This window comes from Arvicola amphibius, chromosome 5, assembly GCF_903992535.2.
Source record: "Arvicola amphibius chromosome 5, mArvAmp1.2, whole genome shotgun sequence".
Lineage (NCBI taxonomy): Eukaryota > Metazoa > Chordata > Mammalia > Rodentia > Cricetidae > Arvicola > Arvicola amphibius.
In genome coordinates, this window is record NC_052051.1 from 70,115,348 (window position 1) to 70,176,295 (window position 60,948).

Genomic DNA, 60,948 nt, shown 5'->3' on the forward strand with positions numbered 1-60,948 from the left:
TTGTCCCCACCACTACGCTGCAGATAAGGGAGGTGGTACCATGCCCCTCTCATGCCTTCAGGGCTGGCTCATCAGCTCCCCAGTCTACAGGGTCAACTCTACTGTGCTGCCCAGGTGAGGCTTAGAGCCCATTCTCCCCAGTGCCGCATCTGGTAAGGGGTTGGGTCAGGTCCCCTGCCTGCTGCAGGTGTCCAGAGCCAAGGGAAGGCAGGTATCTTTCTCTCACCCATGCCACCACAAAGCCAATGAGAGAGGCATGACCTGCTCTCTCATCCTCATGCCCTCAGGGCCTGCTTGGCCATGCCCCTGAGAACAGGGTCAGCTCTATCGTGCTGCCCAGGTGAGGTGTAGGACCCTCTCTACTGAGTGCTTCAGCCTGCGACGGACAGCCCAGCTCTCCATAGTGTTGCAGCCAGCAAGTACCAAAAAGCTCTCTCTATAGTCATATCCTCTCAGCCTTCAGTGATATCAAGAGCCACAGACATTAACACAGACCATGACCACAATAGAGCCATGAACTCAGACGTGGGCCCCGGAAGCAGCCCAGACCCGTACACCACCAGGGCCCTGGCTGGCAATGACGCCACCCACCTCAGCAAGCTCCTCACCGCTTTCACCTCTTCAGATCTGCCCCTGTCCACAGGACACGAACCGTTCTGTCTTTCTCTCCTTTACTACCCCATGCATTTGTTCACCATAAGAGTGTCCATCTACTCGGCATCACAAGGCACCAGGCCAGCCATGTTTTCGCCTCAGAGCCTGAGGCAATCTGTGTATGGGTCTCCTTGTCCCTCCCAGTTCATCATGGTGCCGGGCAGGACCATGCTTCCTCCTTGGAGCCAGGAGCGGTCCACTCAACGCTTTCTTTCATAAGTTGCCTTGATCAAAATGTTTTATCACAGCAATAGAAAAGTGAGCAATACAGAGGTTGGTGCCAGGGAGCTGGCTATTGCTGTGACAGACCTGACATGTCAGTCTGGATGAATGTGGAAGGTGTTGGGACTGTCGACTAGATGAGATGGAGTGACTTGGTCTGAAAAGAAACCTCCTCGTGGAAGGTGCTTCCTGGGTTACCAGGCATAGTTCCTCGCCTTCTGACCCTCAGTCCCGTGGACTGCCAAAACAGAACTGTGGGCCACTACCGTGACCATTCTCAAGGGTTATTGTGGCTCAGTGCATCTTAGTGTTGCCAAGTGTAAGTCTCGCCAGTCAAGTTCAGGTCCCTTTCCATAAATGGTTCTTGAGCCTGCTTTATAGGTCCTTGTTACATGAGTGCTGTCCACAGCTCTCCGTGGTAGGGGCCATCTGGGATGTAGCCAGAATGCAGACACTCAGGCTGTCTTCTGGAGCTTCTACGACACAGCCTATACCTCAGCGAACTCATTAGGGGGTCTCTATGAATGTTAAAGTTGGAAGTCCATCCCACGAGTAACACAGGGAAGGGAAAAAAGCATCCATTTAGAAGTTCACATCCTAATTGGGAAGATACAGCCAATGACATGAAACATTGGGGGCAGAAGGCGAGATATCATCACCAACATGTTCTGGTGGGAAATGGATATTAACAGCCGAGACTAACTCATTCCTCAGCTATGTATGGTCACTGAGACTCAACGGCTTCATCTACAAAATGGGGACATGTTTCCTGTCTACCTTACTGGATCGCCCTACAGACCAAAACAGAATACGGAAAAGTATCACAATGCCACAAGGCGCTGGTTAATGATACATACTCTGAATGCTGAGGAATTCAGAGATGAGGGAGCTGGGGACACTTGAAATAGTGTTGGAGGATCCAGCCAAGAGGGCAGAGGGGGCTGGACGTGCGGAGCCAGGCACTAGAGGAAAACAAGATGGAAAAATGTGCACTTTGACCATCGTCCAGACCCGACCACAGAGAGCATCCACTGCCCAGCACCCGCCAGCTGCCTCCTGATAGCCTGCAGAATGTCAGCAGCGCGGGCCTCAGAAACACAGTGTCAGCGGCAGCTTTGCAAAGGGCACAAAACCAGCAGCTGTGGTCTTTGTGGAGCTGCTGGCGAGAAGCCCAGTTGTCGCAAATCATCGCTGTGGTTCAAGGTAAGGGGAAGGGACATTATGTCATCCTGCAGGGTTGACCTCTGAGCATGCCCAGACACTGCAAGCAAAGAACGGGAGACAGAGGAAACCAACAGGTGAGTTCACGGGCCAGAGTCCTGGGAAATTCTTGTAAGCCTTTTTATATGCTAGATTGTGTCTCCATTTGTCCCAGGCTCGTGTCAGGAAAGGGCTATTGCTTTCTCATAAATAAAAATACAAAACAAAACTTGCAGACATAGGAATTGAACCCAGATTGCTCTGTAGTCCTTGAATCTCTGGCCTGCCCTGAGCGGTAGGATCAATGGGGTTGAACCTTTACTGTGAAATGCACTCTCTGACTCACTGATGTCTGCCATGCTTGTCCTGAGCTTCTCCAGAGAGATGCTGTCTTCTGGCAGGAAAAGATAACAACGACTAATACATATGAATCACCACACTCGCTAAAGTTAACGATTATGCAAGAGCCAGATGCAGAAGAAGAGGGGCTCCAGACCCTGTTTTTAGGCTGTCCTGACTTGGAGCTGCAGAGAGTCTCTGCAGCTAAGCTCCTTTGTGCTCAAGATACTTCTAAAGGAAGAAGGGAAACCTGGAATGTATGCATGCTCTGAGATCATGGAGCTGAGAGAGGCTGAACAAATCCACATCCTAGAGATGGAAAACCATCCACCAGAACCAAAGAGGGTTTCCAGGTCACAGAGAATGTGGCTCTGCCTTCACACTCAGCTGTCCTGGGGAGTCTAAGCAGTTTCCCGCCTGCTGAGGTGAATCATGGCAGCTTCCATTGTCAATTCAGTTGTGTTAAGTGTTCTCTTCTTCCCTCCTGATCCTGGGAAGGTATCAGTGAGCTTTTCAGAAAGGCTAGATAGACATCAGTGGAGCCTCGATATTCTCGTCTGTTAGTCTGGATATGATGCAGTGAGGATTTGATAGAAATAAGCCTTGAAACACAATACCCACCAGAGCATGAGCAAGCCACCCAACCATCCCACAAGGGATATCTCTTCATGGTACAGGGTGAAGGTGACCCCTGCTACTCTGAAGATAGGTCATTCCCAAAGCCCAACAGAAAGAAGTTGGCTGTGGTCAGGGGTCTGGATGGACCACCCTATGCTGATGGCATGATTACCTATTTAAAAGATGTTCAACTGGCTTTGAGATTCAAACACAATACAACCACCAGGCTCCTGCATTTTCTTTTTGAATAGACTTTAATTGACAGCCAAGTGAAAAAAATGCAGGTTACATTTTTAGTATTATCATCAATACACTGTAAGATTGACATCCACACAATGATGAATCTAATATCCATACACCTCCTAATTTTAGTTGACAAAGAACACATCATATATACATATATATTTACACAGTATTTCAAGCAACAGTAAATAATAAACTCCCTCCCTTTAAAAAAACAACAACAACAACACACACACACCTTTAAACAATGGATTTCCTCACAATAATATATCTTTTTGTTTCCCCCACATACTTGCAGAGTCAAAGATACTTAAGTTACTTAAGAACAGTCTTACCAGTGAAGATCCTGGACCAGCCCCTAGTTTCTCTTAAAGTCATTTTAATTTTTACAACTCAAAGCCACATAGCCAGTGTGGTCTTTACATTCTAAAGAGACCCCAGATGATGAAAATGAACTCTTCCGTTTCCTTTGCATGAAGAGGAAAGTACATCTCTGAAGATGTACCTAATTACAGCTAAAAAATAAATCAAAAACAGTTTTAAAAATCTCTGCTCTTTAAACATCATTTCTTAAGAGCACGGTGCTAATGTTAGCAATGACTAGTTGAACAGGAAGGCTCCTTCAGATTTCTATACAGAGGTTCCGGTTAATTCTAATCCTACAACCTATGAACTTTAAAAGAATTCCTGCCTTCCAGGATTCCGGGTTTGTAGCCTGACCTCTGAAATTCTGGGCAGGACTTGCCCCTGGTGCTTTGCTCTCTGATTTATTTCTTTCTAGGGCTGTTAGTAAATGGGAACCATGACAAAGTTTACATTAGCAGACACACACACATGCCCTGGCCTATAAATATCCCACGATGGAAAATGGAACAATCGCTCCCATCCTGGTGAAAACCGCATGAGAGAGAAGAGGGAGGTGGGGGGCATTAGCAACAATGTATCTTCTAACAGTGGGAAGTTGGGCTGGAGTGGCCTTGCTCTTTCAACCAGCAAGACATCTCGGGCCACTTTTTCAGGCCAGTGAGTTAGCCAAAAGGAGGTGGAGCACAGACTCCTCCCAGCAGACCTGATAGGGTGTAGCCAAACACGGTGCTGTCTTGGAAGTTGGATGACGATCCACCATCAAGTCACTCTGTAGATGAGTGGGGAGAAATTTCGAAATCGGGTTTGGAAGCGGTTTGCACACTGTCTTGCCTGGGATGCTGAGCTGTCCCCCCGTCGGACCCCTCAAAGTGCCAGCTGCAGTTTGGTCATGTTTCTCTGGTGCATGTTGTGATGGCGGACTAATTCGTCTGACCGCGCGAACTTCTTCTGACAACTGTGCCACCGACAGCTGAAGGGCTTTTCACCTGTTGACACAATTACCAGTTAGAGAGGCTTGCAGCAGAGTGACTGGGCTCAGGTTCAACTCTCAAAGGCCGGAGCTAAGTCACCACCAGATACCCGCCCTGGACTCCCCGGGGTTACTCCCTAAGCTAACCAACTGGTTCCTCACTGGCAGCCTGGGGTTAGCAAAACCTTTTGAGCACTATAAACATAATAATACGGAAAACTTGGTAAATGAGAGAAAAGCAACTCATACATTAAGGAGGTTTAGGAAACCTCTGTCTCATCTCTTAGGATACTCTGTGACCTGTGCAAATGTTTCCCTTTCGTTGCCTAGGTGGGACCTAAGCTGCAAGGGTCTGAACCCTGGATACTGTTGCTTGATGGCTTCTCTGGACCACTACCTTCGATACTATTGACTGACAGCTGGTCAGCAATAGATCTGGGACTGAAGCTTTACTCTCTCTATGTAGGTGATTAAAAATAAATCATGGACACCATTTATGTCCTATTTGATTATGTTTAATAGAGAGGATGACTCAGAACCTAGCTGCATTAGAGGGGAGAGTCTAGCAGCAACACCGGTTCTGCCAAATGGTTAAGACTGCTCCATGTCAGGATCTCCCTTCCTCATGAGAGCTAATAGCTTCTATGCAATGCCTAACATGCAAGCATCACTTATAGATGTATGTTCATTGCCTTGTATGTTTCTCAAAACAGCCCCACAAAGAAATTTTATCTTCACTGTACCGATGAGGTTGTATGACTGTTATGGACACATCCAGGCAGGGTTCAAACCCAGGCATATCTAATCCTGAAGCCTACACTCATCCCTGTGCCTTCTCCCTGTCCGCCCCAGGGCTTGCTAAACCCTGTGCCACCTGGAGGATCTTCCTGGGGTGTTGAGAGTCCCGCTGAGAAATGTCTCAAGAGATGTGGTGTTTGGGGGCCTGACTGGGTGACTGATCAAATATGGCATCAAGTAGTTTGTCGGTGGCACAGGTTTGCAGGCAATGAGCTGTGCATGGGGCAAGCTCCAGACTATTACCACGAGACTAAAAGACAATTTGCCAAAAATACCCAAAGAAGGAGAACAAGACGGGGGCCCAGGTGCTCTGACTGTATCTTAAGGTACAAGCTGTCTGTGTTGGGGACCGGGAGCTCCCCCCGAATCTTACAATCCTACTCAGCAGCCATCTGCTTTTCTGCTCTGGTTCCTGCCTGCCACCCCCACCTCCTCATGGGCACTTTCTAACTCTTCCTCATACGGGTCCCCCCAGTGACACACAGCTTGGCTATTCTGGCTCTCTCTCTCCTGAGTTCCCTGGCTTCTCGGCATGACTATTTGAACACATGTTCTTTATCCAAGAGAAAGAACGATAGGGATGAGATGGGGCAGAACAGTCACTACTGATGTTGCTGTCCAGTCGCTAGCGGCTCTGGGCAAATCATTTCATCACCATCCATCATAGACTCGGCTGTTAAACGAGGGTTAGAAGCGCCTACCCTACTCTTCTTCCAAGGTGCTGTAAAGATGATGTGCTAACCTACAACATGGCTCTGCTTCCCAAGGAAGCACAGGAGTCACAAGGGTGGAGCTGTTGTCACTGGGAATCTCATCAGCTTGTGGCCAGGCTGTGTTTCAGCAGCCAGCGGGTATGTCAGTGGCCCGTTCTCCTTCCTGTGCTAGTATAAAGGAAATACATCCAAGAGTTTCTGTCGATCTAGCAAAAATCTAGACTCCTCGTGGAACTCTAAGTAAGCGAAGAGTGCAGGCTCTAATCAGGGCTGTGAAATGTGAGCCCTCAGGAGAACGGAGGATCTCAAATTTCTGATCATGCTGCAGGTTGACTGTTCTATCAGTGAGCAATACAGCAAACTGGGCATGATGGGGACCAGCGTATCTTCCTGCCTTTGCTCTGACTGGACTCTCTCCCCATCTCTTTCCTACTCAGTGCTCTCCCACCCTTTCCCTGGAAAAGGTCATCACTTATGTAAGGGTAGCTAGACACTGCCGTTCAACTCTAGGATCTTTACATGACTCTCATTACAGTTTCACTCAACAGTAGCTTTAAAAAAAAATAATGAAGAATAAATGTGAAGAAAAGTTTACGCACTTGTTTTACCTGTATGAGTCCTGGTGTGGGTCTTCAGGTGGTCGGACCGGGAAAACTTGCGCTGACAAGTTTTACACTGGAATGGTTTCACACCTAAACGGACAGAGAAGGTCTAGCCTCGGCCCTAACAATGCGAGGCACAGTGACACATATAAGGCCGGTTTTCTGGCAGCTGGAGAAGCCTGGCACATCCATCCCATCGGCCAGGTCTGTGTCTAACTGGACCTCACATTTCCCTGAGCCCCAGGTCCAGCAGAAGTCACCGGGTTCTGTACAGCAACCTCCTTACTTGGTGCTGCTCCTTACTTGGGAACCACAAACATCCGGCTCTCACAGGCAGGCAAGTGTTGTCAGAGTCTGAGGAAAGTGTATCACTGTACACTGGTTTCTCTCCATCGCCCTGGCTCCTAACTGAACCTCAGCGGGTCACCAGCCTGCTGTGGGATCTCCCTTGTGCTGTGTTCTCATGAGAAAAGTGAGTCATTTCCTTTCTTTTCTCTTTCTCCTTTGTAAAGAAAGACATTTTTTATTGTTCATGTGATGTGTGTGTCTGTGTGAGTGTACGTCATGTGTCTTAGTGCCCTTGGAGGCCAGAAGAGAGTATCAGATTCCCCGGAGCTGTGGTTACAGACACTGCCTGATATGGATGCTGGGGACTGAACCCAAGTCCTCTTGAATAAGTGTTCTTAACTGCCGAGCCACCATCTCCACAGCCCCTCTCTTTTCTAAAAGACAAATCTCCAGATGAGGGGAAGAAAGTTGGAAGAATTTAATGGATAGATAGATCACTCTCTCATCCGTGTTCAAGAGAAGACGGCCACAAAGTCAGTTCTAACCCAACGGCCTGTGGCTGCTGGCAATGAGAAGTTAACCCACAAACCTGTGTGTCTCCTTTGGTGTCTTTTGAGCTGGTCAGAGCGAGAAAACCTTCTCTCACAATCCTTGAAGTCACACTGGTATGGTTTCTCACCTTAGGGAAGACACATGTTTCTGAGTACAGTGCTGGAAATCCGGCCCCATCACTGGCAAACCCTCCTGAATGCAGATGAAGGGATCCCCAGATGCCCAAAGCACTTCCTGCAAGCTTGTTAGGGTAAGTGCTGTAGATTTCCAGGAAGGTAAAAACCCCACCTACACACACATGCCCATGGACCCCGGGAGGAGAGAATAAGGAAGCTCCAGGACTTAGGGTGTAGGGTGTGGCATAGTCCCCTCGCTGTGAAATGGAGCCAGTAATCTGACAACTGCAAAGGGTTCATGAACAGATTAGACCAGACCATGCAGAGGGAAGACTGGTGCCTAGCACGGAGGCAATGCTCAAAAAATACATATATTAGCAGCAACTATTTAAAGAAGAGAGAGAGAGAGAGAGAGAGAGAGAGAGAGAGAGAGAGGAGAGAGGAAGAAAGAAAGAGAGAAAGAAAGAAAGAAAGAAAGAAAGAAAGAAAGGAAGGAAGGAAGGAAGGAAGGAAGGAAGAAAAAAAGAAAGAAAGTTACGACTCCTTGGTTGAATCTGAGATAGAATTTTGGGTAGATGAGCCTTGAGGCTGGCCTCATGAATTAAGTGTTCCATGTTTTACAGCCTGAATATTTGATGTTCTCTGCTTCTGACTTCTTGTTCTTGGGTCCAACATAAATGACTCCATGGTAGTGAGACAATTCAATTAAGCCAGGAGCCGAAGCATTTAGCAAGATTGTTCTTTTATCTGAAAGGAGTCAGCAGTAGGATTGTGCAATCCTGGACTCAGAAAGAAGAGCCACACCCCTGTAGCCAAAGGAAAAATTCAGCCAAATGCTGAGAGAAGAGCCCCCCTGGAGTGCACTGAGTTTCTGCAAGGGTCCCCACCTCCTGGAATTCTGAGTCACTGAATTCTGGGATAGAGAGCAAGCTACTTGGAGGTCAGTAGAGTCTGTCCTTTGATGGACAGCTCCAAACTTCCTTTTCTGCTCAGGAACGCTGATGCTTCCCCTGGCCTGTCCTGTAACTGACCTCACCACTCCTGAGCCCTCCTAACTCAACACCCTTCACCTTAATATCTCCATCCCTACCCATCAAAGCATTAGCCCTCACAAACGCCACTTGCTCTGCAATGCTATCTTATGTTTTGAATATGAAATACCCCCACAGGCCCATGCATTTCGCCCCTTGGTCAGAAGCTCACAGTGCCATTTTGAGAGGTTGTGGGACATTTAGAGAGAGAAGCCTTACAGGAAATACTGGGTGTGGCCCTTGAGGCTTAGAACCAAGTACACTTCTGGCTCCTCTGTCCTGTCTCCCTCTGTTTCTTGGTCCAGAGATGTGAACAAGCTGCCTCATTCTATTGTCAAAGCCAAAGATATTCCCATGGCTGTACCGTTCCTGCTGTAATAAACTGTGCCCTCACACAGAGAGCCAAACGAATCTGCTTGTCAGGTGACAGTGACAGTAGGACAGCCTGCTTGGAGATTCAGTGGCCTTCTTCATATCACAGAATTAATTCTAGAACCTCTAAGTGTGTATTTGGACCTCCCGTTCAGAGTCTATAGTAACTTTGTCCATCAATCTCTGGGCCATCTGATTGTACTATCCCAGGCTTGTCTTCCCTGCTAAAGATGCCAATAGTCCCTCAGAAAGAAGACTACCTTTTTTTTAAATTTAGGCCTAGAAATATAGAGGCCTATGCTACAACTCCTGTAGTACAATTTGATCCCATTTCCTCTAGGCCTAAGAAGTAGTAGTAATTAGTGTAGGCATTACCAGCTTCATTGTCTGGACAAGGTACATGGAGTAAAGGGATTCTGAGCAATTGCTCAAGGTCTCACCAGTTGGTGGGTGAATGCAACGTTCAAACAGGGGCCACTTTTCTCCCATGACCGCTTCCCTGAAGATAGCTTACTTGCTATGATGGGAACCAGCATGCAAACAGTCCTACAGCCTTGGCCGGGTGCTGTGGCGTGAGCTACGACAGTGCCAGCCTTCCATCCCACAAGTCACCTGTGTCCTTAGCAGTGTGAGAGTCCAGGATGGGAGCTCGTGCGCCACCTCTGCTCGAGTCTGGGCAGTGGACACACTTACCAGTGTGCTTCCGGCTGTGCATCTGTAAGTGGGACAGCTTAAAATATCTCTTATTGCAGCCTGGGTAAGCACACATGAAAGGACGTTTCTCACTGGTCTCAGAGGCTGACCGGACGAGAGTCGGGGCCACTCCAGACACACGTCGCACATCCTGCAGGCAAAATATAAGAGATGTGGAGACCTTGTGCCACATGTGAGCATTCATGCCAGTGCTATAGGAAACTGAGCACTGCAATATACCAAAGGAAGAGAAGGTAGCTATTATATGAGACCAAAAACTGTTTGCCTCCGTCCCCTAGACACCTGTGGCAGACATCACTAGTGGATGATATAGATTAGGAAACTCTATGATACAGTGTTCTGATGTTATTACTGCTGAGCACCAGAACTTGGATTTGAAATGAAGTCTCTTTGGCGGTCCCTGATACAGACCTCTAGAGAAGAAACATTAGTATCTGGAAAAGCTCCCAATCCATCTCTCTCTTGGGACAGCGAGGTCTAGAATCCCAGACTCCCAGACTGCATGTATGCCCTCCCAGCTGTAGGCTCGGCCATGTGATTACGGACTCAGTAAGAAAATGGATGAGAAAGTTCTTAGTAGTGAAAGACATGAGACACTGAGTGAGGCCCAACCTGACTGGAGCTTTACAAGTAAATAGATGATACACCAGTCTCTGGAGCTGGGGTCCCTAAATCCACCAGAATGCTGTAGCATAATCAGCGTGTTCTTTAGCAGTGACACAGGCAAGCACCGGAAGCTCTCTGCCTTCTGTGCCCTTTGCGTGTCCTTCCCACAATACCGACTGGTCCCTGTCATCTAGCAGGGGAGGCAAATCTCCTTCCTTGCCCTCAATCTCAGCGATCCCTGGATAGCAGGAGTGATTCTTCCTTGTCCAATTACAGCTGTGCCATCAGGACCAAAGAAATGGATTGTTGGCACAGGAACACCCCCGTGATGGTATAACCAGTAAGCAGTATGACCTGCAACAACCAGTAAGCCAGGGGTTCTCAGCCTTCCTAATGCTACAACCCTTTAACACAGTTCCTCATGCTGCAGTTACCCCCAACTATAAAATTATTTCATTGCTACTTCATAACTATAATTTTGCTGCTGTTATGATTCATTTGTAAACACCTGATACGTTAACTCAAGGAATCTCACCCCACAGATTGAGAACCACTGCTCTGAGCTCAACAACTTCCTATCCCATGTGTTTTCCAATCTACACACGCTCACATTCTTGTCCCTAATTCACTTGCCTTGCTCTGAGAAAAAGTTCTGTAGCATCGTACTGTAAATATGGTATTGGAATGTCATAGTATATCAACCGTTTGCCTTTCTCCCGGGGTATGCAAGGAAATGATGGTATACAAGGAAATGGCAGGCAGTGGTTTGTTTGGCATAATCTAGAAGGGAAAAAAAGTAGGGAAATAGCATCTATAGGGAGTGGGGTCTACTAAAGGCCCTGACAGTGGCTCTGATAAGTGAATCTGGTGGGAAGGAAGGCACATTAAGACTCTTCCGCCTCTTCTCATCCTCGATGCAGACTATGTAGGACTTAGACTGAAAAGCAGCTGGTGCTGTCAAGCTGCGGTCTGGCAAAGGACGCCGATGATGTCTACTGCGAGACACTCAGATGAAACTCTGTGACATCCCCACCTTTCTGTGGCTTCTTTATTTCTCACCATGGAAAGGCTTGGGATGACAGAGCACACTGGTTTCGATGAAGTTGGGCTCCTTGACCATGTCACACAGGGCCTGGCCCTCATGCAGCTAATTTTCAAGGTTTGAACTTCCCTTGAAAGGATTCACGAGCTATTTCTCTTGTGGCAGTCCCTAGTCAGGTTTGTAGATCACAGATGTGAGTCCTTGATAATTGGGACTCTAAGTACCCCCAAAGAGGCTTGGGATGGGGGTGGGATCTCCCCCTGAATAACCTACATCCTCTGAGATTCTTCGCTCACCCCGAGTCCTTTCCCTCCTGTTTCTTCTAATAAACAATACCATTTAATTTCCACTAATAAATAATATTAATAAGCAAAATAAATATTGTGGAGTCCAATAAAATGTATATTACATATCTCAGCACCCACTTACTAGCTATGTGGTTTTAGACAAGCCGCTTGTCTTCCCTCTTCAGTTTCCCCAATTATAATGTGTCTACCTCTTAGGAGTGCAGCGGGGGCCACATCAGAGAACAAAGGCCTTGCAAGGGAATCTGAAACCACCTTGCTAAGTCAAAGAAGCTAGCCTGAAAATGCAACAGAGTATCCAACACTCTGAGAAAGGGGCAGTGATGGCTGGGGAGAGAGAGGGGCTGGAAAGGGTATGAGGCACACAGGTAGTGGAATTCGAGTATTTTTGAGACAGTAAACTGTTGCATATGATAATAATAACAATAATATAATAAGTGGCATTATGTGCATATCAAAACCCATAGGAGTATACAACAAAACAGTTCAGTTACCAATAATACACCTACATCCATTGTAACAAGTGTAGCCTACCAGGGTACCCTCTGTGAAGGTCATAGCAGGAGGATATTGGAGCACTATAATTTCTGTGCATATTTTGTACAAACCTAGAAGCTAGATAAAGTCAATGTTTTAAAGTCTGTGTCTAAATCTCACTTCATAGAACATGTCCAGCCATAAGCAGTACTGTTGTTAATGCTATTATCAACACTTGGAAGGTTGTCTACCTTGGAGCACCTTACAACACAGATCAAATCTTAGAAATCAAGGGTCCTGGTCACTAATTCAAATGCAAATAATCCACACACAAGAAATGGATAACCCACTGTGGAGAAACAGAACGAATAATAAAGGAGGAAAGGATGGAAGTCTGCAGGAAGTATCTTGGTTGCAGTTATGCAAGGCAACATCTCTGCAAGGGCAGAGGGAGGGAGTCCCTTGGTAGCCCAGTAAAAGAGGAGCATCTCTGATGGCAAACACTTGCCAGGGCCAGGTGGTCCATCAGCCGAGACTGCAGGGCAGGTGAGCAGAAGAAGAAGCAGGGAAGGTGGCCTTTGGTTGGGCATCCTACCTGAATACCTCGGAAGACTCCATGGGTGTGTATTCTATACTGGGCACCACAGAGGATGGGGGTTGTATGGTTCTCACTCTCATACCCTGTGCCGTGGCTGCAAACAAAAAGATTGAAGTTGGTTCAGGGCCACCTTTTGGAAATGCTGCGTCTTACCTTCTTCTATGAGGTCACTCTGGAACAGGGCTCTGTGAAAGCAGAGGCCATTCCCTTGAAGTGTCATCACCTTACAGCCACCGCCACCCCCAAATTCCCCCCCAGAGGCAAACTGTCTGGGTCTGTGCTTCATTCAGACAAGCCAAGGAAAGTCACAGTAGCAGCAGCTGATCCCCGGCAGGTTGTTTACCAGCAGGCCGCCAGTGCAGTATCTCAGGAATGAGCAGAATGCCTTGGAGCTTCATGTGAAGCACACTGGGGTTTTGTCAGCACCTCATGACTCAGTTCTTACCAGATAGCACCATGAAAAGTGATGGCATTTACAAGAAGAGATGTCACGTCCTCAGAAGGGGGTGGGGCTTGCATGTCTGTGGCTCCACTCAGTCCGCTGATCGGTTTTTCAGATCAAGTTAAGTGTGTGTGTGTGTGTGTGTGTGTGTGTGTGTGTGTGTGTGTGTGTTCCTGTGTGTAAACCTGCACGTGCATTATGTGTGAACGTGCATTTAAAGAACCTGAACAGACATCCTGTGTCTTCCTTGGTCTTTCTTTGCCTTATTTTTTGAGACAGGGTCTCTCACTGAACCAAGAGTCCCCCAGTTCAGCTAGGCTGACTGCACAGCGATCCCCAGGGATCCCCCTGTCTCCACTTCCCCAGTGCTGAGACTGCAAGCACACCTGGATTTTTTACATGGGTTCTGGGGGGTTGACCTGAGGTCCTCATGCTTGCATGACAAGTACTTCACCGACTGAGCCATCTTCCCACCCCCAACTTAACTCTTTGTGGCCATCGATGAGTGCTGGACAATTGTCCTTCATTCCAGGCTGACCCACCTCCTAGGAAAGGCATAACTCAGGACCACAAGTACGGCCTGGGGAATGTGGAGCCTCAAATGAAACAACCTGAAAAGCCAGAATGTTCTGCTCTGAAAAGACTCTCTCCTTCAGGTACAGTCCTGGAATCGTTTCTACAGGGATTTTATTTGCAATCCAGCCAGCACAGACATTCTCACCCACACTGACAATATATCAGAATTATATTGAGAGTCACTGTGGGCTTGGGGATGAATCAGGTTCTGTGCTTTCATCTCTGTGAAAGGAAGCAGCTACTTCAAAAATACCTAGAAGCCCTACAAAAACATTAGCTAAAAAGTGGTCATATTACTCAGAAACCCTAGGTGTATTCCTAAAACAAGTAAAAGCAGATATTTAAAACGAAACATTTGTGTATACTGTCCTCTAGAAACATTGTTTATTCTAAATAGTCAGTAATTAGAATCAACTTGCCAATCAACTTACAGAATAAATAAAGAAGTATATTCACCACACAGTGGTATGCTATTTGGCAAAATAGGCATGAAGTATTCATATGCTACTGTGAGTTTAAGAACAAAAGCACAAAAGATCATGTGCTGAAGAATTCTATTTACACAAAATGCTCAGAGTAAGTCAGTTGATAGAAAGTAATTTAGTGATTGGTTGCCTGGGACAAATTGAGTTGGGGAAAACATGGGAATGATTACTGAAAATGTCCTAACTAGCTAGGAATGGCCATACAAGTCTGTAACTTTATTAGAAACCATTGCACTATACGCTCTAAGTAGGGGAGCTATATGGCGTGCAAAACTCAACAAAACTCTTTTGAAATGTTTTATAGCAAGCTTAGCATAGCAGTGCACACCTATAATCCTAGCACTTGGGAGGTGGAGACAGAAGGATCAGCAGTTTGAGATTAGCTGAGACTACGTGAGACCTTTTCTCAAACAAACAAACAAACACACAAAGTAATAACCACAATAAACTTTGTAGTAACATCATTAAAGGCCTCCAAGTAAAATTCACTGTCAGACTAAAACCCTCTGCCTCTGCTTCTCTGGCATCATGGATACCAGGATGTAGACAGGTGATAACACCCTGCCCCTCTGCCTCTGCCACTCCAGCATCAGATACCAGGGTATAGACGGGTGACCACTCTGTCTGATGGACTTAGGGAAGGCCTGGCTGACTCATCCCTAACTCCCAGGGGGAAAGAATTCCTGGAAGAGAGAAGTGTTTGCCAGGAAGGCTGTATCGTCCACACAGTCCAGGTCCACGGCAGCTGTAGGGTTTCACATTAAGTTCTGGCTCACACATATTAGAAAGAAGGGTCTGTCTTCTTTGGACAGTTTGGGGAGGGAGGTGACTGTTCTGTTCCCCTAGCCTACTACACCATGTCTGTATATCTCATGATGACCGTTTCATTTGGTGTCAGTTGGCTGAAATTCCCCCTTACTGCTGCCTTCTGGTAAGCCATAGAGGGCGTGTTCTTACGTCACAGCCATTTCTGTGTATCTCCTCCGCTCAACACTAAACTAGACCCTTGAGTACAGAGTCTGCTCTCCTTTCCGCATGTTGTATCCTTAGTAATTAGAGTAAGCACGGAGCCCATAAACATCCCCAGAATGGCCTGAGTCTAAACCCTCTTCCACATGCTAATCTTTCAGTTTTTAAAAGGATAGTCTTCCCGGCTACAGGGCTGTGTCAGCCATAACAGGGTAAAACGGAGTTTAAAGAGTTTAGATTAGGACTATAACATGAATGCAAGAGGCTAGAGAAGCAGGCCTCATCTGAAGGGATTCCATCTAAATCACTCAGAATCAATACTTTAGTCAAGCATATATCACTGTGGCTGTGGGCCGCAGTCCAGCAGGGCTCATACCTTGGGCTTGGGTTGCTGGGTTTAGTGGGGACGTAACTGCTTCTAGCATGACTGAGAATGAATAGCTCCATTGCACTCCAGCACAGTGCTCTTTCCCAGTCTAATAAAATCTCCAACTCTCAAATTCCATCCCTAACTACCATGAACTGAGGAAGGGATCCATGGCCTGAGCTTAAAGATATCTTTGTTTTAGGTAGGAATCGTATTTTAAATTCTATCCGACTCATCCCAGAGAGTCATGCCCAGCTGCTGAAATCTTTCAGACTCCGGATTTGGCTTCCAAAACATTTGTTTCCCGTCCCCGATCTCATATCATCTCTACATCTGAAAAGCATCTCTCCAGGGCTGAGGTAAGAGCTCAGTCAGCAAAGCATATGCCATGCAAGCAGGAGAAACTGAGTTCAGTCCCAGGAAGCCATGTAAAAGTCTAGCATGGTGATAAGTGCTTGGAAGACCAGCCTGGGGAGGTAGAGACAGCTGGATCTCTGGAGCTCACTGACCAGCCAGTCTGAACTAATCATCAAACTACAAGCTGATGAAGAGACCCTGTCTCAAAAAAACAACATAGATGATTCTCCAGGAACCACTCTGATGCTCTCTGGTCTCCGTGAGCATACACATGCACCCCAAATGCATATTCATAGACACGTATGCACACAAGAGCTGCCCTCACTAGCTGCTGATGCATGGTATATGTTATATAATATATGTCAACTATTTCTCGGGGATATTGAGGTGATGGGATTCCAGAAGATCTCTCTGTGGTACAATTTGAAGGGATCTATTATAGAAAAATATCACACATGCGAATAGGGTACAGTCTGTCAGGGCAGAAGTTACCCTGCGACAGAAAGGCTCATGAAGACGATGGGGGTCAATGCAACCACAGAGTGTGAAACCCACCTGCTGGCTTAGATGAAGCCAAGTTTTATACCAGGATAACTCTCCTTACCTCAGCCCATGACTCTGCTGTGGGTAAAGCAAACCAAATCAGAGTAAGGGTAGACCTCACAAAGGCCCGGAGCTACAAAGCCTGCCAAGAATGGCAAGAAGGGTAAGAGTCACGGTGAAGATTTCCTAGAGGAAGAATGCACATTCCAGAAAGAAGAATCCCAAACAATCCGGAGACAGACGGTGTTATTACGAAGCTGAGACGACGGAGCAGGTTCTAGCACAGAGTATGGGCCCCAGCATGGCAATTAACCAAGGGGCTCCTTCTTCCCGGTGGAAAAGAGCACAAAGTTTCCCTACCACCCAACCCGGATAACGAGGGAAAGGAAAGAGAGATGTATGCCTGGCACAGTACATGAGCCAAGCATGAGCCAACCTGGCCTTCCTCAGGCTAAGAAATTGTTGCTTTATAAAACACTGTTCCTATTTTTTTGCCACCTCTTAATCTGCCTGTTAAAAATAGGATATTTGACTCAACTGAATGACAGGGGAAAAGAGTCCAGTGACTCACAGCTCATATCACCAGGGAGGCCACAGGGATTTGCAGTAAGGTGGGATAGGCATCTATGGGTCTGGTGGGAAGAAGCTGGAGGGTTTGGTAGAGACAGGTGAAGGTGGGAAAGAGGAAACTTGAGTAATGTTGTTACTTTTCCGAGCCTGAAAGAGTGCACTCTGCTCTAGAAGTCACTCACTAGGTTGGCAAAGACATTTTAGATCATCTTTGGCATTACTGTTCAACCAACGATAAACCATCTATAAGGCATTTACCCCCTCTCTATCATGCCCACAGAAGTTCTAAAAGAACTATCAAAATATCTCTTTGTAATACAGATTCACCTTATCAATTACCTTCAACTCTCAGAATGATAATTCTACCACAAAAAAAGGAGCAGACTTGGCTTTGGGTCTTGTATATGACTGAGTAACTTTGGTTCTTATTGGTCCATTTTTCTTCCTCGAATTCTCTGAAAGATCCAGCTTGGTAACTCTCCCTTATTGCTCCAGGTTTCCAGAACACAATGGTTTTTTTTCCCACTTGAAATTCAAGGCGCTCACCTGTCTCAGCTCTTCCACCGTCTCTTAGGCTCTGAGTTTGCAGACAGTATTGGACAAGAGGGCAATTGTTATGTGACAAAATGTGGGCTTGCTTCTATTTTGCTTAAAGCAAAGACACAAACTCAAATATTCATAAAGGGTCCAAGTAAATTGGTAGAAGTAAATTATGAAGACCCCGAGGAACCAATGGCATCCCAGCAGAGAGGGACTTCAGCCACATAGCCTGTGTCACATCTCTGCTGGCCTACCACTGGCCCCATGAACCCCATGCTGGCATCTCTCCCCATTCTTGAGACTTTTCCATGCTTTTATAAATTTTGCATTCTTACAAATAAATTCACTTTTAAAACCTATGTCTGACCTAAGAGCTACCAATCTGCATCCTCTATTTCCAAGGTTGAGTAGTGAAGCATAAAGTATCAACCAAAAATTAACCATCTTGATTCTACTGTTTTCTCCTGCACGTCAATTAAATGAAAGTGGAGATAGGCCTGATGCTTTGAAAACTAGGCACCAGGCTCTTTCAATCCCTGAAAACTTGAAAGAATGTGTGGGCTCCTTTATTTCAGTGACTCTGAGAGGGGAGTTTCCTCCCTTGCCTTTTTCTGTTTCTGGTACCTGCGCATGTGTCTTGGTCCCTTTTTTGCACACTGTGCCCTCTCTCTCCGCCTCCTACCGTTCTTCTGTAAGTTTCCCACTGCCCCGCTCTCATAGCGACATTGGTGCTTGCATGTAGACAACCGAACCCGCCCAGATAGTCCAGGACCAACCCACCATTGTCACCTCAATACCTTAGCAGAATCACTACACCTGTGGCCACATAAGGCAACATGCACAGCTTCAGATATTAGAATCTGGGTATCTCTAGGTATTTAGCCTATCACGAGGGAACTAGTGTGTTCCAGTTCTTACAGATACAGTTAAAAAGTTAAATTGATCTGGATTATATATCTCCAGATTCCTCTGAGAACACACTGTTCTTGAATCTGAAAGTCTAAGTCCCAAGCCCACTTATAACATTCCCCGCCCCCGTGGCTCGTGAGTCATCTCATTGTTTCTACATCCAAGATTCAGCATTTGCAGGATGAAGCTAATAACCTATTTCTCAGTTTCGTTTGAAGATTAAAGAGATGGACTATTCAGGAAGCAAAAGTTAAGTATCACTGAGTAACCATATCCCAGCAATATCCAGGAGTTCGGTGTTTGTCAACACTCAGTGACCCACAATCATAAAAAATATTACTCCATATGCTGGTTCATATGCGTCTGGTGATGGAGATTGATAAAATTTGTATTTTTGATCTTGAGTACAACCCTGGAAACCATTAAAGATGCCTTTAAGGGTTTTAAACACATCACCTTACTCCAACAACTGGCTACGCTGTAGAGTATCAACATCTCCCTGGCCCCTGTTACTTGTAAAGTGGAAATAACAACGCCAGCCCTATATGGCTGCTGGAAACCCAAACCAGATCAGAAAAGCATTGTGCAACACTTGGAACAGGACAAACATTAAATAAATGTTCACTGTTGCTTTCATAGCTGCTATTGTCATTCCATTACAAAATATTCTGAGGTTTAAGGAGAAGTTGAGTTATGTGTCCAAAGTCAGAGGAAGGGCAATGGCAGAGCTGAGGTCTGAGTCCAGCCCAGTGCATGTCTGCTCTCTTTACAACTAACAGAACAATTTTGTGGTACGAATCCATCTTGTATCATCATGACACTTGAATGACCTCCAGCTCTTTCCTCCATGGTCTGGATCAAATAGGGCATGTTGATACTCTACAGCGTAGCCAGGAAAAGGGGGAAGAAAAAGGGAGTGGGCGCAACAAGTTGAGCTGAGCATACTGCAGCTTCTACTGTGAGACCGTATTTAGCTGGGTTTTCTTTATACCCAATAGGGGTAGAGAGGTAGACCAGCCAGTAAAATGCTTGCTGCAGAAGCATGAAGATTTGACCTTAGATCTCCAGCACTGATGCACAAATAAATAAATAAATATGTAAAGCCAGTATGTCAATGTGTACCTGCAATCCCAGCCCTTAGGGAGGCAGAGGCAGGAGGGTTCCTGGGACTCGCTGACCAGCCAGCCTAGCTGAATCAGAGAGCTCCGGGTTCAGTAGAAAGCCTGTCTTAAAAGGTAAGTGGGTAGTGATTGAGGAAGATGCATGGTGTTGGATTCTGACCTATAAACACACACGTACACACGGGGGGGGGGGGGGGAGAAAGAATGTGCAATGCTAATTGCTGCAAGTGTCCTACTTACAGGGGATGAGCAGTCCAAACTGCACAAGTCTTACAATAACAATCTTTTTTCTTTCCTTCTACCCACACAGAAGCAGTTACAAGCAGAGCACGTGCCTGGTGCCTTCATCCCCGCAGCAGCTTTCACAGGCGTCGAGTGTGCACCGAGACAGTGTGCTCTCCTACACAGCCTTAGAGCGCATCAACTCATTTCCTCTGCAGAAAGAGGAAAGTGCCCTTCACAGAACACAAATTATAAACTCTCTTCTTTCTAAAACTGTCTGCACTGGGGTCTGGCTGAGGAGAGAGGCAGAACATTTGAAGAGAAGCCTCTTTAGAAATGATTAATTCTGATATTCTACAGGCACAGGAAGATTAATAAAAAAGGAATTGAGCTTTTACAGACGAAGAAAACCAGAGCTTCCCTGAAATCCCTTATCAACAGAAGAAGTTCTAAAAAAAAATTGACAAAGAAAAAAGAAAAAAAAGAAGAAGAAAGAGCTTTTTGAAGGCAATTAGCATTTAATATGAATATTCAACAAGAAAGCGTTTTGGCCTGTGGTTCTTCTCCCCCACCTCTTGTTATTGGCCAGGTGTGCAAGACCTACACTTACACGCCGCCGTCATCACCTTTGTCTTCTCACCTCTACAGAGCTCACGAGGGAAGCGCACAGACAACCTAGAGCTCTTGTGTATCAGAACACAGAATTTCCTCAGAAGGCTCTCTGCACCCTCCTTCCTCAGCACCTAGCACATGACTATGAGATGTACAAATAAGCGTTTATCTCCTTTTAGCATTGACAATAAGCCTGGCTACAAGCCTTGGGGCCTATCACCCCTGCATTTAGTGTGCAATTTCTCAGATAACAAAAAAGTAAAGGAGCCCCATTAAGAAGCTGGACTTCCTTGAAGGTTAAGCACAGAGCCAAGCTGCGTTCTGCATCACTTACCAAATTACCCTTGCCTGAAGATAAAGGGACCCACAACAGTCAAGCCTCTAGAGCTAGTTATCTGATTACAGAGATACAGGAGTTCAAGGTCTGAAGCTACAAGTCTGACGGAGAAGCCAGCAGAACCGCCACCAAGCACTTGGCTGGCTATCTCCCACAGCAGCGGGGGCAAAGGCTTCAAGAGAGGACAGTCAAAATAAACCAGCACAAGCTTCCCAAGGAATGCTCACCACAGAGCATGATGAACCACAGCCATCTCAAACTGATCAGTCCTAAGAACATGTTAGGACCTGGCCACCAACCCTGGGAAGTCCTGGCAGTCACCACTGAACACCAAGTGAAAAGCCAGCTTCCTTGTAGTCAGAAGAATCTCAAAAGCCACTTTCGTGAATGCAGACAAGATCTTAGTGGGGAAATGAGGAGATAACTGATTATCCACAATCAGAAGTAGTGACAACCTAGCATAGAAACTTCTAGATCACTGTGAGTACTACTTTATTCTGTCTGACTGTGGTCACTGAAAGCAAGGTAAGCAGACTCCACAGTTCTACATGGGTGTCAGGAGCAAAGGCATCTAATCACATTCTTCTCTTCATGAAACTCAATTCAGTTTTACTAGTGACTATAACACTTTGGTTAATATGCTGGACACACTGGTCAGAATGCAGAAAACCCAATGGTGGTATACTCCAAGCACAATTGATACATCTCTAACACAACCCTATGCCAAAAGCTCAAGGAACAGCTCAGAAGAAGAGCAGAAAGATTGTAAGAGCCAGAAGACCAAATATCTGCTGCGAAGCAGTGCCTTTTATTATGTTAGGGAAACTGCACACATAAACTCTCAGTGATACGATCTCATAGGCGAGAATTCTAACATGACACCAATTGACACTCCAATTTGGGTGGAGGGAAATCTCACAAGGCCTCACCATGAGATGCAAAGCTACAGGGTAATAATGACTGTTGAGAGAGGGAGAATCAGTCTTTTCCAGGAAGAAGCCCCTGACAGATGACTCAGTCCCAAACAACAGACATATGAACACATGAGCAGCATTAAGTGAACTCAGCAGTTTGCATGTATAGATGTGTGTATAAGAAAAAAGTAAAGAATAAGAGGGAATGAATTTGAGAAAGAGTGCATGGGAGGGCATGGGTGGATTTGGGTGGAGGAAAGGGAAGGGGAAGCATGTAAATACAGCACACATGTAGAAAATTCTTTTTAAAAAAGGGTTGTTCTGTGCTGTGCATATAAAGGGAAGGGTAGAGAGATGGGCCTTCTTTTACTAGACAGCACGGAACATAAGAACCTAAAGTAAAACAACCAAGCTAGTCCAACTGAATCTACACACACACACACACACACACACACACACAGAGAGAGAGAGAGAGAGAGGGGGGGGGGGGAGGGGAAGGAGGGAGAAAGGGAGGAAGAGAGGGAGTCAGAAAGAAAGAAAGAGGAAGAGGGAGGGAGGGAGAGAGAGAGCGAGAGAGCTATCATCTGATGACTCAAAACCACAGAATTTCCTAAAAAATAGCCATAGGAAAGAATCAGCTGTTGTTTTAACTTGCAATGTGTTGATTCATTTCAACTTAGAGATTAAGGAAAGATGATTTTTTTTTGCTTTTCAGGAAAGTAATATACTAATTAATTTGTTTATGTGTGTGCATGCACAGGACAGTGACAAGCCCAAGTATGGAGGTCAGAGAAAAACTGATGGAAGTTGGTTCTCTCCCTCTTTCCACCTGGGGATTGAACTTGGGTCCTTGGCAGCAAGCTTTGAGCCATTTGCCAGACCATTAATATTTTGTTGTTGTTGTTGCTGTTGTTTTGTGAGACAGAAATTCTCTGTAGCTCTCGAGTCTGCCCTGGAACTCGCTCTGTAGACCAGGTTGGCCTCAGATTTACAGAGATCTATCTGCCTCTGACTCCCAAATGCTGGAATTAAAGGCATGCACCATCACTACCCAGCTCCATCTAATACTTTTAAAAATATTTTTAAAAAGATTTCTTTGTGTATGTATTTTATGTATATGAGTGCTTTATTTGCATGCATGCCTGCACGACAGAAGAGGACATCAGACAATTTTAATACTTTTTACAGAGAAACCCTGTCTCAAAAAGCCAAAAAAAATTAGATTGGGGGCTGGAGAGATGGCTCAGAGGTTAAGAGCATTGCCTGCTCTTCCAAAGGTCCTGAGTTCAATTCCCAGCAACCACATGGTGGCTCACAACCATCTGTAATGGGGTCTGGTGCCCTCTTCTGGCCTGCAGGCATACACACAGACAGAATATTGTATACATAATAAATAAATAAATATTTTTTTAAAAAATGAGAATAATTTACTGAAATGTTTCACCTACATGTGTAAATACGTACCACATGTGTACCTGGTTCAGAAGAGGGCATTGGATGCCATGGAACCAGAAGTACAGATGGTTGTGATCCACCATATGGGTGCTGAAAACCAAACCCAAGTCCTCTACAAGAGCAACACACATTCTTAGTTGCTGAGCTACCTCTGGCCCCTCATTTAATATTTTCATTACTTCTTATTTTAAATTCTAATAAAATTACATCATTCTCTCCTTCCTTTTCCTTCCTCCAAACCCTGCCATAGACCCCTCCTTGCTCTCTTTCAAATTCATAACCTCTTTTTTCATTAATTTTTGTTACATACATATATAAGTACATACATATATATTTCTAAATCCATAAATACATTCTTTCAGTATGTATCATACTACTTATATGTATGTTTTCAGAGCTGACCATTTGATATTGGATGAACAATTGGTGTGCTCCTCTCTGGAGAAGACTTTTGCTCTCAGCACTCCTTGTTGCCTGTGCCTCTTTGTGTAGAGTTGGGCACTTTTTTTTGCTGTTGTTTCGTTTCAGACAGGACTTTTTTCTGTGTAACACTAGCTGTCCTGGAATATGCTCTGTGGACTAGGGTGACCTTGAACTCAGAGATCTGCCTGCCTCTGTCTCCATAGTGCTAAGATTAAAGACGTGTGCCACCATGCCCAGCCTTCGGTGTTTTTTATTGTGAGACTTAGAAAACCTACCCCGCACTATTCTACACTCCTACTCCACCCTGCTTACACATCCTGTGGCGTCCAGCTTGACTTCTGGAGAACAAGCACGCACGCACGCACGCAAGCGCGCGCACACACACAAACACACACACACACACACACACACACACTCTACCATTACCAGGCCTGCCTTTTAAAACTCCTTCATTGAATATCTCTTGTTTTGCTGCCCACAGACATCCTGGCACCCTTGGATAACAGAGTCTTCTGTGTCATTCCAGGATCCTCCTCTTCTAACCACATTCTCAGCCTCGGAGAGAGAGAGCACCTGGCCAAGAACTCACCAACCATACCACTGCATGCCCAGTCACGTGACCAATCCATTCCAAACCAAGATCCTTTTTTGCTAAAACACCAGTAGAAAGCCATTCTCCTTGAGAAGCGATGGGTGCCAGAATCCAAAGCTGTTGTTAGCACAGTGGAGAGAGCTTTCCTGAGAAGGAAACCGATACAGACTGGGGAGAGGCAGGTGACAACAGCACGCTGTTCCTATGGCTGCCCAAACCCCAAATCCAGACAAGGCTTTGAAAATACAATCAAACTGGGCCTGAGGAAATGGCTCAGTGGTTAAGAGAACCAGAGCTCAGCCCTGCACCCATGTAAGGCAGCGCATAACTGCCCTTAATTCCAGCTGTGGGAGATCCAGCACCCTCTTCTGGGCTCTGCAGGCGCCTGCACTCACATGCACATGTATACATGTTAAAAATAATAAAAAATTAACATTTAAAAATATAATAAAGTATCTTAATGAATTCCCCCTTTGACATATATAAGTCGCACCTAGGATTCTACCTGGGTAAAAGAGCATGACCTAATAGTCACCTAAAGGTAACTGGAATACAGATTAATTACATTTTTTACCACTTAGAAGATGCCTGTTTCTACCATCCGTGTTGTTAATGCTAAACCTTGACTAGATTCCCCTTTTAAAAGTTTCTGATGGATATGGTTCATTGGTCTCCATTTGCCATGCAGCCCAGTCCTCAGTCACTGTTTAATAAAGGACATGAACTCAGTAGTTAATACCCAGACTCTCACTATATAAATCAGTCCTTATGAACTATCGAAATCCTCAGCACACATAATGGTACTCAAACTTCTCCCAGATGATCTCATCATATTTCACACTCAGAACAAAGCTGAAAGATACACTACTATATCTAGCTTCCACTGGTCCTGGATGCCCAGGAGAACACTTTCAGATGGAACACTCCTTCCTACATAAACACACAAACACAGGAACTCATAGTCTCTCAGACCACATCATCAGACCACACAAGAAATATTTGGACTTCTTATACATCGCTGGCAGTGGGGGCTAATTTATTAGATTCCCTACTTCATCTATCTTGCTGGGTTATTCTGTATTCTCAGTGGATTGACTCTATGGCCAGATATTTTTAATGGCTCCACCTGGTTAGCAGTCCCCTAAAACTAAACAATAGGTGAACCCCTCATCTTGGGTGATAGGAAGGATGAAGCGGAATCTTTTTGTCTTGGTTCTCAGAGAAACACACCCAACTTGCTCATGCACTCTTACGTCTGAGAAAAGCTATTCCAACTATATGAAAACTTCCAGAAAAGAACCAATGGTCCTCAAAACTTGGGCTCTGAACCAGTACAGGGTTCTGGAAACTAAACTCTTCAATTTCCAGTTGCAATGGAGGTGTGGGGGGTGAAAATTAAAAAAAAAAAAAAAAAAAAAAAAAAAAAACCTCTCGTCTGACCTGCCCTTCAAAATGGCCTTGTGTAGCACAACAAATGGACCAGTAAGGGTGTCCCCAAAGTAGCATGCTCACCTGGCATGCAGGAAGCCCTGGGTTCCATCTCCAGGACAGAAAAACAAGCAAACAAAAACCCCAAGGCAAAGAAACAAAGGAAATCCTATCTAATAATTCAAGTGACTCATACTCTCAAAGGGATTAAGATTTGTACTATAACATGTATTAAGATCTTTAACAGGAGGAAAGTAGCCATTGACAAGAGTCAAAATAGAAGAGACAATATCTACAGTATATATGACAAGGAAAAGACTTTGCAAAAATGAAGTGCGCAGCCGGGCGGTGGTAGCGCACGCCTGTAGTCCCAGCACTCGGGAGGCAGAGGCAGGTGGATCTCTGCGAGTTCGAGGCCAGCCTGGTCTACAAGAGCTAGTTCCAGAACAGGCTCTAGAAACTACAGGGAAACCCTGTCTCGAAAAACCAAAAAAAAAAAAAAAAAAAAAAAAAAAAAAAAATGAAGTGCGCTTGGAAAGTAATTCTACAGCAAATGAACCATCCCAGCTTCTACCTACAGCCCCTCTGCAGAGCCTAGGGAGCCCAGTCTCCCCCCTCTTACCTACATTGCTCCATCATCCCCTTCCAGCACCCATTCGATCTTTTTTATTGATTTTATTGAGCTCTACATTTTTCTCTGCTCCCCTCCCTGCCTCTCCCTTCCCCTTCAACCCTCTCCCATGGTCTCCATGCTCACAATTTACTGAGGAGATCTTGTCTTTTTCTACTTCCCACGTAGATTAGATCCATGTATGTCTCTCTTAGGGTTCTCATTGTTGTCTAGGTTCTCTGGGATTGTGATTTGTGGGCTGGTTTTCTTTGCTTTATGTTTAAAAACCACTTATGAGTGAGTACATGTGATAGTTGTCTTTCTGGGTCAGGGTACCTCACTCAAAATGTTTTCTAGATCCATCCATCTGCCCACAAATCTCAAGATGTCGTTATTTTTTTTCTATTGTGTAGTACTCCATTGTGTAAATGTACCACAGTTTCTTTACCGATTCTTCAGTCGAGGGACATTTAGGTTGTTTCCAGGCTATGACAAACAACGCTCCTATGAACATAATTGAGCACATGTCCTTGTGGCATGATTGAGCATCCTTTGAATATATACCCCAAAGTGGCATTACTGGGTCTTGAGGAAGGCTGTTTCCTAACTTTCTGAGAAATCGCCATACTGACATCCAAAGGGGCTACTGTACCAGCTTGCACTCCCACCAGCAAAGCAGGAGTGTTCCCCTATACCCCACAACCTCTCCAGCATAAGTTGTCATCAGTGTTTTTGATCTTGGCTATTTCCTGAATATAACCCCCGTAGCACAGACACTGAGAGAAACAGTTAATAAATGGGACCTCCTGAAACTAAAAAGCTTCTGTAAAGCAAAGGACACAGTCAACAAGACAAAACGACAGCCTACAGAATGGGAAAAGATCTTCACCAACCCCACATCAGACAGAGGGCTGATCTCCAAAATATACAAAGAACTCAAGAAATTGGTCACCAAAAGAACACATAATTCAATAAAAAAAATAGAGTACAGACATAAATAGAGAACTCTCAACAGAGGAATCTAAAATGGCTGAAAGATACTTAAGGAAATGCTCAACATCCTTAGCCATCAGAGAAATGCAAATCAAAACAACTCTGAGATTCCATCTTACACCATTTGATCTTTTTGATCATTCCCATCAGCAAACAAATATGCTATGCTTGTTTTACCTATAAATTAAAACAAGTTTACTGCTGTTGTTGTTGTTTTTGTTTTGATTTGTTTGTCCAGACAGGATTTCTCTGTGTAAAAGCCCTAGATATCTTGTAACTAGCTCTTGTAGATCAGACTGGCCTCAAATCACAGAGATCCGCCTACCTCTGCCTCCCAAGCGCTGGCATTAAAGTTTGTTTGTTTGTTTGTTTGTTTGTTTGTTTGTTTGTTTTTAAGAAAGAAAACCACCCTCTCCTGACCTGCTTCCCTGATCAACAAGAACCCTTGTCTTTGGGTCTTTGCTCCCTTTGTGTAGACCTGCCTGAAGAAGTTGTCTTTATGGGCTGACTCCTGTGAGTGTATTATCTCCTCCCCTTAGCTCTTGGTCATGCTAGGCAAGCACACTACCCATGAACTACACCACTTTCCCCAGCTTGCTCAATCCATCCAGGGTAACTACTGTTAAAACAGAAATGATCCAGCATTTTCTTTCTGCAGATACACACCCAATAAATAGTTGCTTTTAAAAATTATCAAGGTGGTGAGATGACAGGTGATTTCTTTAGCACCATATGAATTATTTTTAATGAGAAATGTGTTATTTCCTAATCAAGGGGAGGAAACTGATTTCATTTTAGATAAAGAAAGCATCCTTGCTTTATGCAGCACTGTAGCATGAGGCTGATTAATCTTAACAATAAAACTCCAGAGTCAGACATTAGGAGATGAACGCTGAAAGATCAGAGAAGTAAAGCAACCAGCCACTAAAGTTCTTACCTCTATGAAATCCTTAGACCAAAAAGGTATCCTGTCTCTACAAGTGCTCAGCCTGAATGCCTTGAGTTCCAATCTCCTCCTGCCTTTTATTCCTCTCTCTGCCCTGCCATATCCCTTCCTGTTTCCACCTCTCTAGCACTGGGATTATAGGTGTGTGACTCCCAAGTACTGGGATTAAAGGTGTGAGTCACCACTGCTTGGCTCTGTTCCTTTTTTAGACTAAATCGATTATGTGTAGCCCAGAGTAGTCTTGAACTCACAGAGATCCATCTGCCTCTGTCTCCCAAATGCTGGGATTAAAAGTGTGTGCCACCACTGCCTGGCCTCTAGCTAGCTAGTATGGCTAGCTGCACACTCTGATCCCCAGGCAAGCTTTGTTTGTCACAGCGCAAACAAAATCTCACCACGGAGCACTGCATCTGTGGCTTTTCTTCAAAACGGAGGAGTTGGAAAGAAAGCTAAGGCAATTAAACATGTTTGTTTTCCATAGAAAAACACCTACTGTAAAATACGCAGTAGCCCCTCGTTTCTGAGAACCATTTGGACAGCTTTTTAATAGTGCACATTCTAAATCAGCATTTTATTTTCCTAGCTGGAGATTATTATCTTGTCTTGGGCAGACGACAATGAGAAGGATAAATGGTGGGTAGGGGGTCTCAGAAAGGCCAGGAGGAACCGGATCTGAAGTATGCCTTGGGTCATGACATATCCTTCCCTCGTCTGGTGAACCCTCTCTCCCTGTAATACATAGTTCATTCTCCCTGTCCCACGCATTGGAGTTCTCATTAACTTCACTTCATCTTCAAGTGTGGAAACCACCATGATCCTCATTTCCAGCTTGGCCCCCTGGTACCACCTCCCTTTCCCGACTTTCCTTGCTCACCTTGATCTAAGCAAACCCGTCATTTCCCCCTCATGTTTATGAGATGACCATAATTCTCACCTTAAAACTGAACAGTTAGAAACACGGTAGGCTGCTTGCCAAAAGATATTTTTAAATTAGAGAGAATTTGAAGGGAATGTTTCCCAATAATCAACACCACCGTGAGGTTTAAAACTCCAGTTTTGAGATGGCTTGTCAATATGCATTTATAGGACTCAATAGCTGGAATCAACCATTTCTTAAGAAGGATAATGGCACAGGGGTAAATGTATACATAGAAAGGACAACATGTTCGACACAATATTAATAACAGCCCTCTGGGTTACTGGGTTGGGGGAGTTGCCATCCCATATTACTAAATTTCCTGAATGCTCTGGTTTCCATGACTACTTAAAGAACTTAAAAATTAAATGCACTAACAGGTAAAAGCTCAAAGAGAAAAGGGGATGGGAGGAAAGAACAAGTAAGCAGAAAAAGTCTTCCTGTCCTCTTCTAGCTACAGGGACAAGGCCACTGCACTAAACTTTGAATCTCTGTCTCCAGTCTCGGACTCCAGAAACCCATTCCTCAGAGAGTAAATCTAACAGACCTCAGCCAGGTCCAAAGCGAGGCAAAAACAAAGACCGGGATTTGAGCTGCGCAACTCAGTGGCAGAGAACTTTCTCAGCATGCGTGAGAACGGAGTTCCATCCCAGGAACGCAGACGTGAGGGAGGGTACTGCTACTGCAGCATAAAGAGAGCTATTTGTAAGTGGGGGTTGGGGGTGCGAACAGCTTGGGTGCAGGGGCTGGAAGAGCAAGCTCCAGAATGTTGTGTTCACAGAGCTGCTCGTGTTCCTGGAATCGCGGCTCCCCACCTTTGCTTTGGCATCTGAAGCACCAGGAGCTGCTTAAGAGCAGGTTATCTGCTTCCAAGAAGTAAATCTCCGGGACAGGTATTACACGCGCAGGCGCCGAGGGAAGGTGCAGCGCTGAGCTGGAGCTCCCAGCCAGAGCCTCCGCTATCTCTTTTGGCAGAGGTTCTCAGGGATGAGGCCATGTCTAATGGGGATTTTCTCCAGCTCTGACAGCCTTGGCCCCACCAAAACACACAACTTTGTTTCCCCATACATCACTGTTTGGGAGTCTTCTGGGTTTTTCCTTTCCAGCATCCACAGGTCAAACACTGCGTGTTCCCAACAGTCTGTGAACTTCTTGGACTAGCAAAGGGACATTGATTCTGCTCAGCACTCCTTTGGAGTTTCTATTGTGTTGGATTTCCCATTCCCCCTACCCAGTCCCCAGAGAGTAACTTCCTCCTTGTTCTAATAACTTGGACCACAGTCAAGGTTGATGTGTTTCTCCATTTTGCAGGCTATTTTCTTCGGAAGAGACAAAACAGAGGCCAGCAGGGTAGCTGAGGTTTGTCCGCAGACTTAGGAAGTCAGCAGCCGTGGAGGATACACAAAGAAAATGTTTTCAAACAAACACAAAGTAGACAGAACAAGACGTTGGAAATAGAAGTTTTCAAAATGGAGAACTCATGCTCAGAAAGGACTCCCCAGAATGTCTTGTCCTAGGAACCCACTTTAAAAACGCATTTCTTGCCTCAGGAGATGACACAGCAGGTCTCTGCAAGCATGAAGACCGAACTCTCAACACAAAAACCTGGGCATGTCAGCACACGCCTATAATCCCAGCATTGGGAGCCAGAGACAGGCAGGTTCTGAGAGCTTGCTGGGCTGCTGGCCTGATCAAAACGGGCGAATGTTCCCCGTCAGGGAAGAGAACCTATCACAAGGCAATAATGCGGAGAATGACAGAAGGCAGCACATGAGGGACATGGGGGAATTTTAAAAATGGGCAAAAAGGAGCTGCAAAGTTGGCTCTGCAATTAAGAGCACTACTTGCCCTCCTTCCGGAGGACACAGGTTAATTTCCACCACCCATGTGGCAGCTCACAACCGTTTCTAACACCGGTTCCAAGAGATCTAATGCCCTCTTCTGGCCAGTGTGGGCATTTCAAGCATGTCGTGCGCAGACTCGCAGGCAAAACACCCATCCAATAAAATACAAATAGAATATTTGGGGTGGGGGTGAGACAGAATGTCTTTACATAGACCTGTCTGTCATGGAACTTACTTTGTAGTCCAGGCTGGCCTCGAACTCACAGATTTGCCTGCCTCTACCTCCCAAGTGCTGGGATTAAAGGCCGTGTGTCACTACCACCTGACAGCATTTCATAATTAAAACTGCTTACTTTACAATCACACTCTGGCATTTCATCAGGCAAGAATTACTAAATTCTGAATGGTGAAGGATGGAATCCAAGAAAAGAAGTTAACGGAGAGAGAAATGTCTCAAAGATATAGAGGCTTTTACTTTGCTTTTTTCAGATCCACAGAGAGGAAGTAGAAAGTTGGATAAAATAGCAGAAAAATTGAAGGACAGGGAGAGGCCTCAGAAGACAAAAAAGTAGCGCCTCTGATTGCTGGCGGAAATCCAATAAAGACAGAACCAAGATAAGAAGAAAGAAGACACAGGTGGGTCCTGCTGTTTAAGCAGAGAAAACAAAATCAAAAGAAACAGTCCCAGAAATGTCCCAGATTGTGGGCTATAGGGCTGGGGAACTGAGAAGTTTAAGAACAGAATGAGTGGGAACAAATGTCTTTGCAAAACCTGCCCATAGAATCAGGGTAAAGAGTCAGTTCTTCCTGGGAAAACGTAAAGTTTTGGAGAAAAGCAAGGTTAACTAAACTAAGGCTGGAAGAAAGACCTGACCATCGTACAAGGAACACATCTGATGCCACAAATAGAGTGTTCTGCGAAACAAGGAAATGAGCAGGGTTCCTGCTGCATGGAGTTTTTAATTGTTTTGCACGGATGCCGATGAGAAAAATATCAACCATGCCATGCAGTCTGTGATACGTCTACAATAAACCAGGAGAGGGCTGAAGCGGGGACAGATCTTCCCTATTCCCAACTGCTACCCTGGCTCCCCCACGTTAGGTCTAGCTCCTGCACTGCCCCAGACGTCAGTCAACAAAGCCATTGTCCACTCACTTGCTCTGCCCTTCTGTCCACTTCACTGAGCTGGAGCTCCCAGCAGCCATTCTAGAAGAGAAGAAGAGGTAGGGGGTGGGGAATGGAGGATGTGTGGTTCTGGCAAGCCCCTGGCTCCCAGAATCCAACAAGAAACTTTGAAGCTAACGGTCTTGTCAAGAGTGCTGCAATACGCTCCCAGTACCACTAGTGTGATCAAAGGCACCCCTTTCTGACTAGACAGAGCTAGAGCTAGACAGAGCCTGAGCTTTGGAATCGGATCTGGGCTTGGAATCTAAGTTCTCCCGCTAACTGGATGGGGTCTTGGGAAGTGGTGTGACTCACTAGGATTTATTAATTCATCTGTAACTCGGGTGACAGAGCCTGGAGTCCAGAATCCTGTTAGGAAGCCAAGGTGCAGTGGGCTAGAAGGGCACCTGATGTCTCGGGTACCTCTCACTTGTCTGAAACCACACTTGAGCTCTGTGACCATTGAAAACCAGCCCCACCTGCCTTGCTTGCTTCTGTGTTAGGTGCAGAGAAGTGCTATGCATGCCTGGCTGCAACACTCCCCTACCATGCCTGCACAGCTTGCGCTTGTTTGAGCAAAACCTGTCAGTGCAACCGGGAGCGGACACATCTAACTTCGAACTGTTCAACTCAACACCACGCCAGTACAGTTTGGAGACTTTGCATATGCAAAGCACTTCTCGATAAGATAACACAGTGGTTGAGCATCAGTGATAGCACCAGCAAAACATAAACACTCAATGAAGTTTCATGGACACAATGTCTTTGAAGAAGTCTAAAACATTCAACAAAGAAAGGACACACTAAGGGTTCCCAATATCCCTTGTTCCCTTGCTCCAGACCAAAACATCCCACTTCCACTTTTGAAAATGGAATGTTAAACACACCCCTCCAACTGGGCGAGGGAGGAAAGCCTCTGAGTGACACTGTGAGCTACACCCGCTTTTCTAGGCCCAGGTCTGTGCTCCCTTTATAAGCTATAATACCCTAAAAATGATTTTAAACAGCTATAAGTTCCTTACCCCTTCAAGGTGGCTCCCAGGTTCATCTGATTCCAGGTCATGCATTCAAGCTGGGAAGTCATTTGGTATAAATTGTCACTGTAGAAAAGATCCATAGTTAGAACCAACCACGGCCACATGCACAGGGCAGAGCTGTTTCTCTAAACACAGTGGAGTTCTCACTTCACGGCGCAAGCCTCCACGTTTTCTCTAAAATGATGACTTGTGGGTCTAAAATGGTTTCATTTCATCTCACTGATTTCTGCACTCACACACACACACATACAGAGAGAGAGAGAGAGAGAGAGAGAGAGAGAGAGAGAGAGAGAAGGGATGGGAGTAAGTCAGTAGTTTACAGGGGGGAAAAACCTTAGCATAGTAAACTTCGGAGTTTCTCAAGCTGTATTAAACCTTGGAGGGGAAGCGCGCTAGAGGGAGTAAAGGTTTTGGAAGGTAACACAGCCTGGATAGCTCAACATTAAAGTTAAAAGCCTGAAGCTGAGAGCAAAGTGACAGCGGATTAATTATTCGTGAAAAGGCCATTACGTTTGTTTAATCAAAAGGATAAGTATCATGTGGATTATGAGGGTCTGAAAGGGCAGGGTGATGGGTGATGGATGGGCTAATACTCAAGGATGTGACGAGCCAAAGAAACAGGGCAATAATCTCAGCACAGGGCTAAGGAGTTATTCTGCATGTATTTTATAATTCTAGTGAAAGTCAAGGGAAGACTTCAGAAAAAAATTTTAACAGCCTGTGATTTACATTAAGACCTCAAAGGGGAAAACAGACCTCCATGTAAACCAACCAAGAGCTGCTCTCTGTCCGTCATGTGTCTCATCCCTAACACATAAATCAATGGAATCTCCAATGACCAAGCCCTATCAGGAAGACACTTAGGGTTAACTATGAAATCCGAGGTCCAAGAGATTAATGGTTTGCCTGGAAACCTTCAGTCTAAATGTATTACAGAAGAAAATTTTCACCCTACCTTCCCTGCAGAATGAACAGAGATAAGCATTAATGTGTGATACCAGATCACAAATCCCGAACAATCTCTTCTCTTGTCCCAACATTCCTTTCTGTTGCTTCATCGGACAGAGGCAGAGTTTTTAATTCAGAAAGGGTTGGCTGGGCCAACTGAACTGAGAACTTGTGGAGGGGTGACAGAAATCACACCGCTCTGAGTCACTGGATCCTGTTGTCGCTCGCTCTGAACCTTACTCCATAAACAACAGCAGCACCCGTCTGACTCTCCTGTAATCTCTTTGCAAGTTATTCAGAACTCCTTGAGGCCAGTAACTGGCTGGGGAGGAAATCAGCTTCCAGGAGGAGATTTTTGCATATGAAAAGTACAGTGACTTCAAACTCCAAGTATGTGTCTCTTCATTAGCCAGTGGATCTCTGGACCCCATCACTCATCCCTGCGGTTGACTGGCTATTATGCTACCACAGTATCCTACATATCAACGGGAAGGGAAAAAAAAAGATTAGTTTCTTCTGGAGCTTCCTCGTTTGCAGCGGCAGCCCGTGCTGGTCTGTGCCACTGCCTTTCGCAATTCCACGAATTCCTTCTGTAAGGCTGATGTAATTAATTCCTGAAAGACCCCAACTTTTATTAGAAGTGCCAGCCTGCTGCATTTACCACAGCAGAATTTCTTGAACTTTCTTTGGGCTGACAGTTCATTAATAAGTGGTCTCCTCCACAATCTCTCCGCTGGTTTTTGTTCTCTTGTGCCTTTTCATCAAGCAATCCATTTATTAATCTTGCCATTAATCTCAGCCAAGGGGCATTGTATTCCCCAGGTAGCTCTATATTTTTGTCACTGATTTTTAAAAAATTGCTCGCCAACTAAAATCACTCAGCTTCAGTTGACAACTTTCCTCAGCCCCATTGGGATGTGGGGTCTTTCCGGAATGACTTGATTCTTATGGAAGACTCGAGATATTATCATTTATTATTATTATTATTATTATTATTATTATTAACATTATTATTATGGTTTTTTGAGACAAGTTTTCTCTATGTAACAGTCCTATTGTCCTGGAACTCACTTTGTAACCCAGGCTGGCCTCGACCTTACAGACATCCACCTGCGTCTGTCTCCCGAGTGATGGGATTAAAAGTGTGCGCCATGATGCCTAGCTATTGTAATTTTCAAGAAAGATGGAAAATAAGGTGAACGACAGAAGTTGATGCACAAGGATGAATGAATGAATCCCAGATTTCTAAATTTATATTTAGAGATTTTTCTAAGACTTATTGCACAATCCTCTTGATTCCCAATTGCCTTGGTACAAAATGATCTCAAAGACAAATATTTTTAAATTCATTTTTTTGGTCCCAAAAAGAATTTTCTCCAATATAGGACATATACATGTGTGTCTTCCTATGAGATATTTAATTAAAAAAAAACCTGTACTGCATTGTCATATGGCAACCACTAGCCATGTGTGGCTCTTGAACACCAGAAATAGAGCTTCACTGAGGTAAAGTTTGGGTTCTACTGGGTCAAGTACAATGTTTTAGGTATCAAGCTCCTTTTTTTCTTATTTTCATGTGGTTCCTAGCACATTTCAAATACCCCCGTGACTCCTACTATGTTTCTAGCAGACAGTGGTACTTAGGAGTGGCACTTGGTATGTTCTGCTCCTTTGGAAGCCTTTGGCGTCTGAGGCTAATTCACTGTTATTTACATAATAATCACACTCTCACAATAATAGTCACAATAAAAATTTTAAATAATACTACTAATTTTAAAAAGGTATTTTCTCTTTGCAATCTTTCTTTATAAAGACCCTCAGGAATGGATGGGATTATGTTTTGAGACTGTGGGAAAATCTGAGGAGATTTTATTTTTATTTTATATTGCCATTCAGCACTCTGTACCTTAGATTTCATATCTGTCAAGTGAGAAAATTTATCTTAGTCTTATTTTATAGGGATATTGTAAGACTCAAAGAGACTGATGTTCCTAATGACTTTCTGAAGATGGTATGGAGAATATCCAGTTTTCTAACTTGTTAGATTTTATCTGGCACATTTGCACATTCTCGGTATTGCTCCCAACAACTTCAGGAAGTTATCCCCATTTTCAGACAAGGAACAGCACTCGGAGGGGTCCCTGCTGCTAGGATGCCTGATGACCCTCCCTCCTGCTCCTTTAGAAGCTACTGGGCATGATTCAACATCTGAACCTATGCCTATGCTATCGTTTATATAACAGTACAGAGAAGAATCTGGAGGAGAAAGACAAAAAGTTGTTTATCCAAAGGAACACAGGACCAGCAGCTCACGGAAGCTGCAGGGATGCAAGATGCCTGTTGTATCCTCTTCTCCCAACCAAGGATAGTGCATCCTCCCTGCCCAGTGACTGACCTCGCAACACTTTGTGTTCTGATATCTCAGCCATGAAGTTTCAGAAGTGGGGGGTAGGGAGATGGAATGGGGAGAAGGGTTTGCAGAAAATCTCCAAGCTATTAGTAGGTTTCCTTAACCTTACCCTGCCTTCAGCTGGCTTGGGCTCCACAGTGACTCAGGGGGTTGGTGGCATGGTCCCGCTTTTACTCTAAAGCCAGTGGAGGCAATGACAGTAACTGCTGCTGCAGAGAGCAGAATGTCAACTTGAGCTAAAAATACTGGCTCCCACCATAGTCAAATTCTGATCTCTGGGCAATCGGTCAATACCCAGCTCTCATCATGGAAACCTGGAGAAAGAGGCAGCATTCTTCAGAGACTACAGAGCTCTGGCAAATGGAGCGTTTACTTATTAAAGGACCGTGGTCAGTGTCTACCACCTCATCCCCAGAAGGAATCAGATAAGCATGTGGTTTGGCTCAAGGCAGCCCCAGTGGTCACGTAGACATTTCAGCTCCAACCATTCAGCTCTGCCTGGTCGGAAGCAGACTCTGAAGCTACAGGCTGCCAAAATATAGTCCCAATGTCATGAAAGCCTTTTTATTTTTTAAGTAGCTTTTTTTAAAGTCACTTGTTTCCTATGTTAAAAAAAATGTTTGAAGTCAGAAACAAGGGAGAAAGGAAAGAAACTTCTATAGTTGGGATTAATGCGTGTTGGAGTAAAATAAAAGGAAGTCAGTCCCAGCAAAAGGGGGAACTTGAAAGGAAATCAGTAGTAGATCGTATAGTTTATTTTGGCCTGGATTACAGAATTACTGTGTTCTTGACCTCTACACAAAAGAAAGGAAGGGGAAAAAAAAACCTCCGCTATTATCTGGACCAGAACTCCTCCACTCGTCAAATGCAGTGAACTCAAGCACGTTGTCATCTTTAAGTGTGTTTACTATAGTCAACAGAAGAAGGAAGAGAGGGTCCTCTAACTGCCCTGTCTGAGATCACAGTTCCTCCGGCCGCTGTGACTATGGCTGGAAAAAAGAGAATCTCAGGACAGGTAAAGCTTCCCCATAGGATTAAAAGATAGACAAACAGTTTTTGAAAAGTGGAGATACCCAGCATGGGTGGTAACGTGCCCCTGCTATGAGGACCCAGTCCTGTACCAAGGGAGAGGTCTCTGTAGCCTTACCTCTACCCCCTAAGCAAGGTGCATATGGAGAGGCTACATGCAGACTTCCACAGAGCCTTTCTCCAGCACAGATCCTCCCTCCACAAAGGCGCCATGGAGGCTGACTGCCCTGAACTTTCTGCCCAGCAGGCTCCAGTGAATAATTATTTCGTGCCCGCTCTCTTGGTATTGTATTTGCTCTCAAGCTCACCAGTTAACCGAAGGAAAACCCACTAGGGATTCAATTTCTAATAATAAACACTTGGTCAGCACACAGTTTAGAGGAATATTTGGAACTAGATTTCCCCCCCTCCCTGGAGACGGGTTCAATTCAAGCCCGTGGCTCTGATAACATGGCCCACCACCCTGGAAACCACTTCAGACCTTCCACTTTAGCTTCTGTGGGAAATGAATATAAAAACAGACTGTGTGATGTCCATGGTTTCACAAGTGAAGACGGGAAAAATTAATGGTGATTTTATTTTGAGTACAGCTGTCACATGATTTATGTCTTAATTGAAGCCAAATCCATGTGGCAAGTCATAGACATCCCTTGACCCACAGTTTCCAAAATTCCACAGGAACTCTATGACTGCTAAGGTGGTTGATTGTCTGTGAAATTAATGGGTCATGGTCTCTACGGGCCATATCAGTATTTGGGAATAATCAACATTTCATTAAAATATCGGAAGCATAATATTTTTAGGACTGGAGTGCTACCTGCTAAAGAGCAAACATAGCAAAAAGGAAATCATCTCACTTAAGCCTATAGCATGGATAAAGAAATCTAAGTAGAGCTACAGGCTGGAGAGATGGCTCAGCAGTTAAGAGCACTGACTGCTCTTCCAGAAGACCAGAATTCAAGTCCTAGCACCCACATGGAGGCTCACAACCACCTATAATTCTAGTCCCAGGGTATCTAACACTCTCTTTTGGCCACTGGTGTAATTGGTGCAGAAAAATACATGCAGACAAAACACCATATACAGAAAACAAATAAATACAGTGTTTAAAAGGAAGGCATATAAGGCTAATAGAAAAAGCAAAAGGATGAATAAAAAACTAGGATATGAAAAAAATCAGTACAAACAGGAATATGTGTCAAACACAGTACCCAGCACTTTTCAAAGTAGCTGTGAGGCTCGCCCCACCCCGTGCACAGCAGGGAGAGACTCTGAGGAGGTAGCAAGCCCAAGCACCAAACAGCCAGGCTTGGGAAGAGTGCCCAGAGAGCTGCCTTGTGTGTGTAGAAATTGCAGTGGCTTCTGCTGCATGGGGTTGGACTTCATTACTCCTCACACTGGGAGATCAGGTAGTACACTCTTCACTGAAACCTTGCTTCTGGGCAAGCACAAACCAGTAGGGGCCCAGAAGCAATCCTCCTGGAGCAGCATAGATGAGAAGAGAGATTTATGCTCTAGCAATCTCTAGAAGGCTTCTACTGTACTGAGTTTCATCTATATGCTGTGTGTGTGTCTGTGTGTGTGCCTTTGTGTGTTTCTGTGTGTGTGTGTGTGTGTGTCTATGTGTGTGAGTGTGTGTGTGTCTGTGTGTCTGTATCTGTGTGTGTGTGTCTGTGTGTGCGTGTTATATGCCCAATGGTAAAGATGATGCTAAAGGAGTCTGGAGAAGGCTGCTTCTAAGAACACCCACCAGGGAAAACACTGCCCATAATACTTTCTATGGTGGCTGTGAGTAAGAGGGGCTTCCATCACTCTGGGAGATAAAGTTCGTCCTCCAGCAAGATAGATGGCACATGCCATCTTCAGAGAGTGACACTTAGCCATGTGAGAGGGAGCAGGATGCAGAGAGAAGAAGAATGGATTATATCCGCACTACCTAAATTCACATTCAAATTATATCTCTTACTATGTCCGACTGGAAAAAAAAATTACTTCTCAGAGACTCAGTTTCTTCCTTTGTAAAATGGAGGCGATAACCCAGTGCCCACCTCAAAGACCAGTGGTATGGATTAAAGAAGTCAATACCCATGAGGTGCTTTACAGTGACACTTGACTATGCAAGCGTTTGCACTTACTGTCTGTCAATAAAAGATCCTGGCATAGAGAGGGGCATAACCTGAGCGAGTGGTTCAGAATCACTCACTTTCAGAGCACAAATGGACTTTGGAATCTCCCTTACTGTGTGATCTTCATCAAGATGTCTCAAGTCTCTAAACATCTCCTAGCGGTAAAGTGGAAATTATAGTATCTACTTCATAAGCAGTAAGATTAATGGGTGAGCTGAACATGCTATTGGAGAGAGAAGGGAATGGCACAGGGGACCAAAGCGCCGATATTTCGAGGCTTTTTTCCAAAGCAGACTCACATTAGCACTCAGCTGATTTAATGCTACAGGTGTACCATTTCTTTTATCTCAAACAAGAAAAGGAAACTAGATCCTGAGCCTGGGGACACAAAAGTTTATATGAGAGACAGGGCTGCCTCATAGTACCAAATGCAGCAAGGCAGACAAAATAGAAGCAACCCTTTCTTTCCCAGTTCCCAATCTTACAAGGGAAAAAGTACCAACCAAGCCAAGGAACAGTAAGCAGCCACAGCACACTATAAACTAAAATTCAGAAGTTAAACCATTTAGCAATTAAAGTTTGCTCCCATTTTCTGTGCTACTTAAATGCAAGTGTTTAAACACCATCCAGATGTTACAGTCACACGTTTAAACACCCACCAAGTGTTTTCAGAAATAGAAGTGTGCCAGCTCCGTATGCTTGCCTACTCGTCATTCCTGTGGGAAAGGGATGTGATTTTGGAAAAGAGATTATCAGCACTGTGAGCCTGAGGTGTGATGAGCTCTGAAGACTCACATGACTGCCTCAAGGGAGGAAGCGCTTTTCCTACAAGGGTCGCAATTGTTTTTGCTATGCTTCTACTTAGGACATTTCTGTACTAGGAGAAAATAGTGTTTTATGAGATCAGTGTAAAAACTGGATAGAAGTGTCATAGAATGTTTTAGAGTGCCATTGAATGAATAAAGGGACAAGCAACTATTCATGCTAGGTGAATCTGACAAAATTACTTTCAACAATGGCCAGTCAGAAGCTGGGTTAGAAAATATGTTTTGTATGTAAAATATGATCTTGGAGTAGGGTAATATAGTTCAGTAGTAGAGTAGACGCTTGGCATGCAAGAGGCCCCAGCAACAAAAACTGTAACAGTCAGAATGACTTTTCCTTCTTGATAGTAACCACAGATTCATCCCCCAAGTCAAAAATCAATAACAAAAATAAATGCAAACTTCGTTTAGAAAAATGATACTAAATCATAGACTGTGATCGCTTTCTGACAGACATTCTTCCTAGAGTTCCCCAGTATGGACCGAGGCTTGGCAGAAAGAGGAATGAAGGATGTGTCTGCAGTAATACAGAGAGGGGGGGGGGAGAGAGAGAGAGAGAGAGAGAGAGAGAGAGAGAGAGAGAGAGAGAGAGAGAGAGAGAGAGAGGGGAGAGAGAGAGAGAGCACGCTACACATCTTGCCTGCCTCCAGCCCCCAAGAAGTTACAGGCCCCATCTCAACAATGCCTACTCCGACCCCTACACCAAGTCCTTTTTCCTGACTGAGGGAGGGGACCAAGGTCTTCACTCCGCCGGGAACCGGTCCAGGAACAACAGCGATGACACTCTAGCATTAGACAGGAAGGATGTCTGTGGCTCGTTGCCACCACTCCCCATAATGGAAGAGCCTTCCAGCAGGGAGTACGAGCAAATCTTGAGTACTGGTGATTTGGTCTCACTGGGACTGTGGCCTCCGAGTAGCAGGCTGACCAGTTCAGGACCCCTTTCTAGCTAGGGAGAGAGAAAAGGCATTGTGTTCCTCTCTATACCTTGGGCATACATTTCTCTACCTCTTGCCTGAAGAAGATGATGTGGAATCCAAGATCCTTTTAGAAATGATGTGATTTTCACACCAAATAGAAAAGTTTCCAAAATCTGAGCACTCCAGAGGGCAAAAGAAGGACCTATTTGTTGTGCCTCGGTACCCGGATGGGAGATTCAGACCAGCCCTAGACTCAATTTCGTAATGCACCTGAGACCCTAGGATTTTTCCCCAGCACTGCAGGCTCTGGGGTCTAGAGCAAGGACGAGCCCTTCCTCCACCTGAGGGACTGGAGGTCCCCAGGCGCGGCCATTCCCCCACCCAATCTCCCAAGACAGAAGCTTTTCCTTCCTTCATTACCTCACTGCCTCCTTCCCTTGACGTCAGCCTCCCGGAGCCGAGTGGCGGGAGGATGGGGAAGGGTTTGGGGCAGTCGGTGTCAGGATCCCTGCAGTACGGGGGAGGGGGGGAGGGAAGGGATTTGGAGCGGTGAGGTAATGCGCACCCAATCCTCTGCAGTCAAGACCAGCGCGAAGCCACCTTCTAGCGGACCGGTGTGTGTGCTTCGCAGTTACTAAGCAACCCTATCTGAGACGCGGGATGCCGGCCAAGTTCACCCAAAGTTGAAGAATAAATTTGGGGGAGAAACGGTGGAGAGTGGAACTTAGAGACCAGAGAAGGGGGAGGAAGCAGAGCTTTGTTGAGGGAAAAAGTGTGTGTGTGTGTGTGTGTGTGTGTGTGTGCGCGCGCGCGCGTGCAGATGTCTCCTTGATCACCTTCTCAAAGGTTCTCACCCCAGAGCTCACACAAGGCTGCCACAAACTACGTCCACAGAACCCTGCCACAGGCCAAAACACTAAAGGGTAAGGGTTAGTGGAAGCATGTGGCCCACATTAGGCGCAGTCGAAATGGTTTGGCCCCTGTGACCAGTTGGCGCGGAAGGCTTTAAACAAAAGGAAGAAGTGGGAATGGAGTTGGTCCCTAATTTTTGGTCCTGGGGAAGTTAAAGTGCTCCCAGCAAAGACTATTAAGAAATAAATCGTGACTGAGCATGGTGGTGCACGCCTTTAAATCTCAGCACTCGGGTGAGAGAGAAAGGCGGATCCCTGAGTTCGAAACCAGACTGGTCTACAGAGAGAATACCAGGACAGCCAGGGATACACAGAACAACTCTGTCTTGAAGAATCAAAGGAAAGAAATAACCCGAGAAGGCAGCAGCTTCCTTTTTTTTTTTTTTTTTTTTTTTTTTTTTTTTTTTTTTTTTTTTTGGTTTTTCGAGACAGGGTTTCTCTGCAGCTTTTTTTTTTTTTGGTTTATTGGATACCAACTGATGATAAGAAACCTATATATCTCTCTGCAGCTTTTTGAGAGCCTGTCCTGGAACTAGCTCTTGTAGACCAGGCTGGCCTCGAACTCACAGAGATCCGCCTGCCTCTGCCTCCCGAGTGCTGGGATTAAAGGCGTGCGCCACCACTGCCCGGCAGGAGCTTCCTTTTTATCTCCAAACATGAAGGTCTTCATTTATATGTAAAGCAAATTTATATCCAAAGCAGCTGCTTTGAGTCTGGGTCAGGTACAGGCCTTCTTCGCCTCCAAGACCCTCCCGCTGTCAGCGATGGTCAGGGTCTAGCGTTTCCTCACCGCCCCGCTCACTGTACCTCCAGGGTCACCACAAGACACAATTGTGGTGCTAGGCACCTTCTTACCTGCTGTAGGGCGTCCTCAGCAGCAGGGCCTGGCTGCCTGTGCAGCTGTCCGAAGGGGTGTGGCAGCCATACACCGGGGGCGGCACCGAATATTGCTGCTCGCCTGCCAGAGAGCCAAGGACAGCAGTGAGCGGGACTCGAGAGCGAGAGCGTGAGGCACAGGCAGGAGAGTTCTAGTGCGGGGGGGGGGGTGGAGGTGGGGGAGAGCGTGCTGAGCTTCGGACAACTAGGGGCCTGGAGCCAGCCCTGAGACGGCTCTCAGTTGAGGGAACGAAAAATTCCTCACTTTAGGTTGCGTTGCAGTCGCTGTCTGGCATTGGTTACCTTGTTTGAGTGGCACTGCCCGTAACTTACTTGGAATGGAAGGAGCTTCCATCTTTTAAATAAAGCCAGCTATAATTTCTAGGATCCTTTTAGATATCCTCTATTCTCTTCCCCAGTTTGCTAAGACTTAGAAATCCGGTAGGAAGGGGTGAAATAGATGAAGACCCGCATCTTTTCCATCCACTTACCCAGAGAGCCCTGCTGGCTCATGGGGTCCTCGTGTTTGAAGGAATGGTTGGGAAACTGCGCCGCGTGGTGTGAGGGCGTGTGGCCATAGCTGGGCGCCCCGTCGAAAGTGACTGTGCTGTATCCTGAGAACCGGCAGAAAGAAAGACAGAGACAGTCAGGCTCCTGAAAAGGCAGAAGCGTTGGTGCGACTTTGGCAGCGGGTACCTGATTCCGAAATTCGCAGTAAATGGTTCCCGCCCCTCCGTCTAAGACTTCAGGCTTGAAGCAGGGACCAAACTCTGTGGTGTAACCTTATCCCACCCCTTTTCTCAACTAAAATCCCAAGCTCCCCAATTCTTCTGCGCCTCAATTAGGCTCTATCCAGCAGTGAATAGAGCCTCCAGCAAGTTAGGTGCAAAAACCGTCGCCCGCCTGGCGGAGAAGTTGTCTTTCTGAAAAACAAACAGCGCCTCCGCTGCGTCTCTCGCGCGGGGGTGACTCGGCTCAGAGGACTGAGTTTCCTGCGCTGACCCCGCTTTGACTCAGGGCTGTAAATCAGAACCCGAGCACCAACTTTCATTAATTACTCGGAGTCAGTTCAACGGTCTGCGCTTTAAACGCGGAGAGTAATTACCAGGGCAAGTTACCTCTCCGGGATACACAGCCTGACACCGAGACACCCAAAGTCTTTAGGAAATCTTGTAGCGTGGAAAGAAAGGATTGGATCTAGTCCTCCCTCTCTCACGCCCACCTGGGGCCCCACTGCTGTTCAGACTAACCTTCCCCTACAGACCAGACCGGAGCACCGACTTCTTTCAACTGCCCTTACCTGTCCCTGGGTAGTAGCAGTAGCTCAGCTGCTTGTCTCAGTTTCCCTGCTGAGAAACAGAGGCCGGTGCTCTTTCCTTTCACTCAAATGAATGAAAAGCAATATGGAATTTTGGAAATCTTAATCTTGTGTGATATTGTTACTTGATTTCTATAAACACATAGTCCACCTGTTTTGACAACGCTCAAGTTAGTGCAAGAGGGGGCATCCTAAGAATCCTCCCAGGGAGTTTATGTGGGTGGGGCCTCCCTCTCCTGTGGTGAAGCTTGGTAGAGAGAGCCTGGACTGGCAGAATAGAATGAAACTGGCTCCCTACTGCATAGTCTCTAAAACCCAAAAGCTCTTAGGATCAAGGTAAAACCAAGTTCCCACTCTCGCACAGTTGATCAAGGCTCTTCTATAAGAGGTCGCCGAGATAATTCACTCATTACAGAGACAGGAGGCCGGTTATCTCCAACCTCAAAATACAAAGAAGGCACACACTACCCAAAGGAAAACCCGAGCTTCTATAGGGATCACTCCAGAGCAGTAAATATACAAGGTTCAGGGTGAGGTGTTTCACAGTGAAGGGAATGAGGCACCATGGGAACTGCCAAGTTACACGGCCTGGGAAGGAAGTCTTGAGTGCCCCAGAGCTCTGGTTAGGGAATGAGGAATCAGCCCGCTTCTCAACCTGGGTGAGCCCAGAGTGCCTCGTTTTTCTTCCTGTGAAGTGGAGAAAGATAATCCCCAACCCTAATAGCTCTTGGGTGTGGATCAATAAGTACATTTGGCCTTCCAGAGACTTCCTTTTGAAAGAAAAGGCCTGGTCCCACTTGAGGCCTAAAGCTTACAAACGAAATACGGGTCTAGGCACCCACCCGAGTTTTCCCAGCAGAAATGAGGAGTCTGTGAAAAAAGGGCTTAAACGACAACAAAAAAGGGGGCGAGGAAGGAGGTAACAATAAAGAAAGTTCTCTAAACGAACCCTTCTCCATTTCTGAACCGAGCAGCCAATGACCTAAGTCACGCACAATCTGAGACCCGAGGCTCAACCGCTGGTAGCGAGAGCAGCTGGGGCCAGGCTGCAGCTCCCACGCTAGGGACCTCGGCTCCGGCTCCCGAACTCCGACTTGAGAATGCGGGTGTCCGGCAAGGCTCCCTACCCGCCTAGTCGTAGATGAGACCCGCAGACCTCAGCGGGCAGCAGCAACCTTGAGCCCCTCCCCCGGGGCTGCTGGGAGGGGCAGCGGTGAAAGCGGTGGGACCGTCGGAGCGAGAGCTCTTTTAATTAGAAGCTTATCGGAACCGGGGCTGATTAGGAACCCGCTGTACCCAGACTGAGCTGAGCCCAGCTCGAAGAGGGCGGGAGTGGGGGCCGGGGAAGAGACTGCTGACTCTGCGAAGTATCAAGAGTATTCAAAGGGTTCTTGTCCAAGCCTTGGAGGGAAAGGCCCTCGAAGCCAAGGTATCCACTTTCCCACGTTTGGTCTGGACCAGGGAGGGGAGAGCAACCTTGACATTGCGGGAAGGAGAGTAGCGCCCTGAGCTCTCCTCCCCTGCCTCCACTGCGGAGGAGCCCGGAACAGTCTGGCCCTGAGAAGCTCAGGGGGAGATCCTACAGCGGGATAAACCTAGAAGGTGTTCGGGGAAAACGAAGCCGCCATGGGATAGGTGGAGTCCTCAATCCCACCCAACTACTGTCTTTGATGTGACCGGAGGGGGGCGCTTTTGGCCCCATCACAGCTGGTCTCCGCGTGACGAGCTTCGGAAGGGCAGTGATCCCCTGGGCCTAGGCTCACCCTGAAGTGAGCACTAGCAGGCCTGGGGGCGGGGTAGGGGGACAGAAACTGAGTGACAAGCCCACATTGGGTACAGACTAGGAAAATCCTTGTCCTCACTTCTCGGTCCTGCCTGACAGACTTTTCAATTATCTCGCGCTCATAATTTGTCAGGGCCTATTCAACTGGGCAGAGAAAATCCATTTCAACCACGAGCCAAAATTTCTGGGAGAAAACAGGAGAGAAAAAAATGTGGGTTCAAGTCCTAGCTCTGCCAAGACCTAAGAGGCCTCTTGAATCTAATCTCCTAGTGCCTGGATTTCATCGTAAAGTTCTAAAAGGCTCCTTCCTTCCTTCTCAGGCTATGCACTTCTTGTAAAGGTGTCTGTAGCTGTTAGCTGTCTATAGTCAATCTACACCCCCCACACCCCCACCAAGTAAGGTTTTGGTGTTTGCTCAATTGTTTAGACGATTAGGACAACGGCTTTATAAGAAATGGGAGGTGTCCTTATGAAAATGAGCAAGGGATGAATGAGCGCCATAGTTGGGCTCCCGGGTTTGGGCGCAGGTAAATAGAGACTGCACGAATTCTCCGCAGTGGAGCAGTTGGAGTCTGAGCAAAGCACACTGATGCCATTCTCACATTTTCCAGGGGCAGCTGGCACCTCCTAATCAAAACCCCAAACTAAATAACGCATTATAGAAATAATTCATAGGAACTCCAAAAGTAAAAGTAGTGAATATTCAAAGAATCTCCGACCTCGGACCTCAAGGGTCTGCTCTAGTTAACAGCAGGAGTTGGGGCGGGAATGGGGGGAGGGGATATCTGCTTCACAGTTCCCTGCTTCAGCTCCCGTGGACTGTACCTGTACAACCCACTTGCTTTAACTAGAAGAGAAAAAGGTAAGTTTCCTGATAGGAACCTGCTTCCAGGTTATGATCCTACCCTGAAGACATGCCCACCAGCAGCCTTTTCTTGTGTGATTTGAGAAGAGCTGAGCGTGGTGGGGAGGCTTCACCTGCTGGTCCTGGGCTTCAGCTCCTAAGATCTTTCTTCAGTAGCAGCCAGAAGGGTCTACTCCAGAAGAATTTAGATGCCCACCCCCCAAGAGTAATGGTAATGCCCTCGGGGCTTTAAATTCTGAGTCCCACCCACCTTCTACTAGGGGCTTCTACTGGACTTGCAGTCCAGAATGCTAAGCAGCTCCCTCCACCATACACTCAAAGCAGCAATGCCTAGGGCTAAAAAAAGATGGTAGCATATTAGTGTTTGCTCCCCAGAGCAATAGGTCAGTGAGTCCCTCCAAACAAGCATGCTCACTGAAGTCGTACACACGCCTGACAGTGGCACAATTTCTGACCCAGGGAGCTTTGCGAGGGCTGTGCGTTCTGTATTTAGAGCCTGATCAGGCGTCCTTGGGTTTTTCGGCCTAACCCATGTCAGCTCTCCTCTGAGGCGATCAGCAAACTGACTTGGAGGTTTGCCAGTGGTAACACCTGCCTACTAGAAGGTGATGGCGAAAGTCCGAGAGCCTCGGCAAAGGCACCGAGTTCTTTCAACTCACTTGTACAAAACATCAATTTCATTTATGAAAGATCTAGAAGGAAGGGACCCCCGAAGTCCACTACAGGTGGCTCCTTGAAATCAGGAGCTCCCATTCTTCAGTGGTTTCAGTTTCGCTAGAACTTCGGGTGGTCGAGGTGCTTGCTGCAGGATGCGTTCAGAAGGCCGTAGAAGGCCTCCTGCACCTCCCGCAAGCAGTACCTGCCCTGCTTTCCCCTTCCCACACATTTCAGAAACACCCAGACCAAGGACAGCAGAATTGCTGGTTCGAGAAAAGCATCCGCCTCTGTGTTAGTAAATGTTTTCCCAAAATATTTAATCAAACCAAATTAGATTCCCAACAGAAAAGAAATCAAATGAGAACAAACGAGGAAAAGCACAGTGGCTCAGCAACCATGGCTCCTCCAGGGTGCTAACAAAGGAGAGGTGTGGGGGAGCCTGCGAGAGTTAGAAAATAGACCTTGCATACAAGGTCCCTTGTACATTGGCTCAAGATCGCCAATACACTTGTTCTTGTTCCAGTGTCCCAAATCTTATGAACCTTCCCCAACCTAACCTGAGAGAGAGAGAGAGAGAGAGAGAGAGAGAGAGAGAGAGAGAGAGAGAGAGAGAGAGAGAGAGAGAGAGAGATATTAGGAGCATCCGAGGAGCACCGAAAGGAAGAAGGCCACCACCTTATTCCAGACTCTCCACGGATTTGGTTCATTATCGGTTGGAGTCGGACCAGCCAGGCTTTCTTCCATTCCCGCCGCCTGCGTGGCCCGTGACTTTGCGTGGCCTGGAGAAATTCCTACAGTGCTGACATGGTCCCTCAAATGTTAAACCCTAATTCCAAAGCTCCCTTCTGCTTTTGGTGGGCCTAAAGTGAGCCAGCGCATGTAGAAAACCGGAGGTTCTTCGGATTTGGGCCTGTCAGAGGCATCACAGGGGATCTCTAAACGCTGATCTCCAGTGTCTTCTAAGTCTGTCTGCCCTAGACGTCTAAAAGGGCTGATGCCTGGTGATAATTTTGTGAGGCACCAGGTATTTTCCCAATATAGATCCACACACTACAACCAATCCCCTCTTCCTCTTCCCGTGGAATTCCGGAATCTCTCTGGCACCCTGGAACCCTAGATGTCCTCCCGGGTACTGCGAACTATCGGACTCTGGAGTCATGTTTAGCAGTGTGTGTGTGTGTGTGTGTGTGTGTGTGTGTGTGTGCACTTCACAGAGTCCACGCTCCCCTGTCCAAGCACCCGCTGCTTTGACTCCTTGGGAAGGCAGTTGGGATCAGGAAGGAAGAGCAGAGGGGAGAAGCTGCCTGGGACTACGACTCCAAGCCGCTGCGGTGCGCGGAGAGCGGGCTGTCCCGACTTCTTACCTTGGTTGCGGATGGTGGGCTGGCTCTCCAGGCAGCTGGGCAGGTAGGGCGCATTGGGGAACATCCTGGCCTGGCCGGAGGACGCCTGGCTGGGTGGAGGAGGACCGAAGGGTCCGTAGCGACAGGCCCCGGCTGTACCGGTGAACTGGCCAGAGAAGTGCAAAGTGAAGGCGCTCAGACATTGCTCCTCGTGCGGCTCAGCGCCGCCCCAGCTGGGCTCCTGTTTGATGAAGGAGTGGGGTGGCGGCGGAGGTGGCGGCGGAGCGGGTGGAGGCGCGGGACCGCCCAGCGACCCGTAAGCCGAAGCACCCGGAGGCGCGAAGTCCAGCACTGGTGCCCACTGAGCAGCGCCGCTCACAGGGAGCCCGCAGCCGCCGCCGCTGCCCAGCGAGGACACCGCGGGCAGGAGCGCGTTCAGGTCCCGCACGTCGGAACCCATCAGCTGCGGTTCGGACCCGGACAGCCCTCCGCTCCTACGATTCTGCGGGCTTTGGGCACTGGACTTGGCCCAGGTGCTGCGGGGACCTCGACTCCCCAGCTGCTCCTGCTGCTGAAGACACCCGGGCTCTCGGAGGAGCGTGTGCTGAGACGCCGGCTCCGGGACACACGTGGAAGCCGGCTCCTGCGACAGGAGGAAGTCCAGGATCGCGGCGAGGAGGCGGCGGGCCCGGGTTCCAGGGCTGCCGTCCTCGCTCTGGGTGGGTGGGTGAATGAGTGGGTGGGAGGGAGGGCGGGAAAGGGAAAGGGGGAGCAGGCAGGCGATCCGGTTGCGGAGAGCCCCCCCGGGTGTGGGCGCTGCCTTGAACTCCTTACCCCAGCTGCCTGGCTGCCCCCAGCTTCCCAAAGCTCAAATAAGAGGGGCTGGCTGCGGGGGAAGGAGGAGGAGCCAGGATGCTCGGCCGCTCCATTCACACAGCAGCCCTAGCCTGCCCGGGCAGCACGCCGCTAGTCCGGGGGTACTCGTAGCGGGGGTGTGGGGCGGGCCCGAGGGAGCGTTCATCTCAGAGACACCCTCCTCTCTGGCCCACCACGTGCTCTCAGCTGGCCTGTGTAGTAAACCTCCCCTTGCCTTCCCAGCTGGCCTTCCCGAGTGTGGGCGCTTTAAGGCAAGGCGTTCTAGGTAAGCAGTGTGTCCCCCCCGCCCCCTCGACGCGTCGGTTCGAGGTGGGAGTAGAGACGCGGTAGTAATTCAGAGAGGGTGGGGTGGAGGGAGGGGCAGGTGGGCTCCAAGAGGGCGGGAACCAGAGGACCCAGAGATCTCTCCTGGGTTCTGAGGAGGATATACCAACTTTGAGTCTTGTGCCCTCCCACGTCCAGAACCCTAGAGCCTAACCTCGGGGTCACTTTAGGAGGTCGGTTCCTATGGGTTCAAAGGTTGAGATTCAAGGTGAAATTGTTCGGGATGGTAATTGTGAAGTGTGACGTCAGTCGTGACAAGCAGGACGGTTTCAGTTGTCTGGTAATTAATTCTTTGGTGAGGTTGGAACCCGGAGGGCGGTTGCTGTCTGCCTAAACTCTACGTAGAAGGCACTTACCCTCCCTTTCCAGCAAGGATAGACCTTATAGCAACTGGGGGAAACTGCAGCTGGTTTTTGTTGTTGTTTGTTTTTCTGTGGTGGTGTTATTGCAGAAATGCCGAGAACCAGCTCGGATTCTGGTGCGAACGCTCTGGGGCCACGTTGTGAAGGAATGGGAACGGACAGGCTGTGGCCAGGAAACAAACAGGAAGAGTGTGATCCAGAAAGCTACTTTGCCAAGCAAGGCTTCCTCTAGTGTTGCGGGACCCTTTACAGACCTGCGGTGATTGATCAAGGGCTACAAACCAGTTGGGAACGATCCACTGGCCTGGAGCGTTCGCACCACTGAGAAAATTCCCAGAGAACGGCTTCTCCTCCGAAACAACCCCTCCCTCCACCTTGTAGCCATTTGGGACTCCCGTGCCTTAGAACAGGTGTTTGGGGGTTAGTTTGGATTGGTTTAGGTCTTCTAAAATAGTGGCATCTATGAGGTGGGAGACAACCTGTGAGCAAGGAGAAGCCCGCGGGTCGCTGAGTGAAGTGGGTTTCAGGCAGACTCCGGGAGTCTTGGAGGCACCGGTGTAGCTCGGTCTTGGACTGCCAGGCGAGGTGCAGGAAGCCGCCGGTTGTAGTTGGGCTCCCAGAATCGGGACGAGGCTAGAAACTTTCCAACAAAACCTTCTAAGCAGAACTCAAGGATGCTGACCACGAATACGAAGAAACCTAGCGTTTCAATGGTCTTAGTGTATTCTCCAATTGCTGCACATTGGTTTTAATTCGCATAGATTCATAAATCCAGAATCGCCAGGAATTATGATTTGGAACCCGAAGTGTCCATTGGCTCAGAAAGTATTGCCGTATGCAATTACCCACGCCTCTTGGGGTTGCACAATCTGTATAAGTAAAGAAGATCCCAAGGGAAGATAAAGTGCTACGTTTTCCCTTATCCGTTGCTACCCCTTCACTTTCACCGTGGTAAACCCCGTGCAAGCTGCTTTGGAATTTCGCTGATTTGTGGTAGATCAGAAGCTCCCCTCTTCTTTCTTTCTTTCTTTCTTTCTTTCTTTCTTCCTTTCTTTCTTTCTTTCCTTCTTCTTCTTCTTCTTCTTCTTCTTCTTCTTCTTCTTCTTCTTCTTCTTCTTCTTCTTCTTCTTCTTCTTCTTCCTCTTCCTCCTCTCCTTCTTCGTCGTCTTTTTCTTCTTTTAAAGAAATGCAGGTCCCTCAAAACTAGCTTCTCCCTACACCCTGCCTTCTCCTCTTCCATTCTCTATGCCTAAACTGCGCGTAACAGGGCGCAGGACCATTGTTCTTTTTGGCGGAGACAGACCCTTGCGACAAAACTACCCAAGTCAAGCTGACCCTGCCACCCCACGCCCCTGCCCCTTCCCCTCCTCCTGGCCTCTTATTTCTACTTCGAAGTCGTTTTCCTTAACTTGAACTCCGAGGGAATAGAAGCCTTTATGAAGAGCTGGGGTTTCATTACCAAAGGGAAATTGAGCTATTTTTCTCTTTTAGTCTCCTGCAGATTTTCGGGGGGAGGAGGTATGGATGTAAGTGATGTGTAGAGAGGCCATTTGATGTGAGCTCTTCAGTTTTGTGTCTCGGGAATGGGAAAGGACACACCTCTGCCTCCCTGTTTAAATTTTTCCGTTGTGCCTGGGGGTGGGCATACAGATACATACAGAGTTTTTTTTAGTTCCTCTGTCATTATTTTTCCCAAAATTTTTGGGAGAGAACCCAGGCGATGTACGATTAATTCTTCATTTCAACCCTAGAGTACTCTCTCACCATAACTTCTCCCAGCATGAAAGCGGAGGAAAGTACCCAGCCAAGTGGGAATGGGAAGCTGCATCACAGGTGGAGGCCATCTGGTTAGATTGGACACACCTGCGATACCCTTGCCCACACCACATCTAGAAGCCCAAGCATGGGTAAGCCAGTACTCTGGCACTAGCAAACCTTTGGGGTCCCAGGAGATCCCATTCCTCCCACGGTCCACCTTTCTCCTCTGGGTAACCGTTTTTTTTTTTTTTTTAAACCGGAGTCCTGAGGTTCTCCCAACAGATGCCGTACTACACGGACTTGGGTGGCTGAGATCTACAGACAGCCTGGCCAGGGGGTGTCGCACCTGCTGCCCACCCTGAACCTCCTTCATCTGAGGCCGACCGGGGTTCCAGAAAAACGGAGGGCCTATGAGCTTCCTATGCTCTTTCTTTTTCCCACCACAATGGCGCAAAGACTCGGGCCTGGGGAGGATCGCGTTCTGAACTGTCTGTCCTTAGGTAAAGCCTGCGATTCAACTCAAGCCAGCTGAGGAAACTGAGGCGCTACCGAGGTAGGAAAAGCAAGCTGCTGTGGTTTGGAGCAAGGATTGGTGTCTTGAGAATGAGATCGCACTGTCACCAGTAACCAACAGTTTCATGGGGCCATATAAGTTCTGTAATATTTTTGAGCCTCCATTTCCTTATTGGTGGTCAAGGAGAAAATATTGACAGTAGCGACCCAACTTTCGGGGTTGTAGATGAATCATTTAGGAAGGTCGTGTTCTATTTGCTCGAAACCGCTGGGATTTGAGACTGATTTTGTTCAAAAATGTATACAAAAATTTTTGGTCAGGCTCAAGCAAAACCAAAACTGTCAATGTCCAATTCGTTCCGGGGTGGTTTAAACCACTGTCTCTGCTTCCTTAGTACTGTTGGAAGACAAGAGAGACCCTGGCAGTCTATGTGGCTTCAATCGTGGACAAAGTGTACCCATCTCGTCTTAGCAGGCACATAATTATTACAAGATTAAAACATCGCATCTAGGTGAGGTAGGGAGCAAAGATCTTTCATCCCAGGGCTGTCAACTGCGTCTGGCTGAGTTCAGAGCCCGGCCGCTGCTGTGGCCCCAGGGACTAGCGCGCACGCCAGGGCCGAGATCCGGCTGGTCACCGGGCGGGCGGCTGTTGACAATTGAATAAACAGCCAAAGCCCTGGGATCCGTCAATGGCTGAAGCCGCCTGCCCTCACCCAGGGCCAGAGAATGGCGTGAAGGGTGGCCCGACCTCCAAGCTACTAATCATCTTAGCCGCTGCCCTTGGGCCGAGTGTCCTGAGCCCCAAGAGCACGAGACAGCGCTCTCTTTCCCAGCGTTTCTAAGACAGCAGTCTGCCTAGGGCTGCGGGGAAGGCGACTAGAGCGCATTTTCCAGACTGGCATAGTTGGCAAAAACCATAGCTTAATTTCGCAAATAAAAGAAAAACGTAAACATCGCAGGGCCTTTTGTGACACAGCCCACTCTTAGGCTTCTTTCATTTGAAAATTGTCTCGATTCTTTATTTACCTTTTTTTTTTTTTTTACCAGCCTCACATCTGGGCTTTGAACTCTCCTCCCTGGATCGGTTAAGGGGCTAGAACCGCCTAGCGCTGCCTGGTGCGAGAGGCAAAATTTGCCCTTTCCCCCAGTTCGTGGTGCCTAAATCCAAAGTGTTTTGACGCCACCGGTTCCCCAGCTTCCAAAGAGTCCCCAGTGAAAGGATTCAGCAGCGCTGCCTCTATTATTATCCCGTAAATCTTTTTAAATTCTGGAACTAATTATATAGAGGATATGTCTCAATTTGTTCTGCATTAATGCCACAGTGGGGATGGAGACCAGGCCGTGGCCAGAGCAGATATGCAAGCCCATGAAATTGATGAACTGAGAGGTGCTTCCAGTCCAGAGCGCACCATCTGGAATTCCAGTCTGAGGTCACAATTAGAACTCCTGACCCCAGATTCAACTTTGCAAGCAATGGGAAGAAGGGGGGAGAAGAAGAGGAGAGGAAGAAGAAGAAGAAGAAGAAGAAGAAGAAGAAGAAGAAGAAGAAGAAGAAGAAGAAGAAGAAGAAGAAGAAGACAACTTATTCGACACCTGTTTTTAAAGAAAGAGTTAAAATTTTCCCATCTGAGAAAATTCTTTCAAAGTACTTGTTTCTGCGTTTTTAACCTTTCCTTTTCATAGTCAGGATTTCATCTCGTCCCCTTCACTCCTGGCTATACTCTGTCACTTTTCTGTCAGTATTAGATTTAATTAGATAGGAATGAATTATTCCTCAGAAAATTAGCTTGGTAAATCTAAATATTACACTGTGATTTCCCTTTGATAAGTAGCATAATTACAGAACTGCATGTGAACTAGGAGCGCGTCCTCTCTCTCTCTCTCTCTCTCTCTCTCTCTCTCTCTCTCTCTTTCCCTCTCCCTCTCCCTTCTTCCCTCCCTCCACTTTAATCAGAGATTTTATTTGTGTTGTAATTTTATTTGAGTTCTGAATCCAGTAGAACAATTTTTTTCTCCCCGTTTGTAATACGCTCTTTTATTTTTCTCTCACCTTGACTCCCTGAAGAAGCAAAGGACCAGGCAGTACTTGGGAGTCTGTTAAATTTATTAGCATAAATGCCTAGACAAAAAGAGTTATAAATCATTCTGACGGATTAAGCCGTAAAGTATTCCAATGAAGTCAGTCCCTTGCTAGGGCACTGGTATAAATGTTCATATAAAACACGGTATCCCTACTCACACTCAGCCTGAGTGCATGATGTAAGAATATGCAAATGCTGAGTTTGGAATATGCAAGGTTGTAATGAGGCAAGGGTTTAGCCTTGTTTGGGCTTCCGGTCTGTGACAGGAACAGACGGTCTGCACTTCAGTCTTCAACAGAGTTGGGTTTCCGATTTTTTGAGTTCTGAATCCAGTAGATTCAGGGGAGGGGCATGTGGAAAAATCTACAAGATATGTTAATGGGGTGGGAAGTGCAGAGGGGAAAAAAGAAATAGTGTTTTCCTAAGATCAGTCAGCTTCATAAAAATCTATTAGAAAGGGCCCTGTGCTTCTGCAGGTAACAGCCTTCAGGGAAGAGCCAGCCGGGTCTGTTTGTGCTCCTCTAGCCGGAAGAGGGGTCTGTTCACTGGAGGTGGATGAGGAAGGAGAGGTGGGGGTGTCAGAGAGGGAGACTGACGGAATTCTTAGTGGAAGTGTACCAAGACAGAAATCAGACACACTGAGCCAGCGAGAGGGCTTAGCTGGGCAAGGTCCTTAGTGCCAAGCTTGGCAACCTGAGTTCTGTCCCGGAATGAGAGCAGGGAACCAACTCTGGGAAAGTTGTCTGATTTCCACACACAGGTGTTGTGGCATGCACCCACCCCGCCCAACACACACACACACACACACACACACACACACACATACACACGATCAAATCATCTCTTAATAAGCAAACAGTTCAATGAACCAGCTGAGAAAAGTGCTCTCAAGATTTTCTTTAAATCAAGTTGTTACCAGAAAAAAAGGACACTCCCGTCCATCTTCAAAGATGAGTGTACGCCCATCTTTCTGGTAGCACCCATTCATGCACCACTTAGTGACTGTGCATTGGTACCCGCTGGTCTGCCAGCATTGTAGTAGAGACTTGGAATTCATTAGTGACAGGACAGCCCTCAGGGACCATCCATTCCAGGAGGCTTAAATACTGTAAAGGATCAGGACCGGACAGCTGGAACCACCTAGAGCCCTCATTTCACCTGCTTGAATGCATTCAGCAAGTATCCTACCCTACTCACAAATAGAGGGGGTTTGAAGGATTTGGAAAACTAAGTCTAGGAAAGTCTCCACACAGCCTGCACAGCCTGCACAGCCCTAGAGAATTAGTAACAATCTCCACACAGCCTGCACAGCCTGCACAGCCCTAGAGAATTAGTAACAGTTACCACAGAGGTAGAACTAGGGCAAATAACCTCTGCCACCAGGCAAGTGACTCGGAAAGTCACTTAAACCCAGAAAAACTTAGTTTTTCTCTCTTCAAGTTTAAAAAAAGATGAGATCCTGACCCACTCCTGTGGTGAAAAGTAGATGCGGGGAAGGCCTGGCCATTTCTTAGCCTCTAGAAAGCTCTCCTTAAGTGTAGCTGTTCTTTATATAGATATCTATACTTTGACCTGCTTTGCTTGTTATTAACTGGCACGTTCTAGCTTAGAAGTATGAGTTAGAGCAGAGAAAAAGGCAGGAAGTAAAAACTTTATTAACCTTAGTCAAAAGTTGCCATTTCAAATGAAACTGAAATTAGTTCTAAAACAGGAAATAGAGGGCTTTTATTTCCAAATGGGTAATTTCAAGACTAGAAGATCACATAGTCATGTAAGAGCTGGGGTTGCATTGACTCTATAGCCAGACATCAAGTGTGAATGGCATGTCCATAATAATAAAGAATTCAGAGCCAGGTATAAAAACAGGAAATGCTAGGCCTGCCTCTGCCAGTGGTCAAGACCTTGAGGAGCCAATGAAGGGCCCTCCTATTTCAGTACTGTTATCTGTAAACGAGAGTGACAATAAAAACCCGAAGTGTTAGACAGTGCAGAGGACCAGCGTCTGCTGCATGTGGACATGAGAAAAAGAAAACCACATATTACACGTGTGTGCAGTGTGCTCAGCTGCGTGCATGTATGTGGAGACAAGAGGTCCACACTGCAGTCTTCTTTGGTCACTCTCCACTTTATTTTTGGAGACAGGGTCTCTCCTGAGTGGGCGTTCAGTCATTTAGCTAGACTAGCTGACTGGCTCTGGGGCTCTACTGTCCCACCCGAGGACTAGCGGGACAGGCATGCCTCACGATGCCAGGCTACTTTACATGGGTGCTGAGAATCGAAACTCAGGTTCCTTGTGCTTTCACAGAAAGCCCTTTACCGAGTGAGCCATCTTCTCAGACTCGGCCATTGCATCTCTGGACGTGAGCTTGGTGCCTTCCTCACGAGACAAGTGAAAGAGAACATACCCGTGACTTTTCCGAACACCCAAGTGGGTGTCACCATGGCTGGGCTAGTGATGCTTCTCAGGCCATCTTCTTTCTGAAGCTTAGAGTCTTCCACTGATGGACTTTTACCATGCCAGGCCCTGTAAAATCTGAAACATCAGGTCTTTTGGGCCAAGGTTAAGTCCTCCCACAATCCTGCTTCCTGACTCCCAGTGACTTCCATATTCTCAGAACCACCATTGTCCCGACTCTGAACAGGAGCGGATGATAGAACCACTCCATAGACTTTTTTGGAACAAATTAATACAGCCATGGAAAAAATCGTAATGATTTGTTTATACTTTTTACACGATGCTTGGCAAAGGAAAAAAACTAACAAATGATAATTGAACGATGGAACAAATGAATGAAGGAAAAAAATCAGGCAACAATCCACATGTTCATGTACATTGAAAAATGTACAAAGTGCTCGTATGTTGCCTGGCATATAACAGACCGCTAATAACTGAAAGTCACTAAGCTTCCAGTTTGGCTAATCAGACAGTAACCTTGATTGTAAGGCAGTCAGCCGGCTGCAGCCTGAATGACAGCTTCACAGAAGCAGTGTTCTGTGCATGGCAAGCACACGTCCTGACCACACACAGAAATGAATGTCATCTCCCGTATGCTTTCTATAGCATGTTGAAGTCTCAGTCTTTCATGAATGAAAACATGTGCAGTCCCGTCCAGGCACTGGCTGAGTTTCGGTCTATTGACTCCCCATCACCACTACTATTTATAACTGAAGAATACCCAGCACCGATCGAGGACGCTGGCAATCCCAGGTTTTCCCAAAGAAGCAGGAAAGTGTTTTCAACAAATGCAGAGAAAAAAGCAGTTCAACCTTCTTCCTGGAACTACCTCATAGCATTTATTAGTAGATTCTGTAAACAAGTGTAAGCATGGTGTCAGCTTGCTGGCCAAGAATTAGAAACATTTATGAGAAGCGACTGAGGAAAAACAAGACAGAGTCATTGGAAACCTAACACTACTCTATAGTGCGTTTATCCAAGACTCCGTAAACACAGTGCAGGGGCCTCCTACTGTGATCACTCTACCAGATCTGAGACCCCTCCCATCACTTCAGAAATCACATCCAAAGACCAGCATGTTCTCCTCTGCTGACACAGAGGCTAATTATAAAATTTCCCAGGAGAGAATAAATGTTACACTCCAATCAACACGTGTGATGCAAGATAAATAAGAAGCACATAACTTAGCCATGGTCCTCTGTGTTGGGTACATATTTGTCTTTAATTATCTCCTACCCAGGAATGGATAGAGATTATCCATTACTGTGATGTTTACTCTATATCTGGAGGATCATTCATTCGGGGCAGGATCATCTCAGTTTGAGTTGCTGTCTAGTCCCAGTTCATTATAAACGGTTCTCCTTGTATTTCCAAAGTACCCTGGCTTGGGTGGTATACACCATTTACTTAAGTTTTTTTTTTTTTTTTTATGTTATGCCTGGCATGATACAGCATGCCTTTAATCCCAGCACTCTGGAGGCAGAGGCGGGCAGATCTCTGAGTTGGAGGCCAGCCTGGTCTACAGAGTGAGTTCCAGGACAGCCAGGGTTATACAGAGAAACTCTGTCTTGAAAAACAAAACAAGAAAGGAAAGAAGGACAGAAGCAAGGAGAGATGTCATACAAGAGCCAAACTGCATGAGGGCAGCATTTGCTCTTAAAATGTCAGACTCTGTCTGTGTGTGGGTCCTCTTTCCTTTTACACATAGAAAGTATAGCCGGGCAGTGGTAGGACACTCCTCTAATCCCAGCACTCTGGAGGCAGAGGCGGGCAGATCTTTGAGTTCGAGACCAGCCTTGTCTACAGAGTGAGTTCCAGGAGAGCCAGGGGTTACAACAGACAAACCCTGACTCAAAACAGCAACTTTTTTTTCTTTTTCACTTTACAAGGAAGGAAATCTTAAGCAAACCATTAGCAAGGGTGAAAGACCAAAGTTAAGTGGGACTAGTGAGATGAAAAGATTGTCTCATATTAAAATATTTTTTTAAAAATCAAAGGATGAAAATAGTTAACATAATCAAACAGAAAGATGTGGGCCTAAGTTTCCTGACAGCCAAGCAAAAGAAAGAAACAAGGCTCTCGTTTTGTAACAGAAGCGAGAAACCACAATTTTTTTTTTCAGCAGACAAAATTTTCTGTCACTAAAACTCTGGAAAACACTGGGCTTCCTATAGGACAGCAGTTCTCAGTTTGTGGGTCACGACCCTTTTGGGGTTGCATATCAGGTATTTACATTGCAACTCATGACAGCAACAAAGCTACTTTGTGAAGTAGCAAGGAGAATAACATTATGGTTGGGTCTCCACAGCATGGGGAAGTGTTGAGGGGCTGCAGCTTTAGGGAGGGTGAGAACCACTGCTCTAGGACCACCAGGATCTTCAACAAGAGTGGTTTAAAAATTCGGCAGCAGTCTCTGCTTGGGGATTCCCTCCTTCAACCCAGACAGAATCATCCGATCCTAATTAGCTAATTTGTAGACATTCCCAATTGGCAATCTTAAAATGCATCTTTTATTCTTAATCACCAGATAACTGAACATGAACCTATGTATGACTACAGATCTGATCCCTGTCTCCAAAAATCTAGGAAGAACTGAGGAGCCTTCACAGGCAAGGTTTCTTAGCTGACCATTTGCTCCCCAGGGAACATCTTGCAGTACCTAGAGCAGTGGTTCTCTACCTTCCTAATGCTGCGACCCTTTAACACAGTTCCTCATGTTGTGCTGACCCCCAACCATAACATTATTTTTGTTGCTACTTCATAAATATAATTTTGCTACTGTTATGAATTCTAACGTAAATATTTTTGGAGATAGAGGTTTGCCAAAGTAGTTGAGACTCATAGGCTGAGAACCCACTGGCCTGGAGAATTCTGTGCACAGTAGATGCTGCTACCGTCTAGCAGGCAATGCCAGGAATGCTACCTCACCCTCCAACACAAAACACAAGGCAGCCATTGAGAACAAAGAACTGTCAGGCCTAACACATCAGCAGTGCTGAGTTTGAAAATCTGCCTTAGAGAACCATCAGCAAAAGAGACTGCAACATCACTTTTACCAGGGGTAAAATTGAAAACTTATGGAAGAGGAGCCTTGGGCCACATGTCTCCTCTCCAATTCCTCCCCAGTGGAGTTGGGAGATGCCTTTCCCAGGCTAAAGTCAGGTTGGTGAAAGAATTAGGGAGATGAGAAGAGACGTGGGCTGCTGTTGGATACAGTCCACAAAGGGAACTGTGGAGACCCTAGTGTAACTAGGAGAGGAGACTCCATGTGGAGCAATATGACAATCAGAGCCCATGTCATCTCAGGGCAAATGCTCCAAGATCCCTAAATACTGCTAGTATGTTTTGAAATCTCACAGTCAAAGAC

General features: G+C 46.4%; 1 protein-coding gene across 1 annotated transcript; it reads right to left on the bottom strand.

The window, feature by feature from the left end:
* Nucleotides 1–3,397: 3,397 nt before the first annotated feature.
* Wt1 (WT1 transcription factor) lies at nucleotides 3,398–49,669 on the bottom strand. The gene is made up of 8 exons (XM_038330752.1): nucleotides 49,231–49,669; nucleotides 43,735–43,857; nucleotides 43,223–43,325; nucleotides 12,824–12,920; nucleotides 9,778–9,928; nucleotides 7,603–7,692; nucleotides 6,723–6,815; nucleotides 3,398–4,628 (listed from the first exon to the last, which is right to left on the bottom strand). Exons 1-8 carry the CDS (start codon nucleotides 49,667–49,669, stop codon nucleotides 4,507–4,509), a joined length of 1,218 nt encoding a protein of 405 aa, XP_038186680.1. The 3' UTR covers nucleotides 3,398–4,506.
* Nucleotides 49,670–60,948: the final 11,279 nt, after the last annotated feature.

What these genes read in the sequence shown, in the direction of transcription:
- Wt1 (XM_038330752.1), bottom strand. Translation starts at nt 49,669, where the DNA reads ATGGGTTCCGACGTGCGGGACCTGAACGCGCTCCTGCCCGCGGTGTCC. An exon ending in GCACAGCCGGAAGCACACTG is followed by an intron (nt 7,693 to 9,777) that starts GTAAGTGTGTCC and finishes GTCTTCCCTAAG; the next exon opens with GTGAGAAACCATACCAGTGT. An exon ending in GACTCATACAGGTAAAACAA is followed by an intron (nt 4,629 to 6,722) that starts GTGCGTAAACTT and finishes TTGTGTCAACAG; the next exon opens with GTGAAAAGCCCTTCAGCTGT.